This window comes from Pseudochaenichthys georgianus, chromosome 10 (genome assembly GCF_902827115.2).
Source record: "Pseudochaenichthys georgianus chromosome 10, fPseGeo1.2, whole genome shotgun sequence".
Lineage (NCBI taxonomy): Eukaryota > Metazoa > Chordata > Actinopteri > Perciformes > Channichthyidae > Pseudochaenichthys > Pseudochaenichthys georgianus.
Genome location: NC_047512.1, coordinates 33,246,477 through 33,316,883, shown reverse-complemented (window position 1 = coordinate 33,316,883; position 70,407 = coordinate 33,246,477). Strand labels below are relative to the sequence as shown.

Genomic DNA, 70,407 nt, shown 5'->3' with positions numbered 1-70,407 from the left:
AATTATATGTTGTGGATAATAAGAAGTTTTAATAATTAAAACATTATATTTATCTATTTTTGCATAAACATTTTGTAATCACTAAAGCCTGCTGTGTTACCTTTTGTGTATTCAATGTGTCGTATGAATAACGTTTGATTAATTGGTTGATTATGGAGTGTGGCGTCCCCTGCTGATTCAGCATTGTACTAACTTGTTGATTATTTAAATCAATTTTTCAGTTTCTCACTTTGTATTATTAGCCTGACGAATCATTTATCACTGACTGCATTTATTTCAATGAGCACTATTGTATGATTTAAAGTTATTCATGTTATTATTTTATTATTGTTTTTGGGTGACTGCTGTCATAGTTAAACTACAATCCTACAAGTTACATTGTTATGACTTTTATTTATTTCTTCAACTGATAATTGGGTATTTTCTACTGTAAATTAAACCTCATTGAACTAAAGAAATACTGTCAGAGGTTCTGCTGTAATTCCTCTAGAATTGTTTTTCTCAGAGATAGAACCATTCTCAAGTATCTATCTGTTCTGCTTTGAAGTATATATATTGTGGTATACTAAGTGTACAAACAAACAAACACAACTGTCACAGACTGTATCAGCAACACTTGGCCAATAATAGGTTCTAGGTCAGGCTGTAGTTATAATAAATCTTACCTCAATTATTCCACTTGGACCCTATTAAGTAAAACCGACCAACATTAGCTCGCTGGCTAACAACCAACTCTTTCAAGCCACAGGCTAAAGGTAAATTATAAATACACAGTAGACCTTTATAATGCGTTCTAAAATACATTTAGGTTTTCAAAAAGGGGAATTTGATGTAACTGATGTTTATATTGTACAATGTTTGAGTATAACCAAACATATAGCAACTACATCAACAATTATACACAGGTACAAATCGATTGTTTGTACCAGGCTGTGTTCTTATAGTGATTTCTTTTTGGCCTTGTAAATTTAAAGCGCCTGCCAGGTGATCCTAAAAACAATGCAAACCCCACGCCAATCTCCTTAACCCTCCTATTGCCTTCGTTTCCCCCTCCTTACTTTGGGGTTCACGGTCAAATTGGACCGGTCCTGTTTTAACCGCTTTTACATTAACACAAATACCATGAATTATCACCAAATTTCATTTAACACCCTTACAAACTGTAAATATTGTATCAGACTACTGGTATACATGAAAAACTGCAGTAAATATACAAAGAATAGACACTGAACATGTATTGCGTGTGCCAGGTGTGATGGGCACATAAGAGCGGGAAATGTGTCAAATTGTTCTCTGTGTGTGTGTGTGTGTGTGTGTGTGTGTGTGTGTGTGTGTGTGTGTGTGTGTGTGTGTGTGTGTGTGTGTGTGTGTGTGTGTGTGTGTGTGTGTGTGTGTGTGTGTGCGTGTGTGTGTGTGTGTGTGTGATTCACATGGGGGCATGGGCACATAAGGGGGGGGGAACACATTTAATGTGTGTGTGTGTGTGGTGTGGTGTGGTGTGGTGTGGTGTGGTGTGGTGTGGTGTGGTGTGGGTGTGTGTGTGTGTGTGTGTGTGTGTGTGTGTGTGTGTGTGTGTGTGTGTGTGTGTGTGTGTGTGTGTGTGTGTGTGTGTGTGTGTGTGTGTGTGTGTGTGTGTGTGTGTGTGTGTGTGTGTGTGTGTGTTTTATCTGATCCGGATGGTTACTAATTCCTTTTCTTTATGGCGGGACCGGGAACACCATGGGTGTTATAAAGTTGACTAAATCATCCAAAATTCAATGAAAGTGGTGATCAGCAATTTCACATGTTCAAAGGTCTACTGTGAAGGATATCATAAAGCCTTAATGTAATCGAATGTAAAACAAAAAAGTTATGATTGATGAAAGTAGTAAATCGGTCAACAGGAGCGTTAAAAGGGCATGAGGTTCCAGGGCTGTGTGCACAACACAAAGAAATAGGAACAAAAATGGGAAAGTTAAATCAAGAACACCCAACTAAAGTCTGAACAGGTTGGACCACCCAATTGTAAACATAAAGAAATAAAAGCCATTTTAAGTAGCTTCAGTAGTGGATATAAAAGAAACAAAAAAAGGATGCATGGGACGCTATAACTCATTGAGTGAGACACCTGATGAATTAAGAATATAAGTGGTATGATTTCTAAAATGGAATGGTTTACAATCAACAACATTTATTATTTATTTTCAACAAGACACTTCGCTTTAAGAAGAAGTGAGAATGCAGAGAATTATTATGCTCACCACGTTTCTTTTGTCGGTTTTAAGGGGGCCTTATTATAAACATTTTCAGGTTCATATTTTTATTCTGTTCATCTACTGCTACATGTTTACATGTACATTCATGTTCAATACTTTTCCCATACTGCCTGTGCTGCAGCATCTCTTTTGAGGGTGAAAAGAAGCAGGCTCTGTTGTGATTGGTCAACCGCTTAGAGCTGCACCGCCCCTTAGCCTATCACGTACAATGTGTTGGAGCGTTAGCCAATAAAAGCACGAGTGTCTATATAACACACTACAGGTAACAGTAAACAACCAAAAAAAGGATAAAATAATTTAAATTTAAATAGTAAATAATGAAGGCCCATTGGTAAGTATAGTATTAATAATCTGGGCACATATTTAAAATGAAAACAGGTTTCTTTGTGGTGAATGTAAAACTGCCTGTACTATCAGGGAGAAATCATTAGTTTCAGTACCTCAAAGCGCTGACAGCTACCGTCTGATAGCTTCATCTGCATCAGAACAGATGGCTGCAGGGCTCGGGCTAAAGAGCTGGGGAGATACAGAAACACACTCAGTTACAATAAAAACAACAAAAACATTCTGGTTGTATGTTGAAAATCTGCTACTTAGTAATTATTTATCTATTATCTAATATATCATTCCAATAACTTGTATATAGACTCGTATTGCACTATTCCACTTTTTTTTCTCACTTTTTTAAAACTATTTTTCTTTTTGTATTACTTTTTATAATATACTTTAATATTGCTTTAATATTGTCTGCTTATCTGTATCATTGTGTTGCATTGTTGGAGAAGCCTGTGACCTAAGATTTTCAAAGACATAATTACTCTGTAGCTATGTTAGTTTGACAATAAAGAACCTAGAACCTTGAAAAGCAAAAACATGTCTTGCCCCTCTGTATTCGATACATTACCTTGTAGAAATGGTAACATCTACTCTCCATTTAAAGTCTTTCATTGTGGGGAGGTGCGGATCATTCTGAGAGGTTGCTGCATCGAGAGCTGCACGTCTGCAAACATAAAGCAATGTACATGATGCTATAATAATGTAACCATGAATGGCATTCATAGCCAACCTCAATACTGATCAAAACAAGTTTAAGTTAGACTTTGAAAAAGGCATGCTTTCTTCACTATGGCCCAACTCCAGACCCACCCATCCACACTCACTCCTTGACAGAGTGAACTCTGACTGTTGTCTCACTCTCAGCTGAATGAGGCTTCTTCATTAAGGTGGAGAATGAAAATAAAGCGGCAATTTTTGGACAAACTCCCATGTTTCTGGCAGGACCGGGGGAACTGTCGTAATTCTTCTCTTGGACGAAAAATAACAAATAATAAAACCGCAAAAATATATTCTCTTGGTTTTTTAAAATGCCATTTTTCTGTTGCACTTTATGTTAATGCTTTTAATGTTTTTATTTGCACATTTTGCAGTAAAGCACTTTGAATTGCCTTGTGTTGTAATGGGCTATACAAAAAAATAAATATAAATAAATATATATGTTAGACAATGTACCTTTGAAGTTCTTAACATCTGAATGAAAATATGAAAAGGTCCATCTAATTTTGGGCCGTTTACTAATAAATGTTTGCACCGACATTCTACACAGCATGTTCAAGTGATGGATAGAAACAGCAATGCACCTGGTTAGGTAGGGCAGCTGGTTAAGTCAATAATAATTAATAATTCCTTACATTTATTATAGCGCTTTTCCAGATGCTCAAAGCGCTTCACAAATACACATTACACATATCATACATGCAATGGTCATGTACTCAAGTAAGTCAAGTCCAGCACACTTCCTGTTGGAGGCTTTAATAACTTCCACTCTCCACTAGTGTTTAGGAACAACACCAAATGTGTTGGAAGAACCTCACAAACATGCAAAAAGGGTGGAATTCAGTAACGGGGAGGATGTAGGGGTTGGTTGGAATTGGGCCTGAGTTTAGACTGTTTCTATGCCTTTATGAGACCACAAGGTTTACTTTACTAGGTCTAAAAGTTCTAAATGTAGAGAATTTAAATCCAACATACCTGCTTCCAAAGACCACACTGGAGAAATCTGTGATAAAGTCTTCAGGTATCCTAGGTAACAAAACATAATCATTTATCATCTCAGGTTGACAGTGTGTTGTGTATAAGCCAGCAGAGGTAATGCATGAAAACATAGAAGATGTGTTAAAATGATGACGAGCCTTGCCTCAGTTCTCTAAGATCTTCTTTGAAGGCCTAAACAGGGACACAAATCAAGTGTTAAGTATTTTCAATATTCAATTATTAAGATCTTACAATGTGTAAGAAGATGCTTTTGAAGTGGCGGGAACAAGGAAGTGTGTCCTTAGATAACCACAAGAGGTGGAATTCAGCACTAGTACATTTTTAGTATTAAAAATATATATTTTTGTACTGTGGCCTGTTAAAATGTCTTCTGTCAGAACAATTTAGGATGTCCATAATCTCTGAAAGTCAATGTATGCAAATGAGAGGAAAAAGGTAGGCTACTATCAATTATTATAATGAGAAACTGACTTGAAATGTTGAATTGGATCTCAAAGTAAAGTCTTAGTATCCCAAAATAAGGAAATACTATTGAATACAAATGACATAGTTTCTCATAAAAGGATACAAAATATTTATTTAAATAACATTTCTCGTTATAATGATTTTTTCTTCATCTCATCACGAGATAATTATGTTTTTAATTTTTTTTGCTGTAACATGTCAAAATGTGTACTGTGGGAAAGACCCATCTCTAAAGTGCACACAGACTGAGACACTGTCAGCATGTTCATAATGTAATTTCCAGTGTTTTACAGCAGCTCACCTCCTGCTTTAGCGACGATGTGGGGATGCGGATGGCCTCAGACAGCACTCTGTACATCCCAGCCACAATGTAACTGAGCCTCTCCTGGGGGATGACGCTGCTCTCTGCTATCGACTTCATCACCTCTCTGTTGTCCTTCCCCTCCAGGGCGCTGACCACAGCTGGACAGAAAAGAGTTCACAGGCATACTTACCTCTGCTATGGATTAACTTCATTTGTAGGCCTACTTGTTCAGAGATATTGGGCACTGTCACGGGTCCCCTGCAGATACCATTCTTTGGGCTGTTTTCATGAACTAAAGGCATATTTGAACACTTTTTAAATGTTCCATAAAATACACCTAGATATTTGTCTTATCGCCAAGCTTGGGCGACAGATATTTATATTTGTTGTGCAAGTTTAAAAAAATAATATTGACACAATTTATCATCTTTTGTATTTGTGAAATATTCCACATATTTTGGACAGATCTTGATTCTGTCTGTATTATTAGGTTCATGTTAGAACTTTTCATGATTTTTTGGGGATTAATAGGCTTTTAGAAATGTGTGGAAAAAAAATCCGGGACACTGACTGATTATGATTATATAACATAACTTTTACTTTTTCGTTTAACGTTATAATGTATGCCCTTCATGGTGATGGTATTAGGTATATTTGTTCTGGTTGTGTTCCTATGGTTTATTTCTTTTTGTAAATGATCCTTTTCTCAAAAAAGCAGTTTTTGCTCTACCTATTTATTAAAATCTCACAGTAAAAGTTGTTGGAACTCCGATATCATTACTCAATGAACACCTTATCAACGTTTTAAAACGTCCCCATTGTTAGTGGCTTTTACAATGCATTAAAAAAAAACATATTATACAGACGGCTGACTAGGTCTGTAATGAGTCATAAACTATAGACATTAAAAACAACATTATCTTGCAAACAGCTATTTTACCTTTTAGTATTTTTCTGAACAACTCTTGGTCCACATCCTTCAGGTTTTTCGACATTGACTCGATTTCTGCGGGTATCCTGCCCCCCAAAAAGCTGGAGTCCTTTGTGTGGCTTAAAGACATGACTACCATGCAATCATATGTTGTATTTTGCGATAACAAATAGCAAAATTGTGAAATTTTAAGCACAGAATGCTCTTTTTTATGCTAGTTTTCTGTTTGTGTGACCACTTCCGCCTCACGTCACATGACAACAGTGTTGGCTCGCGGGAGTCTCGCGGTGACAGCTTAGCTCATCGCTGGAAAAGAAAGGATTTGCAAATGGAGGTGGCAGAAATGATCATTATTTGAACGACAAGAGGTTAGTGTTTTAATGTTTATAGCTTCTTTATAATAACTTTACCAGGTTTATGAGACCTTAAGGTGTGTTATTAATGACAATTATTATTTAAAGCTCGTTTTGTGCCTAGGTAAACGCTACCTGCACATTTGAAGGATTAGCAACTAGCTAATGACGTTAGCTAGTGTTGTTTTCCAAACACGGAATGTGCGTCTTGGTGAAAAATAATAGTACCGTATATGGTAATGTTTGAGTTATTAAAGCTAATGTAGCTTCCTTCTTTAATGGTGTATTCTCATTTTGTCTTGGTGTGCTTTGCGTGACTATCAAGCATCTTATTGTGTTGTTACGAAAAACAACAATTATGGGAGTTAGAGGCTTAACGTGGATGACATCTAGTATCAAAGATGAACATGAGAAGTGTCTTTAACATGCTTAAAAGCTCATTATTAGTACTTGTAATAATGCTAGCTTTGGCCACTAACGTCACTTATGTTACCAACAAAAGACCCAAATGTAAAGGAGCTCGTATTCCTGAGGTTTTGCTTTCTTGAGTGACTTTGTGCCACATTTTTGTAGCTTCACTACATTTATTAACAACAATGATTTACACACATGGAACATTTTTACAAGCAACAATGTTGAAGTCCATCAGATCAAGTTAAAACTGAACTAAATACCTTAAATATCATATTTGGTTTTGTTCATTGTGTCTGTATATCAAGGTGCTTTACCACTAGAAAAGATCAGCAACTTTGTAAGAGTTGTCTATTGGATATTCACTTCCACCCCACACAACAGAATGTTTAATATAATTTAAAATACATTAATTTGCACATTAGGACACATATTATACAATTACAATTGCACACACTTTCATTTAACTTGATAAATAGTAAGTAAGAGTAAAACTCTACTTGAATACACCATATTGTGGTTCAGCTGTTACTACCCTTTTAGAAAGCTTTTGGAGAGTGTGTCTGTCAGATGTGTCTATATCATTTGGTGTTAATAATTGAGACTGTAGCTCTATTGATAATATGCACCCTATTATGTTTTGTTTGTCTTATCTTTGCCTCTGTTTTTGTAGGTCCATCTGGCGATGTCTGAGTCTCTGTATGAGAAGTTTTTGGCACCAGAGGAGCCTTTCCCACTCCTCTCTCAAAGAGCCAACCTCAGTGATGTGGGAACTCTGGACGTCAGTGACTTTGGCTGTCAACTCTCATCTTGTCACAGAACAGACCCTCTGCACCGCTTCAAAAGCAACAGGCAAGTAGACCAGTGGTGTGTGCTTGTGTTCACGTGTGTGTCATCAGTTTGTGAGGTCAACTAACTTTCAGGATGTTTTTTCAAAAGATTTTATCAAGGAAAAATCCTAATTTTTGTTTTGGGAATTCATAAAAAAAATACCAACCTTAATGGTACAGTACTCAAAAGATGGACCCACCATAAACTGCTGCAACATGTGGCCTATGCAGCTATTGGTGGCATAATAAAAACAAAAAATATGATTTTGTCCATACACTTTGTTGCGATTTCGGCCATGGCTAATAAAAACATTGTTGGTATCTACAAGGAAATTAGCCCCGCCTCCTTGATGGGACGTCTAGTTTTACTGACAAGCGTTGTTACAAATGATGGCACGGTACACAATTAGCTTCATGTCCTGTGTGAACGCACCTTAACACTACCTGACCTTTTTTTACCTTGTTTTAAAGGAAGGAGGTTCTATACACTCATTGATAAGCTAAAGTCCATTCTGTTGGCTTTAATAAGGACAATAATGAAGTTCTCCAGACAAAAATGTAAAAAAGTCATATCAAATTCACATAAAATGTATAGTTTATTCAGTATTATTCGCATTTCTTAGGTGGCAAGTCTCAGAAAAAAGGTTAATGGTGAAAAAGGTGCCACTGGAAAATAGCTGTGAACAGTATACTCTGTGACTCCTGCATCCATGTTTTTGTTGACATTTTAAAATAATTGACATAGCTGAAATGTACTTCCTTATCTTGCCTGCACCCTCCCCCAGTCTTGAAAAACCTTCAGATCAATTTCCATGACTTACTCCTAGAAAGTGCTCTGACGTGCTGTCATTGTTGTCCGCAGGTGGAACCTCACTTCCTGTGGGACGAGCGTGGCCAGCTCAGAGTGCAGCGAGGAGCTCTTCTCCTCCGTGTCTGTGGGGGATCAGGACGACTGCTACTCCCTGCTGGACGACCAGGAACTGACGTCTCTGGACCTGTTTCCAGAGGGCAGTGTCTGCAGCGATGTCTCCTCCTCCATCAGCACATATTGGGACTGGTCCGACAGCAGCGAGTTTGAGTGGCAGGTCGGTGGCATTATCTAACTCGGATGGCATTTCTTTTTTTTGCACTCAGCCCGTGTAGCTTTTGCAGTGAACACGCACATTGACGTAATTGGTATGTTAGCTTTGGCAAATTGATAAAAGAGAAAAAAATAGATGCTATTAAACCAGGAGACAAATATTATCCCAAAAGAAAGTTACTTAAAGGGGCCCTATAATGTTCTTTTGGGTTTCTTTTTCCTGTAGAATGTTATATAGGTTTTGGTCTGCAAAGACTAAAATCACAAAGTTTCTCCAAAGGGAGGTAACACTTGCGCTTGTATTGGCTAAACATCCAACATGATAGGTTAAGGTGCGGACTTCGAACTCCCAACCTTCCGAATGCTGGACGACCACACTTCCTCACAGCCACAATCGTCCAAAAAATGAAGTGATTAGCGCGATGTTGTCCATTCCTTATTTTTTTTGTTGCATTCCCCACAGCTGCCAGGAAGTGACATCGCCAGTGGCAGCGACGTCCTCTCTGACATCATCCCCAGTGTTCCCAGTTCACCATGTCTGTTCTCCAAGAGGAAGCCTAAGCCCCACCCCCACCGCAACCTGGACGAGTTACCATGGAGCGCCATGACCAACAATGAACAAGTAAACACACCTCTCTGTATCATAGTGCTTCTCAGTCATTAAGGAGATAATTTAACTGACCAGCTTTCTGACCCAGCTACCAGTATGTTTTAAATATTTCTGCTGGTGAATTGTTTCACGTGAATGTCCGGTAACAATTAGATTATGGCATGGCTTGCATCTCAATACAAAAAGGTTTATAGCATAATGAATTTATGAGAAGCTACACTATCGTAATCATTGTTGCGATGGAGAGTTCTCTTCTCAGCCTTATTACCCATAGCAGGGGATGAAGAGGAGTAAGTAAATAAAGAGGCCGGCGCTCCAGGGTCTGGTTCTGCTGTGCGTTTTCGTGATGTAACGGTAAAAAATTGCAGAATTCCTCCACGGGATACCATTGTCCATCACTCAACCCGCGAAATACACACTCAGTCAGTACATAGCTAGACTCGCGGATTCGCGGGCCAGGAATTTGCGTGTGTGTGTGTGTGTGTGTTTCGCGGGTTGCTGTTTTGTGCGTGTGTGTTTATGTTGAGAAGGAGGTTTAATAACTGTGTGCTACACAAAACGTGCAGTCAGTTTCATTTTCATTGCCGTTCGTAGTAGAGTTGGCAGGGTATTTTTATTTTAACTCTCGTCCCAAACTTTTTTTTTTTTCCTCCCCGACCCTATTTTTTTCGACGACGGGACGCCCTTAAGCTCGAGCCCTGCACATAACACCCACGCATGCTGCTGCTGTTTTTGGAACTTTCTTTTAGCTACTATAGTAATTTCCAGAATTACCTCAAATTGAAATCCCTTCATGTACTTGAGTTGGTAACTATATGTGCTTTTCTCCCCACATCCTGTGGTATGTCTGAATTCCCAACTCCCTTTGTTTGTACTGTATTATTTACTCATTATCAGAAATGTAAAGCTCTAGCCATTTCCAATGCAGTGATTGTTTGCAGTAGTTAGAAACACCCCACTACGTTCAGTGAAACACTTTAAATCAACCTTTAAGTCCTCAGTGTGGGCGGAGATACCTGGAATGGAAAGCATGAAAACTTCATGTGTGTGTTTCCACTTCCAGGTGGAGTATATCGAGTACCTGAGTCGGAAGGTGAGCACAGAGATGGGCCTGAGGGAGCAGCTGGACATCATCAAGATCATCGACCCCTGCGCTCAGATCTCCCCCACCGACAGCGAGTTCATCATCGAGCTCAACTGCCTCACCGACGAGAAGCTCAAGCAGGTGGGCAGCAGCTGTGAAAACACCGCCAGTCCATTACATTTTAGTTCTGCAGGATGTGAGAAGTAAATAATTGGTACCTGTGTGATGCCTTCAGGTGCGTAACTACATCCGAGAGCACAGCCCGAGGCAGCGGGCCAGCAGGGAGGGCTGGAAGAGGAGCAGCCACAGCAGCGCCAGCACCGGGGGGGTCAGCGCCGCCAGCAGCAGCAACGGCAGCATGGTCAGCTCCACCAGCTCCTCCACCGGCTCCACCGCCTCCAACTCTGTGGCAGGTGAGACGCTGCCTTGAAATGGTGGAACGATGGGGCTCAGATATAAGGTGGTGCAAGGAGATGTATTTTTGTTTACTGTCCTAGAAGTTAGCATCGCAGGGGCTCCTTGGAGCAGAAAGCCAATGGGATTTATCTCTTGGATTTTGGAATATTGCAGAAAATATTATCAGTGGCAAACATTTGTTTATGATACGTCAACGTTTTGTTCAGCAGGATAATCTCCACCTATTAACTTTTTTATTAGCCAGAAGTCAATTCTAACTTTTGGCTTTAAAGGAACTAAAGCACTGTCACATGACTTCACGTCACCGTTGATAAGCTAAAGGCGGCTAATGTTTGCCGTGATGATGTTTAGTAGAGTCATTTCCACACTTGTTAGCAACCGCTGTTCTTATGACTTATGCTTCAGACTTTCACCAGTGGCACATTTACAGATATATTTTATGTCACAGCAAAAGTGCTAACATGCTAAAAACTACTTTTTGGCTATAAAGGAAATACAGAACGGTCACATGACTACACGTCACCATCGCTAAGCTAAAGGCGGCTATAATTGACGTGATGACATTAAGTCACGGTAGCAAGTGTTTAGACACCTAGGACATTCACCAGCAGGGTAAAAATGTGAACATTTCGTAAGCTTGTGTTAAACACCGACCTTATTTCAAGCATCTAACCAAAAATTATTTCAGAAAAAACATTGACTTAGAGATAACAGAGAAGAAGTGTTAACATGAAGTGTTAAAATGTTCGTTTTCAGAATCATTCCTGCACAACTCATTAAGATAAAGATCACCTTTATTAATCCAGAGTGTAAATTCACTTTCACTCTGGTGTTATTAACAACAGTGACCGGTCCACACTCCGTATCTTTGGTCCCATCTGGACTTGTACCGGCGACAAAGTCCTTAAAGACTGAGCTATTGCCGCCGCCAATAGGATTAAACAATGACAGAGAGACCATTTTGTTGGTGAAATAATAAGCAATCACAACATTAAGTCAGATGTTCAGCTCGGTTTTGTTTCTCTTGAGTCTTCCTGGTTGTAATACATGTTGTGTTGCAGGTGGTCCAGCATCAGCCTGCAGTGGCAGCAGTGTTGCTAACATTAGCAGAGCTCACAGCGATGGCAACCTTTCCAGTGCTGCAGAACGTATACGAGACTCTAAAGTAAGAATGTGTGTGTGTGTGGGTGAAAGTGTAGAAAAACCTGTTTTTGACAAATACTATTCCTTCTGGATCACCGTGGTGACACATTACACATCTTTGATCAGTTGTGGAATGTTCCTGTAGGGCCAGCCTTGTGTAGCTCACACTGAATGGCAGGAAATCCCGCCGTCTCCTCTGTCTTCAAAGCATTTGAAAGAGACACAGTGTAGAGAATGGCTGATTACAGGTTAATTTAAAATACATGGATCCATGTAGCGGGATTTCATCAGGGATCCAGCTTCATTGATCCATCGCAAAACAGAGAAAACAGAAGGTATCTCTCCCTGTTACATTTGTTTTGAAATGAATCTGTAATCAGGTTTTTGTCCCTCAAAAAAATTATTTTCTATGCCATTAGTCACACAGTTTAAAGTGAAATCCTTTATTTCTTTAGTTCAGAAACCAGAGTTACATTCACTTTTTTGAGGTGCATCCAAAATATTTAATATATCCATTTATTGAGTTTATTTTACTTAAAAAGCACTGTCCAAGAAAACAAGTAATGTGTGGAGTTTGTTGAATAAAATCCTGGAAATAATAAAGGTTTTTTTGTTTTGTTTATTAGATTTAATAATAGACCAATCAAGACAATAATCAACAGATTAATATATGAATACAAAAATCCGTTAGCTGCAGGGAAGCCTCGATTCCACCGGGTCCGTCTGCGTCGCGTAACGGCTGCGCCGCGGTTTTGGTCCGGCCTCCTCCGGCGTCATACCCTACCAGGCGCGTTTCAGAAGCATTTCAGAAGCGGAGCGTCTTGCCTACCGGCTCGCAGTTTTTGTTGATTTGGGCATATTTCCTGGACAGGCTGCTTTGTACAGACAAAGTTAATAATAATTCTAATATTCCAGTTATAAACTACATGAATCAAAGATGTGTTGCTGTATTTTAGTGGTAAAAAAATGAATTTATCATCATAATTATTCTATATATAATTTACACAGTGGCTGTAAACAGGAGGAGAACGCTGGCATTTCTACTTTTACTTGAAAGACTACGGAGGGATAGGGTCTGCAAATTAGTTTATTTGGGGGATGGGCCGGATGCTCTGACCGGTCCACTTCCTGCCCGCCGCCTCTGCAACGCCTCGCGTCGAAAAATAGACTTCAATCCTATTTCGAGCGGAGCCCAGCGGAGCCCAGCGGAGCCCAGCGGAGCCCAGCGGAGCCCAGCGGAGCCCAGCGGAGCCCAGCGGCGCGTCTGGTGGAATTGCACCCATTGACTAGAGTGGCCGCGATCCTTGCGGACGTCGTAACGCGGCCGTAACGCGGCCGTAACGCGGCCGTAACACAGCGCAGATGGACCCGGTGGAATCTAGGGGTTAGGGTTACATTTCCCTCAAAGTCTTTATCCTCATCTTTTCCCTTCTTAAACGTCTCTCTCCTGCCCTGCCATCTCTTCAGAAACGCTCCAAGCAGCGCAAGCTCCAGCAGAAGGCTCTGAGGAAGCGGCAGCTGAAGGAGCAGCGCCAGGCCCGCAAGGAGCACCTGAGCGGACTGTTCCTGAACGAGGAGGTGCTGGCGCTGCGGGTGACGGAGGAGGACGACCGCGGGGACGACCTGGACATACTGATGTGACACCAGTGAACCAATCAGTGCTCCCTCTACGCCTGCTGCCTCAGCTCCACCCAGCCACAGATCACCGCATGCATCCGCTTTCAGTAGGCTTAAATTATGCAGAGTAATGTAATGAGCAGTAATAGTAGCCTAGCTTGATTCCGCTAGTGCTAAAGCTGATAGCCGCTACAGCAATAATGCTAAAGTACTGCTAATGCTTCGATTAGGCAATTATGACATTAGGCTTTGATGACATTCAGTTTGACTCCACACTTGGTTTGGATTGCTTATAGATGCTGCATCAGGGTATACGCACTGCTCCTAATACAGCTACCCCCCACAGAATGGCAGATCACAGAAGAGAAGAGTTTGGCTACATTGTGCATTATGCTGCTACAGAAAAAACATAACATAACATAACTATGTGCAAGGTGGCAGTATTTGAGCTAATCTGGAAAAAATACGTCCATACTCAACAGTTATCAGCACTGGTAGAGTTTGGTTGATTTCCAATTAACAAGCTTAAACTGGTTTGATTTGATGTAAACTGCCTAAACCGGATTGAGCATTTAGGCACATCACAGCACTAATGCTAGCGTCTCTATATCTAGATTGGTTGCGATATCTTGTATTCTCGTATAAAAACAGACGGGGTAACAACGTGTAGACACTGAAAGAAAAGTCATGTGCGGCTGCTTCGTCAACTGTGACCACTAGTGGTCAAATCTGGTATAGCCGTCATATCCGAATATTAGCTAAATGTCAAACTGGTTTGAAAATATTGACATCTGTCCAACCCTAACCAACCTCTGTTGATGTGCAGATCAGGGTTTGAACTGCTGAAGGTAATGTTACAGCATGTTTAAGAACCCAAGGGCTTCCGTCAAAGTATCGTGAGTGCGAAGTGTCCGTACCGTCAATATGAAAACAAAATCTTGAGATTTAAACATTGCATTGGTGAGCATTTTTAAGCAGTCTAAATGACAATTCATTTTCATGGGTGAATCTTCTGTCTGTCTTTCTACCTGCTGGGTTTCTACTCTGAAGGCTTAGAGGGAGTACTGAATCTGCATGTCTAACACCGTCACCCACACCCAGCCCCCCCGTGGTCCAACAACTAACCAACCTGCTTCATTACGTGCATACGAACCTGTTTAAAAAAATAGCTTAAGTGTTGTAAATAAATGATAAATAACAGCATATTTACCTACTGCTTGTTTGCAGGTTTTTTCTTGGTGATGAATGTTTTATTTCTAGTTTTATTTGCCCTTCTATGTGTGTATTTACAGTATAGTATGACACGGTATAAATTAGTTTCCTACCTTAAATGCTACACTGGTTCTTTATGTTTTTGAGTCTTATTTTGAAGCATTTATCCGTTTTGTCAGTTGAGTTTGGTCATTGTCTCAGACATCTCCGTTTCTCTGCCAGCACTCCTACTGTATTTCACCTGAGACCGACCTTGATAGTTCTAGATTTGCTATTATTTACTTATCATTTGACCACCACGATAACTTTGAAGCGTTTGAGGATTGAGGTGAAGTCTTACGAGAAGTTTTTACAGATCTTGTCTGCCCATGTACTGAATGGCTGGTTTGGTTTCGGCGCTGACCTTGAGCTGGTTTCTTGAGCATGTGCATCTAACGTTGAGCCATTTACTTTCAATACTGAGACTCTACAAGAAAAGCACCAACACCTCAGATTTCTGTGGAGCTACCCTGCAGTTTCCATATTTGCTAGGAGTAGCAACCAGAGATTGTTTCTTTTGTGTGTTGATTGTTTCCCCCCCTTTGTTTACACTCTCCCGCAGTAATTGGCCTAAAAGCCTTCCGTTATTTCTTATACTTTACGAGTATTGAGCTATGGCTCTCGTCTCTGTCTCATGTATAAAGTTATTATTACAGCAATTATGTTAAATGCCGCTTTATGTATTCTGTAGGTATGAATTAGCAAAACTCTATTTTGAAAAATAAGATAATTTTGAAAAAAATGTAAAATAAGCCCGTGTGATGCAACAAAGTTATTTGTGTATATAGGGTGCCATGTCATTGCTGATACTGAATGACATTGGACTGATTAAATAATTATTACAAAAACAGGTTTTGTGCAAAGGAAACTTTTTGTTTTTCCTCAGTGTCTTTGTTATTATTTGACATGTTCAGATATGAACCATCAGCTGCAATTAGACTTTTTTTCATGTATTGATTGACTGTAAACTTGACAAATAAACTTACACTGTTGCATCCTACTGTTCTCGTCAGTGATTGCATTTTATTAGTTGGCTATTATTTTAAGTATGGAAGTGTTATTTTATTACATTTACAATAAATCTGAAATATATATATATTCTTCATTTGTATTGATTTATTGATTAGGAAGTTGTTTCTATTCACAGGTGGAGTTGATTTACAATAGTTTAATGTTAAATCATTCTCCACCTGTCTTTTTGGCTTGGATGAGAGCAGGTTGTGCTGACTCATCTATTCAAACTATTTGTAATAATCTTGGCAAATTATTTTTAATGGACATTATGACCGTGGAGATTTAAAGCTCACCTATTATGCTATCTTTGAACAATATATTGTAGGGGCATATCTGTACACAACAAGTGTTTAGCTCAAAATACCAAACAGATCACCCATTGTAGCATGCCTCATACCCCTCTATTTCAGCCCTGTTACTAAAGTGCTGATTCTGGGTCAGTAGCTTCAAATGTAACCCGAGCTGCTGCTGGCCACGCCCCTTTCCGCATGCAAGCAGTGTGCTCTGTGAAGAGAAGGTTGAACTCCGCAGATTCTCAGCCAAATGCTACCGTGATTAAACGCCATATTATGTTCCAAACCACATCAAGGATTATTTCTGAAACAGTATGGAGATCAAATGCTTTTTCTCTGTCTTGCGGGTTTACCACAAGGTGAGTTACTTTTTTTATACGGCTTTTTTTACACATACTTTCTCCAGTAGCCTACAGCATTAGCTCTGAGTGTTACCGATGCTTGCTAATGTAAACACAGACCGTAGGCCTATTACTTCCAAAACACGTCACGCATTGTTTCTGATACTGCTGATAGTGCTGGCCCTTGGGCGTAAAGCCAGCCCACATTTTCAATATTGCCAGCAAATCTGGATCAGCTCCGTTGTACCCCCGTTTTTAGATATGTGGGTAAGGAAGAAAAGAGAGAGGGTTGTATTTTCTGACACTTTTTCTTACATCAAAAAGTGCATTTTACATAATAGGTGACCTTTACATTTTCCGGATTTCTGCAGATTATTGCGGGTCTGGTAAATTGCTGCTAATGAGAACTGATAAAAGTGTATATGGCTTTGTTCCTCTTAATATCTCCCAAATCAATAATATTTGCTGAATATAAGTTAACTTTTAAGGGTTTTGAACATCAATTTTAAATGAGTGGACTCAACAAGACTCTACTACTATCACTAGCTATTAAGAACATAATGCTGAACCTTGCTGAAATGCTTTGAGTTATGTTTGTTACACCTTTCTGCTGAACCTAAAGTAAAAGTGATTAAAACGTTACAACGGTCCACTGCGGACAAAGAAGCAGAGAAGTCCAATTGTAAATGGCTTCTTTTAAAAGACACTGTAGGCATTCTTAATTTCTCCTATATTCTTAATAAAAATAATGAATCTTATTGAAGCAAATCTTATTTGCATAACATTTTGCATTTTTATAAAGTTAAGTACATCAAGATTAGTTGACATAAGGCTGACACATAGTGGCAGAAATACACTTTTATATAACTTGTATATCTTTGTCTTTTTACACCCGGAGTAAACCCTGACGTCGGTACACGAAGCGGACAGGAGGATCCCTTTGAACGTCGAAAAAGGGAATTCACTTCACCTTTCCCTCGCTGAGGAATTTGGAGATCTTGTGGTCATCCTGCCTGTTGTCGTGTTGACGTCTTCCAGACGACCCCTGGTCTTTCACAGATATCAGGATTCAAGAACCTTCGTCATCCATTTTCATATTCGTCTGAGTCTTCCTCGTTGGGGATGCTTCCCGAGTCTTCATTGTTGGTGACTGCAGTGTGGTCTTCTCTCCTGAAGCCAGTTGGGAACTCAATACCATGAAGAGGCTCCGCGGCACCAATATCTGGGCTGTCTGACTCATCAGCGGAGGAGTCTATTGGCTCAAACTCGACGCTGATAGTCTCAGATGGATTTGGTCCGGGACAGCCTGTGTCATTACTGGAGCTCTCAGTGCTGGAGACTGCATCCCCTGAGTCAATGGACTCCTTGTCAGCTTCAGCTTCACTGTGAGGACGTTCTCTCACTTGACTTGGTTCAGCTGCTGACATGTTGTTGCAGTTGTTGCAGTTGTTGCATGTTGTGTTCAGTGTGGTGCTGCTGAGGGGTGGAGTCATAACTGGACCTCTCAGTATTTACATCTTCAGCACCTGAATTCTTGGATGGCTCTCTTGGTAAACCAATCTTGCGAGGTGGTGGTGGAAGGCCAAATATTGGTACTGTAAGTTGTCCATCATAAACGAAACAACTCAGGGTGAAATCAAAAGCACTTAAAGCCCTGCTTGTCCTGCAAGCTGTGTCTGGAGTTTCAGGGTCCCTAAGAGGATTATCACCTGTATCAGCCAGGGTGCAGACAGCCATCAACTCAAAGGCATTCACTGCGTAAGAGTTTAAGTCTATTTCCTCCTCGAGGTTTACCATAGTGATGAAAGGGTGCCTAAGTGTTTGCTTAGGGGTGAATCTTGACCCAGCATCTGGATTGAGCAGCAAATGTATAATGTCTGAAAATGCCATCCTCTCGTGATACGCAACAACGTCTTCGTCATATGAGAAAACCTCTACTGCTCTCTTCAGGTTTTTATAAGGTTAAAAAAACTGAAGGGTCAGGTATTTCCCCGGTTGCGTCGCTGTACTCTTCTGGCGTTTTCAGCCTCAATGTCGGACCATTTTTGCCCTGTACCCTGTTAAAATACTTTCTGGTGTACATTGCATTATTAACCCTAACCCAGGGAAGAGCCAGTTTTGAAAATACATTTCCCCTAGAACGCATCCCAGTCCCCACATGTCAACGGCTGCAGAAATGGGGAGGCCCAAGTTCACCTCTGGAGCTCTGAAAGGCACAGGCTGCATCAACATTCCTGATGTTATCTCTGAGGCTGGCATGGCCAAACCGAAATCTATTAATTGAACCTTGAAGGGCTGATTCTGATGATCGACAAGCATGATGTTGTCTGATTTCAGGTCAGTGTGAATTATACCAATTCCCCTCAGGGCCTCAAAAGCTACAAGTAGCTGCTGAGCGACAGGGCGGATTTCGTTCAGGGAAAATGGCTTTCCTTTTCTCTCCTTTATTAGATCCCAAAGGCTCCTATCCTATCTAGCATTTCAAAGGCAAGGAAGGAGTGTTCTTCAAACATGAATGTCTCTATGAACCTAACTAGATTCCTCTTTTCTGAGTCAAGTTTCTTGATGGCTGTAAGCATGGTCAATTCTCTACTTAGATCTTCGTTGTCGTTTAGGACCTTGATGGCCGTTGTCTCAGATGTGTTTAGATTTACACATTTGGCCACTGTCCCAAAACAGCCTTCTCCAATAGATGCAATCACCATGTAGCGTTCAGACAGGCTGGAGACTATTTGGAAGTCTTGTTCCTGAAATGTTGCAGGCACCAGGTCATCATCTGATATTATTTCATGATCTAGTTAGGTGCTTTTTAAGTCCTGTGGGGGGTCACAAATTGGATGATATATTGATTTCAAACCATGTCAGTGGGCTGCATATGGAGCTATTTCAGGATCATAAGTTTGATCATTCAAAAAAATATAATTTATTTGATAGTTCAAGTTTTTATCCTAAACTTTGAGAAATACAATTATGTATTCAAACCAAAATAAGTATTTGAAATCATTTTTAAGGTTGAATATTATTTTGATTCAGTTCAGCAATTTTTTTGAAATAAAATGTCACATTCTAGCAGTTTAATGCTCTTATATCTTGATTGTTGCCAACTACGATGCTCAACAGCTCGCTTAACGGAACTTTGACGCTGGTATCAGTTTTGTTTACCACCAATCACAGGAGTATTGTGTATAGAAAGTATTGAGTTATATTTCTCACGCTACCTAACACCCATGAAGGCAACATGACAGAGGGAGGCCTAACTACTCTTTGGTAAGCCCCGCCCCCCAAGGAACATCAGGGCCAAAAGTTTGAAAGCGAAAAAAAAAAGATCTGAAAGCGGAAAAAAAAGATCTGAAAATGAAAAACGATCTGAAGGTGAAAAGCAATGTGAAACCTGAAAAACAAGATTTGAAACTGAAAAAATAATTGTTATGAATCTGAAATCGAAAAATCTGCAACTGAAAAAAATAAGGATTCAAATATCAAAATATGTATAAAAGTGAAATCTGAAAATAAATATTTTATTCAAAAAAATGTAAGCTAAATGTGTTTTATACAATTGTATGTTATTATGACATCATAACTGCAATAGATGTATGTTGTTTTCAAAGTATGCCTATTTTCTATATTGTAAATGAAGCCTATTTTTATAGATAGATAGATAGGTGGATAGATAGATGGATAGATAGATGGGGTTATTAATAATAATGCATTTTATTTATATAGCGCTTTTCACAACTCAAAGACGCTTTACAGTATGAGGGAGGGTAGACAAACAAGGACAGGCAAACAAGTAAGTAAAAAATAAAAAGGCAGTCAAGAGGAAGTTGATTGAGAGGGGGGGGGCTTATGGGTAGACAGAGTTGAAAAGATGTGTTTTGAGGCGGGACTGGAAGACTGTGAGGGACTCAGAGTCACGGAGATCTTGGGGGAGGGAATTCCAGAGCCTAGGAGCTGCTACTGAGAAGGCTCTGTCCCCAAAGCTGCAGAGTGTGGATGTGGGAATGGATAGGAGTCCGGCTGCGGTGGATCTGAGGGACCGTGGGGGTTGATAAGGAGTGAGAAGGTTTGTGAGATAAGGGGGGGTCAGATGATGGAGTGCTTTGTAGGTGAGGACCAGAATTTTGTAGTTGATGCGATGGGAGACAGGAAGCCAGTGGAGGTATTTGAGGACTGGGGTGATGTGATGCCATGATTTGGTATGCGTGAGGAGACGTGCAGCTGCATTTTGAACCCGTTGGAGTCTGTTGAGGGATGTAGTGCTGATGCCGTAAAGAAGTGAGTTGCAGTAGTCAAGGCGGGAGGAAATGAAGGCATGGATTAGTCGTTCGGCTGCGGGGCGGGTGAGAGAGGGTAGGATTTTTGCAATATTGCGGAGGTGGAAAAATGATGTTTTGACTGTATGGCGGATGTGAGGTTCGAGAGAGAGGGTGGGGTCAAAGATTACGCCAAGGTTGCGTGCCTGATTGGAGGGGGAAACAATGGTGCCATCGATGGTGAGAGTTATGTTAGTGACCTTGCTGAGGGTGGATTTGGAGCCGATTAGGAGGAGTTCTGTTTTGTTGCTGTTCAGTTTGAGGAGGTTATGTTGCATCCAAGTTTTAATAGCTGTCAGACAGGAATCTATGTGGGTAAGGGGTGGGTTATGGAGGGATTTGGTGCTGAGGTAGATCTGAGTGTCATCAGCATAGCAGTGGAAGTCGAGGTTGAATTGGCTGAGTATCTGACCGAGGGGGAGGATGTAAATGATGATGAAGAGGAGGGAGCCAAGTACTGATCCTTGAGGAACGCCTTGGGTGACTGAAGCTGTGGCAGAGGAGTGGTTTGGGAGGGAGATGAAGTCGGATCGTTCAGTGAGGTAGGACTGGAGCCATCTGAGTGCAATACCTTCAATACCAATGTCCCTGAGTCGGGTGAGCAGGATGTTGTGGCTCACGGTATCGAAGGCTGCACTCAGGTCGAGGAGGATGAGAATATTGAGGGAACCAGTGTCAGCAGAGGTGAGGAGGTCATTGAGGACTTTGACGAGTGCAGTATCTGTACTGTGGTGAGGACGAAATCCAGACTGAAGGGGTTCATAAAGCTGGTTGGTTTGGAGATGGCAGTGAATTTGTTTGGCTACAATAATTTCAAGAGTTTTTGAGAGGAATGGTAGGTTGGAGATGGGGCGGTAATTAGTGAGGGAGGAGGGATCAAGACCAGGTTTTTTGATGATTGGAGTAACGGCAGCAGTTTTGAAAGCAGAGGGGACAGTTCCATGGGACAGCGAGGAGTTGAAAAGGTTAGCAAGATAGGGGCAGAGGACAGGGAGGCAGGACTTCAGGAGAGGAGTGGGTAGAGGGTCAAGGGAGCAGGTTGTGGGATTTGATATTAAGCCTACATTCTTTTGTGTGACTGTACCTGCAGTTCCTCCCTGACTTCCATCACTTTCTCTTTCTCTCTGCCTGTCCTGTCTCTTCCTTACCAAAGCTGAGCCTCGACTGACAGGGCTGCAGTCGAATAGTCCATTTAGCTTAGGAACCTTCCTAACCGAGTGAAATGACCCGGAAGTCCCTCAGTGGCAGCCATGATAAGTGCGGTTCGAATTCTCTAGAATGATAGGAAAGGAGGTTTCAAACTTCCTTTATAACCTCCTTTAGCTTAGGAACCACTGGACCTCCCTAACCGAAAGGAGAGGAGAAAATGCTGCCCCACAATGCCTCGCAGCCGCAGCATTTGACGTCACACAACAGTCGGCCGTTCACGGACACAAACGATTATGACGGAGAAATTATATCATGAAAGTTACGGTGCTTATTAAGCTTTTTAAAACGTATGTGGTAAGTTGCCAAAGTGCTTTGTTTTGAACGTTCATCAGTATTATAATCAAAAAGAGAAATATGAACGTTAGTTTTTACTGAAATGATCAAATAAAGTCAACATTTCACTGAGCTGTGTGGGGTTTGTTCAACTTTTAAAATATGTTTGAATGGTGATATACACAGTGATAGGTGTTAAAGACTAACGTTTATAATAAATACATTTGTATTGATTTTAAGATATTTTCATAGTTCATGCAATCATACGTATTGGGATCATTTGTATTAATGTGGACCGGAGGGAGAGGGTGACGAGCATAAGTTTCACTTTCATTTTTTATTTCAATTCCAACTTTGGTCATGAAGAAAATGTTTCTCTGTTGTCCACGTTCATAAAGCATAACACAACCGCATCAGAGCACGGTGCAGAGTCTCTAGATGAGTTTACAGTAGTCCCTCCTTCTTATTATACATCCATGTTGTAGTCCGCTGTATAGAAAACTGTAGTTTCCCCACAGCAGCAGACACACAAAATGGCGTCCGCTGGCGCATCATAAACACGTTGGATAGTGAAAGTGCATTCGGACACTCTAAAGTACCACAGTCTCTTCTCCTAAATCCTTTTGAATTCTCCTATCCACTATCCCTTAACCCCGTGACGTTTCACTCAGAGGTCAAGGAATAGGAGATAGGGTTAGAACTTAGGAGCTGATTTTTAAACTATCCGAACGCAACCTTAGTCTTTTCATTCATCCGGTCAGGGCCGGCCCTGACCAATTTGCTGCCCTAGGCAAGATTTTAGCTGGTGCCCCCCCCCCCCCCCCCAAATACAGACACTCACTATGACTCATGCATGGTTGTGGCATGACCACCAAAACAGAAAGATATGGACAACCTATAATTGCACACTAAAACCATTATTTAAAAAAAATAGAACTATTTCACATAAACCTCTGGTTTTTACTGGGGCTGGGGCAGTTCAACTTGATTTGGTGGGGGGGTGCCATAGTTTATGGACGCTGTACGCAATATAGGCGTAGTTCTGTTAGTATAAGATAAGATGTAAAATCGGGAAATTGTGTTCTTATGACATTTTAAAAAATATATAAAAAAATATAATAAATCTTCCACCTCATTAACACGCTGGCTCAGGTAATCAGAAGCGAACTTGATAGATGCTAGACGCTAACCGTGATCATCAACTGTGAACGGGACTTGGTCAAATTAAGTTTTGAGTAGGCTAAAATAAGTTTTGAAATCTGCTGCTAATGCCTCCTGATGCTCGTCCAGTATCAAAGGGATGGCCTCAACAGTTAAGCTAGCTGCCGCTGCAGTCATACTTTTGTCCCGGTACGTCCACACAGCAGCTTCAGAAGAAACTTCCACCGCTTCTCTGCCCATTGACTTTGAATGGGGATGACGTCACTTTGCCTCGCTTTTCGCCGAACTGCATTGTGGGGGAGCGAAGCGAAGATTTCCAGGATCTCCAGGATTCAAAAGTTGAGCAATGTTCAACTTTTGAAGCTGAGCTGGAAGCGCCAGCCAATCAAACACGTTTATGAAAATCTGACAGTAGAAGCGCTAGCCAATCAAACCGCGTGTAAGCAGGGAGAACCAGACCGCAGTTAATTTCCTCATATTCCAAACGACAAATTACGGGAGCAAATCACCCGGTTCTTTACGACCATAACTATTAACGGGATACAAACCGGAGGAACCAGGCATGGAGGGAGGTGGCAGAGACAGTGGGTGAAACTGGTAGAGATGGGCGAGTCATGATTCATCCGGATCATTAACCCGGATCCTAGTAATGAGCCGGTCGTGACGAGTCTCCCTCTCGATTAACCCGAGTCCTTTGAGTCCTACACCTGATGTGACGTAACAATTAAAACTATAAATTGCGTCACTCTTTACTCTCTTTATAACGTGTACAATCACATTACAACGTTGTTGTATCCAGAGATCCAGCAGACTCGTCGCCATGCACGAATCAACAGCAAATTCAGCCCCTCCTCCGGCTCCCGCGAGAGTCCCGTGAGCCGTGAGTGAGCCGTGAGTCGTTGGACTCGCGGGAGCCGTGAGTGAGCCGTGAGCCGTGAGTGAGCCGTGAGTGAGCCGTGAGTCCGCAAATCTCTGAGTCTGCTGCGACTCGTCGAGGGAGCCGTGGGACTCGCGGGAGCCGTGGGACTCGCGGGAGCCGTGCGAGCCGGAGGAGGGGCTGAGTCTGCTGTAGATTCGTGCATGGGGACGAGTCTGCTGGATCTCTGGATCTGCTGCCTGCTATATGTTACGGCTCTGAGTCCTCGTAGGCTACTGGTCTCTCTCGATCATTGACCTGGATTCACGGATCCCGCGATTTTTCCGGCTCTAAATTAAGTTTCAGTGTAGACTTCTAACAAAATGGTCATGTTGTGCAACAGTCTCCTGTAATAATATCTGCATTTCCAATAAGGATCTTACTTGGAAACTCGTTTATTTTGAACATGGCACACAAAAAGAAACAAATGATAGAAAATTGCAAAACAGTTAGAATATATAAAATGTAATTATAGAATTATTATTATTATTATTATTATTATTAAATGAAAACACAATTGTGCAAAATTAGCTTAAGTACAGGAACATATTAAAATAACTATATACATATAATGCAAAACACTTAAATGCACACACACACACACATGTTTTATTAAAGCAAAAGACACTGTGTAGCGGAGGTTAATGTAACGTTAGTTTAATATGCTGGTTAAATGCAACAACTTTTCGGTTTCACCGCCACCGGTAGGATTTCTACGGTCTTGGTCATGCTGACTCATATGACTCAAATGACTCAAATGACTCGTATGATCCGGATCTCTTCAATGATTGACTCAGAAGACTCCGAGTCCATAAAATGATCCGGATTTGCCATCTCTAGAAACTGGTAGGTTTTCGCCTGTTTGGGGAGTTTATATATATTGCTCGCATAAAATCCCCGGGGTTTTTTGCTTTGTGTGTCGGGGGCGGGAGATTCATGTGATTGGTTGTTGGTCGCATTGCTCGCAAAAAATCCCCAAGCTGTCAGACACGCCCAGCTCCAAGATTTTCAAGATTTTTGAAAAGCTGCTGTGTGGACGTACCGTCCCTCCTGTGTACTGCTCTTTGAAGCCAAATCATTTATGAAGTGAAGCAATTTAGTTGTACAATTGAGGGGTTATGGGTGAATATATGAAAAGTAAGCAGGAACGCCAGCACGTTACTTCTACTCCATGCCGTCCCAAACCGGAAGTATCAAAGAAATACGTTTTAAAATAATAATTGTTGTGTTCATGCTGCAGTTCACACTTTGGACAGCGGAGGGAAACAACGTGCCTTGCAGCGTGCGAGCTACCCGGAAACAGAAAAAGACGAAGAAGACGGATGTGGCGTAGTTGTCAGCGCTGGTAGTTGTGTTTACGCCGTTAACACTCAGAGCATCCTTGGTTGAGTGATAGAGATAATAAAGTGGCATTAGAAGTATTTCTGTTTCACATTTACTGCAGAACTTGGGAGTAGCTGCTGTATTTCCATGGGGAGTCACGGGGGTGTGGGGAACGAGCCCGAGACCATTGACTACTCTGTGCACGAAGCCTGGAATGAGGCCACCAATGTTTACCTGCTGGTGATCCTGGTCAGCTTCGGCCTGCTCATGTACGCCAGAAAGTAAGACTGTCTGCACCTGCTTTCAACTATTCTCTGTGTCGCTGGGTTTATAATATGTAGACGAACACTTAATTTGTATAGTTCAGTCAGACAGTAGTCCCTTCGGTTCTTATCTAAAATATTACATTTCAGGCCAGACTCGATTGAACATGTTTGTATTTTGATGTTTCCTTGTTTGCATGAAAAGATAAATGGAATTTACTGGCATTGATTTAACAGTATACGACGTATATATTGGTGTAATTTGGTTAATTGGGCATGCATAAAACCCTCCAAACTTGATGCATTATAATTATAATTGATTATAAGTCGATTTGTATCAGTGATTAGTTTATCATTAGATTAGTACTGTCCAGTGGCGGTGTTACCGAATAAGATGTGGGCCGAACAACTGGTGATATTCTATAACGGAATATAGGGAGATGTATCAGGGGCGTGGGCGTGACTGACAGCCCACTACACCACAGATCATACAGTGCAACTCATGCAGCAAACTCCGGAGTCCACTCGGCCACGTTAGTGTCGGTGTCTCCTGAGGAGTTTTCATGAACATATCGGACTTATTTTATGGATTGCTGTGCATTATACTTGTGTTGTGTAGTTTATACTTTAATCCAACTTTAAATATTTTAATACCTGAACACACTGCTGCTGTTAAATAATTTCCCAATTTGGGATTGATAAAGTGTCTGTCTATACATTTTATAGATTAAAAAAACACATCTATGTATTGCTAAAGGTGATACACAATATAAACTGTATACTGTTATTTTTCAAAGACATGTTACATTTCAAAAGCATATATTGCTATGTTTAGGACAAACAATTAAAGACTGCTTTAATTGAACAAATTCTACAATATAAAAGTGGCAGATTTGCTTTATGAAACCGACCAGACCTAGGCTGCATACCAACACAATTAGGAACATGCTCACATCTTACTATGTTGAGCTGAAGCATTCATACACAATGGATAAAACCGGTGTTGTCTCATTCTACATCCTGTGAGAAAATGATATACATTTAGCATTAAAAACTCAACATACTATTCCGAGCCTGAGGAAGATATGAATAATCAACAGATTTGAATGGAATCTCTAACATTTTCATGTAGAATAAAGACAAAAGGGTGATTATACAAATTACATTTATTGAAATTTTAACCAGAAGAAGAAGTCTCAAAGAATGTTTTAAATAAAAGGACATAAAACAAAAAGGTGGATAATAATACAATCTATTAAATGTATATGTAAAGACATTTGGTCAAATGAAATGACACTGAGCCAGTGATAACAGCAACGCCCAGCGTGGATGAAGCTGGTGCAGGTCTTTCTTCATGCCCCCCCTCCGTGCTGTCCCCTCAGAGGAAATGGGAACACGGGATAAGACCTATGGATGCCACGCTGTCTTAATGATCCACACATATGAGAGGAAAATAAATGTTTTAGGAAATGAAAAATATGAATTTAACAAATAAAACACAGCTCAGGGGCATCATGGACGGTACGTTTTCCTACAAAGTTAAGTCAGCCTCCATTGATTTTCATATCAAATTAGCGTGTTAATAAAATAAGCTATCATGGCTTATACTTGATTATCTAAACAGAATCATGAAAGCCTGTTGGTAGAGTCAGGCACACCAGTCCGTTTGAGTGTGTGCGCCGGTGTCTGAACGCTCACTCATATGGGGGTTATTCCCTATCTTTATTCAAGAGCGTGGTATTTAAATCTGAGAGCATACTTTATGTATTTATTTCCCTCAAACCCTGTCCTCGCACTCAAATAGTGCCTGCTTGCACTTAGATGTGCTCTGCTTCTGCTCAAACTGTACGCGGGTTTTTCAGCAACGCTTTCACCTGTGGGGAAATTGCAGGATTGGCTCCAGGTCGCCCTTTTTATTTACTACAAGACAAATGTGCCTTTTTATTTCATACAGTTCAATTTGGATTGAGACAGGGGAATAATCACGCGTTTCACTGTCAAGGGGGGCGATATAGCGTGTATGTAATTACATTGCAAATACTGACTTGAGCCCCACCACTGTATGGGTTAGCCCCTTACCCAACAAAAATACTCTGGCGCCGCCACTGGTACTGTCAGAAATAAATGGTGATATTATGTTTAAGTCAGAGCAGTCTCCCTTCACGTCTTAAAGGTCCCATGTCATGGCCATTTCTACTGATCATAATTCCATTGTTGAGGTATACTAAAATAGATTTATACTGTGCAATTTTCCAAACTCACATTGGTTTCTCATACAGCATCTCTGTATAGCATGTGTATTCACTCTCTGTCCTAAATGGCGAAGCCCAGCCCAAAACACACACACACACCTGCAGCCTGCCTGGGAGTTTGTGTGTGTGTGCTCAGGCTGAGTTCTGCGGTGTCTCGCTGTCTCGCCGACAGGTCTTTTCTGAGTTTTACTCGCTACAGGGTGCACTTTGAGGGTTTTTGACTCTACAGACCGTTTACATGCATACAAACCTACATAACACACAAGGGGACGGGTAATAACCAGAAAAGCATGACATGGGACCTTTACATTTAAATGTTAAAATGTACACCAGACAGAGTGCTCCGTTTGCATCTTATATCTCAAAATATTCAAATGTACACCGTTGACCGTTTTGGTAATTGAATGTAATTCCTTGGTAACATTTAAATAAACTTGCATTATGTGACATAGTTTAGTAGCCTACTGCAAATATGTACTGCTGTCTTCTGGTGAATTCGGCTTTCATATAATCCTCCAAACATAATGTTTTTTTAATTCAATTTCAACTTCTGTCAGAAAAGAAATAATGTTAATCTGGATACGCATTATGCATTCTCATGCTTTCTCACTGACACTCAGAAACAAGAGGAAGATCATGCGTATCTTCGCCCTGCCTCCCACCGTTGGCAGCAGCCCGGAGCCAAACTTCTACGACAGCCTGCAGAAGGTCCGCCTGCGGCAGCAACTGGAGATGTACTCTCTGGGTAAGCATCAGGGTAGATCTGCCGGACGAAATCCATAACAGATAAGGATTTCAACCCAATTGTTATCCGTTCATGTGTCAATGCGGTCCTGTTAACACCCTATTACTGACTTATCTGAGGTTTAATTGGATCATGTTGACATTTTGGGTTATCTGGAGGTTCATTTAAATGTTTTCTGTCTTGTCTTTTAGCCAGAAAATTTGATCAGCAGCAAGGCCAGACGGACAGTGTGCAGCTCTCCATGGAATGATATCAGGAAGAGACTCATCGCTTTCTGTCAGAGTAAACACTCCTGCGTCTGCGAGCCCTCGGGGACGTTAATAGGAAAGGATTGACATGATCAGAGATGGCTGAAAAGCGGCTGCTACTGCCATTCTGATGGCTTCTGGTTTGCTCCTTGTCCTCAAGTGTCTTCATTCCCCTTCTATTGTCTCCTTTTCGGGTGTTAGGCATTGAGAAGGCACATCTGGGTTTATGAAGAAGCAGCAGAGACTTTAACCTTGATTGACGAATGATGAACCTGTAACTGAAGCAGATTTAATAAAGATACTTTCTGTATTAAGATTAAGATGGACTTTTATTAATCCCTGGTGGGGAAATTGTTTCTCTGCATTTGACCCATCCTAGTGTTAGGAGCAGTGTGCTGCCATTTTGAACGGCGCCCGGGGAGCAGTGTATCGCATGAGATTTATAAAAAAAAAAAAGTTTCTTTTGCACATTAGAGATTATTTTTAAACTAACATAGGTTGTAGTTGGTTTCCATTGTTTTTTGTTTCTTCTATTAAATGTTTTGTACCAACTGAATAGTAAAGTAAACATTTTGAAATGTGAAAATAAAATGGCACACAAACTAACTGCAGCTGAGTCAGCAAATGCTTTGATTAACACAATCTTCCGGGGGGGCATACCCCGGACCCCCCTTGAGCAGTGGTTCCCAACCTGGGGGGGCGCGCCAAAGATCGCAGGGGGTGCGCCAGGCCTCAGATGATTTGAGGCCAAATATTATATATTAATATATATAATATTTAGACTTCCAACAGGAGTCATGGGAACCCCTGCTCAAGGAGACACACATGTGGAACCAGGGTGGGTGAGACAAGCAATGCAGTTATATAAGGTAAAACGGGGGAAAGTTACATATACAGCAGAATTGTGTCCTATTTACACAAAATCAGAATCAATATAAACAAAACCAAAAAAAGATGTATTGCAGTTGGGGAATATCCTCCATATGTGAAACCCATTTAGGCCAGTATTGGTCAAATGTTCCACGACAAAGTCTTAAGGAGAAGGTCATTTTCTCCATATCGAATATGGCCCTTACAATCACTATCCATTGTCCTTTAGTTGGGGGCTCATTGACAAGCCATTTTTTTGTTATTTCTTTTTTGCAGGCAACAATTAATATTTTATGGAGGTACTTGTCGTTAAAATCAGGTGGTATATTACCTAAATATATTGTGCCAAAGCTATTATCCATCTCAAAGCCCAATATTGAGTTTCTGATTTCCAGCCAGAAGAGTTGGATCTTTGGACAACTCCAAAATATGTGGAAGTGATCACCCATTATAATAATAATAATAACTTTATTTGTATAGCACCTTTCATACAGGGGATTGCAGTTCAAAAAATAAGACATAAAATCAGTGTAAAACAAGCAGCAAGAGCAAAGCATAAAATGGGATAAAATAATTAAAAATAAAAACATGGGGAATAAAACATAGAGAAATAGTGCAATGTCAATCACAGAGAATAGTGCAGTATAATAGTGTAAAATCAGTAAAATGCTTTGGTAAAGAGATAGTTTTTAAGCTGCCTTTTAAAAATGCCTAACGTATTGGCTTTCCTAATATTGTTGGGTAACGTGTTCCACAGTTTTGGGGCGTAGTTTACAAAGGCTGCATCACCGATCTTCTTATGACTCTTTCTGGTGACCTCTAATAGACCTGCATCTGATGATCGCAGTGTTCTGGCGGGTGTTTATTAGAGAATCAGCAATGTAGCTGGGTCCTTGTCCATTTAGAGCTTTGTATATGAGGAGAAGCACCTTAAAATCAATTCTAAAAGTTACGGGAAGCCAGTGTAGAGTAACTAAGACAGGACTAATGTGTTCCCTCCTTTTGGTATTCGTCAGTAGTCTAGCTGCAGAGTTTTGAATGAGCTGGAGTCTTCCAATAGCTTTCTTGGGGAGACCAGTGAATAGTGCATTGCAGTGTCTAGTCGGCTAGATATAAAAGCATGAATTATCTTCTCTGCATCATTGTGATTTGAATGGTCTTACCTTCGCTATGTTTCTGAGATGAAAGAAAGCTATTTTGGTCACTTTGTTTAAATGGGCGTTGAAGTTCAAATCTGAGTCCAGGATGACACCGAGACTTGTCACTTCCAGTTTAATCCAAGTGGTTAAACTTCCTAGATTATTTGTTAGCATCTCTCTTTTTGATTTGGGGCCAACAAGTAGGACTTCAGTTTGGTCCTCATTCAATTTAAGAAAATTATCGTTCATCCATTTGTTTATTGCTGTCAGGCAGTTGGTAATGGAGTTTATGGCTGTCACATCATTTGGTTCAGCCGATATGTACAATTGTGTATCATCCGCATAGCTGTGGAAATCTATACCATACTCTCTGATGATGTGGCCGAGCGGTAACACATAGAGAGAAAAGAGTAATGGGCCTAAACAGCTCCCTTGTGCAACCCCGTAGCGGCTTTCATGTTTCTCTGATGTATGGCCTCCTAGATTAATATAGAACATCCTTCCTCTGATATATGTTTTGATCCAGTTCAGCACGCAACCAGAGAAAGCACGCTACCAGAGAAACCAATAAGCTTCTCAAGTCGATTTATTAGGATGTTGTGATCAATAGTATCAAAAGCTGCACTGAGATCTAATAGGATAAGGATGGAGATTTTATTTGCATCAGAGTTGAGTCTGATGTCACTAATTACCTTTGTGAGTGCAGTTTCTGTGGTATCTTCTGAAACCTGACTGAAATACTTCTAAGATGTTGTTTTCTTTAAGATAGGAATTTGGACTGAGACAATTCTTTCCAATATTTTACTGATAAATGGTAGATTTGATATTGGTCTGGGGTTTGCTACTGTATTGTTATCCAATTTAGGTTTCTTTAATAGAGGCTTTACAACAGCTGTTTTACACAGTTCGCTTAGTGTGATGCATGTGAAGTTACTCATGGTTACATTACATACTCTACTGAGATCGGTTTCATCTCCACCTCCACTAGTATTGATACTAGCTCTGATTGAAGTTATTTCGTTCTCAAAAAACAGAGCAAATTCCTCACAATTAGCTGTTGAGGAGGGTGGGGGGGCAGAGACAGGGTTGAGCAGCTGATCGATAGTGGAGAAAAGGACTCTGGAATTTCCGGCATTTTCTGTGATAATATTGGAAAAATAATCTTTCCTTGCTCGTCGGATGGTTCTGTTATATGCAGTTAAAGCATATTTGTAGATATCACAGCAGATAGTGGTTTCTGTTTTCCATTTTCTCTGCTGCACGACATTTCCTTTTTTCTTCCTTGACAACATCAACATTCAACCAGGGGGAGGCTTTGCTTGTCGATTTCTTTTTAGTTTTTAGTGGGGCAACATAATTTAATACAGATGATAGTGCATCATTGAGATGTTCTACCATTTCCTTTAGAGAGTTGTCATGACTGTGTGGTTCATATAGTCTGATAAGATCGGTGAACTTTGATTCAGCCATGTCGTTAAGGAGCCTTTTTTGAACTATGACTTCTTTTTTTGTTTTAGTAAGGGTTATTTCAGCATCAAAGAATACACAGTGATGGTCAGAGAGAGGTAGCTCAGTTATTGAGATAGTATTGATATTTAGTCCAGTTGTTATCACTAAGTCTAATGTATTACCATGTCGGTGAGTATTATTAGTATTATATGCTGTGTTAGATCAAAGCTATCTAGTAGATTTGCAAGCTCTATAGCTTTGGAGTCCGCTTTTTTATTTATATGAATATTCAGGTCTCCGTTTAGGATCACCTTATCGTAACTGGTAACACATAGTGAGATCAATTCAGAGAACTCTTGTATAAATAATGGTGAGTGTCAAGATCAGGGGTCTTCAACTAAAATTCAACGAGGTCCAGTTAGAGAAAATGTCCCCATGCAAAGGTCCGGAACATCAAAATGTCTAACTTGCTTCATGAATTAGTGTGATATATATATTGAAGTAGCCTGTAGCTTTATCAACGTCTGCATGTAATCAACAACTGACTGCCAATCAAATAAAGAAAGTACAATTCAAAAACAACAACATTTATTGTCAATTAACATTGAACTATACAGATATACAGTAAATACTGTGGATATGTGTAATGTTCCTCTCGGGCTGCATTCTAAAATAAAATAGAGAAAATAAATAAAATAGCTTTTAAAAATATGTGCATCTTAAAAGTGCTTAATTTTAGATAAATACAATAAAGTGTAGCAGCAGCTTGAGTTTCCCTTTTTCTTTGTTAACCGTTTCACATCATGACTTAACAGTTTCAGACGTTTATAGAACAATATCAGTCTTTACACATCATAACAATTGAACAGTTTCAAAGTTTCTCTTTCTGTCCCTCTTATATTGCAGTCCCTGACTCACTTTGTTTAAATTCAGTGCGAGAATTGAGCTGGAGCTTGTCCTGCCAGGAGTTTGTAAATCTGGGCCGACATGGAGTCAGGGCCTTTCTCTCACACACGCAGGTGCTCATTGGTTACAGAGATGCAAACACAGGTATGGTGAAGAAAGAGAGAACTATTCGAAGCAGAAAAAAACAGCGTAATAAACCATCTGACAAAGGCCTGTGCTATAATGCTTCAATTCACTGCTATTCTTTATAATATACTCAGATCAATAGGAGACAGAGATGTTAAGATGTTTTTATTATTATTTACAGCAGGGGTGGGGAACCTTTTTCCTTTCAATTTTTACAACATCCTCCGAGGGCCGTACAAATGATTGAACTCAACCTCTGCTTAAAAAAAACTAAAATCACAGCCCATTCATTTGGCCTTTCTTTCATTCTGTGCAAAGAAAAAGCAACCTCTTAATCCAGATATCTCACCATGACTCACGCATGCATGCATGTGCACGTGCACGGTGTGGCATGACCACCAACACAGAAAGATATGGACACAACCTCTAGGAGGTTAGCATCAATCTGGTGCACTTTGAGAGCAACATGAAGAGATCTATGGACAGTGATGTACCTGAACGCGTTCAATGAACGATCGTTCATGAACGCGTTCATATTTTGGGCGAACGTGAACTGAACGTACTGTATTTCCGCTCGTTGAACGTAATTGAGAACGCGTTCATTCTCAGCGCTGTATAACGGCGTTCAAAAGTGCGTTCATTCTCAGCACTGTATTATAACGGCGTTCAAAAGTGTGCCAGATTTCATATGCCTTTCAGCCGAAAACCCAGTTAAAACACACCGTAAACAGGCTTCAAAATAATGCGGAAAACCACCCAATCTGGCAACAGCAAGCTGCCTGTGACGCGTACGCGCCTGTCACCCCTGGCTGTCGCACTAAAATATAAATATACTAAATATATCAGACTCCTCACAACAAACAATGTGGAACCGCGGAACCGGCGAGCATTGAATGAATGAATGAATTAGTATGGACGAAGCCGAGAGCAGCTGCAGCAGCACTCGCTCAGAGTGAGACTCTACGGCAGGGGTGGGGAACCTCCGAGTCCGGCCTCCGGCCGTATACGGCCCGCGAGACAATTTGGTACGGCCCTCGAGGTAATTTATAAACACACGCAAAAAATAAAAAAATGAAAGAAATCTAGACCGCAAAAAAATTAAACAAGCGAGTACCTGTTTTTCCTGGCCAAGGTCAGGGTCCTTGAACACAACACGAGCCTAACGTGTCATCACGTGGTATATGTCTCGACTGACAGGGGTGCAGTTCTGACGGAGAGCACCAGAACGCCACTCCAGCAGTTCAGAAATTGCAGTACCGATAAGTCCATACACATGCCGCAGTTTCTGCGTGTCTGTGTCTTTAGTTGAAAGCCCAGTGGCGATCTGTTCATCTGTCATACTGATCAGACAGTCAATAACTGTGTTGTTATCATTAGCATCTGGTTAGCTAGCTATGCTAACGAATATAAGAAGCTTTGTCTACAACCAGTGAGGTAAAGGCACATCTTTATATGATCATTATAGTTATAAAAAAATAAGAGAATAAAGTAAACAGGTATAAAATACTATATGACAGTTATTAATAAAGAAGAATACAGTTTCAAAGGGGAGTGATTTGTCAAATATCCATACATTAAAAGAAAATCTGCTTACAGTTGTGTTTGGGTGTTGAGAGATGTGTCCATAGATCTCCTAATGTTGCTCTCAAAGTGCAACAAGTCTTCCCAGGGGAGCATGCCCCCCGGACCCCCCTATAGGAGGTTAGGTCCCCCCCACTTAAATCATGTTCACATCACATGGATAGGAAACTAAATACATGTCCACACATCTTGTGTCCATAAATTATCTTTCTGTTTAGGTGGTCACGCCACACCCTGCACGTGCATGCATACGCGAGTCATGGTGAGATATCTGGATTAAGAGGTTGCTTTTTCTTTGCACAGAATGAAATGAATGGGCTGTGATTTTAGTTTTTTTAAGCAGAGGTCAATAACTTGTACGTCCCTCTGAGGATATTGTAAAAATTGAAATGGCCCATTAACATCCAGGAGACAAATAATAGCTCGCAGCAACGTATTGAAAAAATAACTATGAACTATAAATTAGTTCATTTTTGAAACCATGAACTTTAGTTCAACATTTTGAATTATGAACTATGAACTGAACTAGTTCATTTTAAAATGTGTGAACTGTGAACTGAACTAGTTCATGTAGAAAGTGAACTTTCCCAACACTGTCTATGGATACATCTTTCAACACCCATATGAAACAGAACTGTGAGCATATTTTTCTTTTTGGATATTTTACAAATCACTCCCCTTTAAAACTCTATTCTTGTTATTTTTAACAACGTTACCGTCATATAGTATTTTATACCTGTTTTTCATTTAGTCTCATTAATAACTATAATGATCATATCAAGGTGTGCCTTAACCTCACTGAGCTGAGGTTATGTGAGCCTCTCAGGAGAGAGCTCTCTTTCACCTGGTTGTAGAAAAGCTCTTTAGATTCGTTAGCATTCCATGCAGCTGGAGGTAGAGGATTGTATTCTGCAAATGTTTGACCAGTCTTCCCCTGTTGAAGTTATATCTGCCTCAACCTCCCATTTGGCTTTAACATATAAAGTAGAGTGATTGTAGACAGGAGACACCAGTTCCTTCTGAGTGCTACCTTTGTATGCACCGATAAAAAGGTCAATCAAGTTCGGACCGTTGCTTTCAGTAATCTTAATATTGTTATTAAATTGATGCCTAAGCTGTAAGTATCTGTAGAAATCCTGTTTATCTAAGTTGTGGGTTACAGTCAGACGTTGGAAGCTTTCCAAGCCGGAATGAGTAGCAATTAGGGAATACGTTGTAATGCCTCTGGATCCATTATTTAAATCTCCAATCCAACTGAGCTGGCTTAAAATCATTGTCAAATGATACCCATTTTAATAGCCTTGCGCTTTTTACAGTTTTAGGTTTTTGCATTCTTTAAACCATATATTTAGAGGTACCAGTGTCCAACAACTTAGTTTCTCCAAGTGTGTGCTCATGGAGGTTTTACCACCCAATATGGACTGAAGGGGTATATTCAATACCGTGTCCTCTTTAAGTACAGTGTCTCATGGCTGCTAGCATGGCTCTACACTCAGTTAATTCATCACAAGCATATCTGTGGACAATCTTGAATGACCAGATAATTATTTCTGGCATTTTTCAAACAAAATGTGTGCACTTTTGGCACCACAAGCAGATTTCCATCTAGTTCCATTATATTCGAGAAAGCATATTGAAGCTCTCCAATTCCAACCAAGGTTTTATTTAGACTGAAACATCCGGTAAGATTTGAAGCGTAATACAATGACCCTGGTGATGAAGTAAACAGGCATTTTCAACAGACCAGAAAAAGCGTCAAAAGAACTAAGAATGCTCTCTTATTTAAGTAAACTATTTTCTGTTTGGTTCTACATATTCAAACTAAACTGAAAAAGACAGTATTTACAAGAATTGACTAATTAAGGCTTACACACAATCATTAACAGCTCATAGCTCAACTAGCGTTAACATGGCCGCTTGTATGCATCTCTATATATCCCGCACAGGATTACTAAAGCTTGGCACCCGCATTTTAAGAAGGAAAATATACAGAATGCTCCAGGCATGAAATAAAGTGTACAAAGCGAAAACCATCAGAGCAATATACAACATAACACGTCTTCAAATATAAAAAAATGCAACTATATACAAAAATTAGGCAGCAAGTTGCAAAATAAAATAAGAGTTCATTCCCGCGGTACAGCAAGAGGATTCTTCATAAAGTTCACGCAGCAGGAGCAGGCGAGATGCGATGTGCTTTATTAGAGGACACAGCGTCAGTGCCGGCAGACGTCCAGGTCGTCCACATAGAGAGGGCGGGCGTAGTCTGACAGCCAGTCTCTGAGGAACAGCTCCTCCGCCTGCGCCTGCAGCGTCTCCTGCCCCTCCTTCACCTCGGAGCCCGTCTGGTTCACCACCAGGCCGACCCCCGCCGTCTGCGTGAAGTAGTCCTCCGACCAGTTAGAGGTGCCTGGGGACACAAACAGACACGTCAGTAAGCATGGCGGTCACAGGAACTACTAACACTCATTTGTTGGGTTCTGTAAAATAAATAAAATTATATTTAAAAGTATATTTTTTTGGGAGAGAAGCATTGAAAACAGGTTAAAATAAACCTACAACACTGGAAATACTTCAAAAATAAAAGTTAAATGACTTGGCATGAGTTAGGGTTTTTCTTTCTGAACCAAGGTTATAATAGTTTTTCATTTTAAATGACAGTTTTATACTTTTATTTTTGACTTAAATGTAAATTCTGTTTGTTTTAGTTTAGTGAAAATGTTCTAAGAAGGATTTCATTTGTATTCAATTAGTGTATGTTGTTTACCGTCTGTATCTGCACTCATTTATATATTTCTAACTTTTAAGTTGAGTTTAGGAAAAAAAATGTCACTGCTTGATTCCGTTTGCACCAATAACCCTGCTCTGATCCAAGCTTCATGTTTTAGAAGCAAATTATATATTTATTTGAATGAAATATTGTCTGTGAAATAAATAGTTTGTATTTTCATACAATTAATTTGATATTTGATAAACTTTATTAATCCTCGTGGGGAAATTGTTTCTCTGCATTTGACCCATCCTGTGTTAGGAGCAGTGGGCTGCCATTTTGAACGGCGCCCGGGGAGCAGTGTAGGGAACGGTGCCTTGCTCAGGGACACCTCGGTAGCACTTGGTCTTTCGGGGACTTGACCTGGTGACCTTCCAGTTGCCAAGCCAAGTCCCTATGGACTTCGCCACCACCGCCCCAATGGTGGAGTAGAAGTATAAAGTAACGTTAAGTGAAACCACCGTAAACATCTAAAAACTACAGAAACAAAAGGAATTCACAGCGTCTCCGATACACTAGGCCATATTTAACAAGTGTTAACATCGTACCTATATACACCACTCTGTCAGTGACCATGAACTTGGCGTGATTGACTCGTGCGAAGGGGATCTTCATCTGCTTCGCTGTAGAAGGCACTGTGAAGATTTTCTGCTCGGAAACCAAACAGCAGAAGTTTAACATACATCACGTTCTGTTAAGGGCTGCGTCTTTATGTCGGACAACTCAACTCACCACGTCAACGTTGCATTTGACTGGGGGCCTGTTGAGCAGCAGCAGGGACTGCAGGAAGGGGAACATGGCGGAGGGGGAGTGCTTCCAGCAGCTGACCAGCAGGTGGACCTGCACGCCTCTGGTGCACGCCGCCGAGCGCAGCGCCGAGTCGATGGCCGGCCAGAACCTGAGAGAGGGAGGACAACACACACTTTGATCAACACTGTCGATATCAAACCGTCTGTGGTGCTAGTGGGCTACACCCAAGGAGAGCAAAGGATCTCATTGTACCTGTGTAATGACAATAAAGGATTCTATTCTATTCTATAATGCCTTTGAACGAGAAAGCTTTAAAGAAAAGTATTTATTTAACCAGATAAAAAGCATTGAGAACAAATCTCATTTACAATGCTGACCTGGCCAAGAAGGCAGCACCGTTACACCTTTGTACACATAACAGACATATAACATACAGAGAACACAACTAAGTAAACAAAACGAAAAGCAGTCACTACTACTAAATCAGTAGCTGCTCCGTCAGCCAATCAGGGTCCAGTGTTGATTCATTAAATACTCTTAACTAATCTATTTACGAAGTTTCATGGATTGCATTCTTTGTTACTGTCATACCTGAATCTTTAATTAAGTAACTCAACATATAGAGTGGTGCAGTGATGTCTTTTTTTTTTTAAAAGGACGAACAGGAAGTTAGCATCGCAGGGCTTCTTCGGCAAGAAGTCAATGGGAATTTTCCATTGGATTTGAGCTCAGAGCGAAAAGAAATACTGTAATCTGTGGCTAACACCACTTTTATAGAAGTTGAAGCCTAAATGCTAATGCTAGAAGTCAAAAGCTAACGTTAGGCTAAAAACAAACTACACAACAACACTAAGCTAAAGGCGGATAATGATTGGCCTGATGACGTTTAGTTGTCTCATTTAGCCACTTATTAGCAACCGTTTTATGACACACAAAGACTTTGGACATTGACAGTGGAGTATTTACTAACTTATTTTATGTTATAGAACAAAACGTGAAACTTGATTAAACTTGTGTTAACCAAAGAGCTTATTTTTAGGACTCATTCCTGCACCAATTATTCAGATGGAGATTTACTAGATCTAGGAATCTGTTGGTGTCCTGTCTGGGATGGCTGAGTTGAGGGTAACGTCACCTGAGTGGCTCTGAGAACTGGGACAGAGGAAGGTAGTCCATGACGGAGATGTGAATGAATGTGTGGGCGTCGTCGATGACGGACAGGATGGTGGAGAGATCGTCTGAGCGGCCGCGCGCTGAGATCTGCGGGGGGGCGCTCTGCAGGAAACAGAGCAGGTGAGAATCATTGGAGCAACCAGCGAGAGGACGTCACTACTGGGGAAACAAAGACCCTCAAGTTTCACTGAGTAGGAACACGGAATAAAGTCTGTGGATAACTGACTGCTGCTTATTTTGCTCCGGATTGACAATATTTTTTGTTTCAATGTTATTATATAGTTCAAAATGATTCAAAAACAGAAACAAATTCGATGTATTTCCCATTCTGACAAATGAATGCTTAAAAAGGGGACACCACGTCACACAGGTAAACAAAAAAAACGCACCTTAATTTTGATTAAAATTACAGATTTGATTGGGTTTGAAAATTGTCATCAACACGTTAGAATAAAACTCATCAAAAATGAAATGGGACATTCATTTGGGTATACAGTATTTTGTTTTGTATACCCAGCGCTATAAAAAACATATGAATCCTTGTAAATTAAACTAAAACCCAAAAGTATGATTTCAGTTGTTTCCCTCTCTTCAGGAGGCCTCTGAACTTACAGACAGGTAGACCTGAGCCGGCATGCCATTGAACATGAGGTGCAGGGGGTTCTGGGAGCTGGACAGGGCGGAGAAGCGAGCGGGCCAGTAGGGCGGCAGGGAGCCGTTGTTCAACCCTCCAATGCTCCGGTACACCCCGAAGATCCTGAAGGCGTCCTGAGCCAGGCAGCTGCAGTCCTCCACCCACAGTCCCACCTCCTTCACCTGCCCAACAGGAAACAGTCATCTGTCACTCACATACTACTGCTGTGGATGAACCTCAAACCAACTCTAACATGTAGAACGAACAATAGCGTTGATAATCCAGATTATTTCAGCGACTACACGTCTACTGGGATTTACCTGACTCAGAGAGCGCCAGTCCATGTTGGCGCTGCCCAGGTAGAAATGCTTCTGATCCACCACCAGCAGCTTGGTGTGGACGATGCCTCCGGTCACAGCCTTCAGGTCCACCTCTCTCACCTCTGCACCTGGACACAAAACAAACCATACACATGATCACTAACCATTCCTTTTAATTATTATTTTTTTAACAATATGTTTGATGAGTTTTAAAACAAGAAATCCAGTATAATATTTATTTATTAATGTTTTAATTTAATTGTATATTTTATTCGATCTTAATTAATATCTTATTTTAATATAAATGCATTTATTTGTATATCTTTTCATTGCCCCTTCTTACTCTCACTTCTTATGTTTAATTTAATCTTCTATTTGACATTTTACTTTGATGTTTATACTAAAAAATATTTACTTATTTTAACTCTAAAAAGGAGCAACAATCCCATTTCACCCCAGGATAAATAAAGTATTCTGATTCTGAATTAGATAAAGAAATATTGTACATGTATACATTTTACAAACAAAATGAAAGTGATTTTAAATAAATAGAATGATCCCCATTACACAAATGGTGAAATCATTATATTAAAGTTAAGACAAAGAACTGATGCGCCCCTTCCAGCTGTGGTTCATGGTGCAACACAATGATGTACCTGTAGCAGCTAACTCTGCCGTATCCTCAGTGGAGGTCTGTGGGGCGTTGACGGCCACCTGAAGCTTCACACCTTTGGATTCAAGTCGTTTCAGTTTCTCAAACACCATTCTCCCCTGCACAATATGTGGAAATGATGTTACACACATTAGAGGGTGAAATAAATACAGCAACATTCATTAGGGGCGTGGCGCTGAACCCACCTGAGAGTCAGTGGCGTCTGGGACCTCGCTGCCTCGCAGGCTGAAGTAGAACGCAGCGATATCGACAGAGCTGTTAGCTTTGTCCAGCAGGTGCAGCCAGCTGTCTGCGATGCTCCGCCTGGACGGGGGGGAGTACGGGTAGAGACCCTCAGGGATGCTCTCAACCAGCCGCACCCTGAACGCGGGGGAAAGAAACTGTCTTAAACTAGTAGAGATGCTAAACTTTAAAGTTTGACAGGTTTATAATGATTTAGCTAAGGCCCAAAGGTCAGCTTCCAAACAGCAACATGGACAGTCATTGTGTACGGAAGCCCCGAGAGGCCAGTAGGAAAAAAGTTATTATTTGGGATCTAAATTGATTCCTCTGCTGTGTTTATGTCTGAATAACAGATCGATAAGAAACATGTTTGACAATAAAAACAAGTAGCATAAAAGAAATTCGACTACACCGAAATAATCTACAACTATTTTGACTATTGATTCATTTCCAAAGTAATGTTTTTGTGCAAAATTGACACAAAAGGCTTTCGTAAAAATATGTAAACGTTTATATATATATATATATATATATATATATGTCATTAGCTGCAGCCCTACTTTGAAACAAGTATGTGAACAATTATTTTTTTTTTTGTTTAAAAAGGCGATTTTTTTTTTTTAGCGTCCTTAATATTTTGCTGCCGTTATACTCTTTCAACTGTTCCTAAGTACTAAAGAATTTAGATCATATTTGAAAAATAAAATGGGTCTCCAAAATCTTTTCTCTCTCCCTTGCCTCTCAAGGCTTCCGTAGAGCGGCGCATACATACGCAGATATCTTGGTAAAAAGAAGGGGAACAATCACAAAGATTTCTCTTTTGGGAAAAGTGTGTCTTCAGGTTTCAAAAGGATACATTTCACAAATTCAATACTACTTTTGTCAAAGAGGGTGGCTCGTTTTCGGTGATAGGCGAACAATTAGCCTGATTGTGTCTTACCGACAGTCAGCGCTGCAGGGCTCTGGAACCAGCAAGCCCTCCATCCAGTGTAGCTCCACCTGAGCCGTGAGCTGGGCCACGGACAAGGGGAGCCCGTAGTGCCACACATGCTGACCCAGCCCCCCGACAAGCAGCAAGAGGGTGGGCAGGAAGCAGAAGAGGGCAAAACTGCAGCCTCCTGAGCTCTACAAAACAAGACGGGCAACATTGTGAAAGTTACGTGCAAAGTTATGATCGCAGCTTTTGTCACGAGACTGGAAAACAGCTGAGGGCTGCGTTGCATACCACAGCTGTTACTGCAGGGTGTGGTGGAATTCCTTTTTGTGTGACTAAGACCACCGAGACAACAGTGTGACTGATCTGTTCTACCCACCTTAGTCGACTTGGTAGATTCCGCAGGTTTCTCTGGTGCTGCAGGAGAGGTCGCTTCATCAACGTTGAAGCTTTTCTCAGACTTGGCTATAAGAGGTTCATAATGCTCCTTCATCTCCTCTTCATCATCCTCTGACTTTTCCTCTGCGACATCATCCTCACATTCAGCTTCTGATGAACATTTACTGTCCTTGAATTCCAGCGGGTTCTTCAGTTGTATTTCCCACGGCGGTTGTTCGTCCATGATCGCCGCCACATCGCTGACCTTGGTGGTGTGAAGTTCGTCTTCAGACTGCTTGGTGTCTCCATAGGCATTGAGAGTGATCCAGCTGTCAACCGCTACGTCACACTTTTCTTCAGTGTGTTCCAAAGGCTTTTGTCCAACGGGGCCCGGGTCTGGCAGCTGAGAATCGGGGGCATCCAGTACGTCATCGGCTCCCTTTTCAAGCGTTTGGCTCTGGTCCTCCTCTGGTAGATGTTGCCCCGAGCCTTGCTGCGGTCTGAGGGCAGGCCTGGGGCTCACGATCATGGAAGAGTATTGCCCAGACTCATAGAGACTCTTGGGAGTGGTAGTAACGGGACTATGGGCAAATGTGGTGGAAGGTTCCGCTTCAAAGCCGATCTTGGGGGTCTGCACTGACGGTAAAGGGAGCGCTTTTTCTCTGATTTCGGTTAGCTTGGACTTCAAGGCCTCTGCGCCCCCGCTCCCAGATCTCTCCAGAGGCTGAGCTACGTGGACAGGGAGATCTCTTTTGGGAACATGCAGCTCCGGGGTTGGGAGTGCGCCGCTGGGTCGTTTTTGGAAAGTGGGGATCCGGGAGGCGAGTTTCCCACCTTTTCGGTTCATGTCTTCTCTCTCTTCAAGCTCTCTACTTGCCTTGTCCTCAGCCCCAATACGATCTAGCACGACGCTACAATACTTAAATTCCTGTGGAAGACATTACTAAATTAGAAAAAACATCATGTGTGCAGCTAGTTTTAAAAACTAACATCTACAGCACCTCTTACACACAAGTGAAATGACTTTAAACCCATGTTGACAGCCTCAGTAGCACTAAACACTCGAAACGGCTTTCTAAAAGCTAGCAGTTAAACAGTCCTTTGTTCAACAACAATACCATAACGCTGTGTTACCTGCAGAGGCTCCGAAGCACTGTGGTCGCCACTCCTATTCAAATGAGCCCTCCTGTCTGATGCACCACAGACTGTTTATCATTTCTACATATTTGTTTATGAATGACACATGGGTATCACCATGGCTACAACATATTTGAACTTTACATTCTGATGCACATTCAATTGGCTTTGAGTTTAATTCAATCATTTGTATACACTAATATCCAATGGCAACGTCCTTCCAAAGTAGATTCCAAAGTGTTTGAAATTAGTTTTCTTTTTGTAAAAACGTTTACTGTTTTTTTTTTTTTTAATTGATTTTGTCTTTAGGGAATTAGGAAAATGTACATATGTGTAGAAAAAACAAGAAAATACAGGTTATTTAGTTCCTAAGAGGAAAATAAGAAGCATTTTAAAAATAACATATTAACTAGGGTTGGGCTAGCAATAAAAAAGAATTAAAAAAAAAAGAATCATACCTTTACAGGACACATTTCTGTAGCTGCTGCATTCATTTTACAACTTTTGTACATTAAATAATAATACTAATGCCTTTTAATTATATATTTTTGATTTCAGTCCCTTCCTCTCCAATGTTTGTATGTTGTACTTGTTATTTTCTGGAATGCCACAGAAGACATTTGTACATGTCACGTCGTTAAACCCCAGGTGTAAATGATTAATGGTGGATTCCATTGAGTTCACGCTGGCTCGGTGTCACACGGTCACGACACTTCAATAGAGTCGAGCCATTGTTAGTGTTATCAGTAACACCTGTGCTTTCCTACGATGGCAACACGTCTGCAGATAGAGCACAACTCTTCTAGCCCAACGACGTATACAGGGTTTGAGGCAAATATCAAAACATGCCAATAGTCATTCTTTATTTATTTTTTAAACTATCCTTCAGATTAGATTTTGATACGATCACCAAATGGGAAAACATTTTCAACTACTGAAGGGGAATCAATGCAATTTAAACATTGGTTTTAGGTTACCTCAAACACCTTTTTGCTTTTATAAGTGTACTGAATAATCTGCCTGCCTGTTCACTGATACAGATATATCTGTAGTGCGTTAATATTGGTTAATATTATATATGTAATTTTAGCTCTTTATGACAACTACTCCTGAAAGTGTCTTTATAAAAATATACACTTAAAGCCTGACTGTTTTAATGACAAGCCGTGATTGTAAGAAACGGCATATTTGTTGGCATACAAGCAAAAATCTGGGTTTCTACACATTTTGGCAAATGGACATACATTAACATTCTATGACTTTCTCATTACTTTAGGTACATTTTTTTTATGATAAATCAATCTGTGAAGTTATGATAAATATAGTGGTAGGTATAAATAAGTGTTTTATGTAACCAATTTATACTTAAAGGAAAATATCGTGACGTACATATACTGTATTGTATTCCTGTTCAAATGTAAATAATAAAATGGCTGCAAAAGTGTAATTGTTTTTAGGTGTCACTGGAAATAACTCATTTCAAACTGAAATAAATTCAAATTTCAGGGATTATGTAAATGTAAATGTATACAAACATTAAGACAATAAACCCCAAAATAATTAACTGTACAAAATCATCTAGTCCATGTTTATCCATTGAGTATTTATTTCTGTATTGTTTTGAAGGCTGACTTTGTATGTAGACGTTTTATCTACAGTTTATTGGTGCTTGATATATATTTACCTTTTTGTTCACATATTAGTCATGTCTATATGGGTTCCCCTGTTAATATGCAAATAGCAAGCACGCAGGCTAAATATATAAATGCGCTTTGCTGCTGTACTGACGGCTAAATGAGATTAGGACACTTCCCCACTAGCCTGCCAATATATCCTGTTGAAGATTACATGCAGCTGCGCACACTAGCTTTTCCGGCCTTTAGAAAACATCTAACAGCGAGAGGTGCGTTTGTTTGGGGGGTTTTGTGAGGTGAATTATAGACTACCGTTAGATGGGCTTCCTCAGCAGTTTCCTCCTCCAGCTCTGCAGGGGGACTTTGAAGTGTCTCCTCCATCCTTATGATCTGGACAGACTCAGAGTCTGACTCAGAGCCTGACTCCTGATGGGACAAGAAGACACATTATATTCACAGTAAACAAAGAGGAAGCAATGTTATAAAGCATATACACAATGGACAGAGGTGGAAGACGTTTTCATATCTTGTACTTTAGTAAAAGTAGAAGTACCAGAGTGTAGGAATACTCTGTTAAATGTAAAAGACCTGCATTCAAAATGTTACTCAAGTAAAAGTTCAAAAGTATCAGCATCAAAATATACTTAAAGTACCAAAAGTAAAAGTACTCATTAAGCAGATTGGCCCATTTTCTCATAATATTATTTATATGTTTTGATTATAATGATTGATCATGAAAGTGTTCTCAAAGCTGGTAAAGGTGCAGCTAGTTTGAATGACTTTGTATACTGCAGGGTAGCTTGTGAATTTACTCCAGGTGGAACCAATTATATGTAATGCCTGATTTAAGTGTTGGTTATATATTTCACATCATTAACCCAAATCTGAAAAGTAACTTAAGTAAATGATTAACCTTAGAATTGTAGTGGGATAGAAGTACAAAGTATTATAATAATTATATTACTAGTATCTTCATGTAGGCTACTTAAGTAGTGTACTTGAAAAGTAAAGTTACTTTACAGCACAGACAATTGAAAATGTAAAGAAATATTAAGCTGTTGTTTATCAATATTCAAGAGTAAGAAAGTAATATAAATTAAGGACCAACATTTTGTCATTTTCTTTAAATAAAACCACCGTCATCAGCACAGAGGAAACAACTTACCATGATGCAGTGATTTAAAGCAGGGCGCAGTGGTTCACACTCACGGTGCAGTTATTAGCTCCCTACACTACAGTTTTGCTAACCGGCTAAGCAAACATTACATACGTCAAAGTGTTAGAAGCAGTAAATGTACGTCACTTTAAGGTAGTCTTCTGTCTATATTCTCCTTGCTGTACTGTTTCTCTCGGGTTAGCTAACGCTGCCGTTGACGTTATCGAGGAGCTACGTGGCTGAAGTGTTCAGCAGTAGCAGCAGCGGAGGAAGAAGAGGAGGAAGAGGAGGCGGAAAAGCTGAGTAATACAAAATACCCACCTCGTACGTAGTGCTCCCGTGCGGGCGGGCCGACCTTCTCGGAGTTACCGGGTCTGTGTCCTGGAACTCTGTGTCCTGGGGCTCTTCTTCATTCTCCTCTCCCTCATTCTCCTCTCCTTCACTCTCCTTTCCCTCACCCACCTCTTCCTCACTCACTTTAGTGGGGGCGAGGGATTTCCGTGTCCGCAGCACCATTGGCATCTTTGTTGACACGGGATTAACGGTAATGCGTCTGTTGAGAGCCCACTTTAGTAAATATAGAGGTATTGTAAATACAAGTTGCATGGGACACCTTATAGTGCTAAATAAACATATGTATCGGACACTTATCATCACTCTTACCGTTTAATTAGATATGAATGCCCCGTGCTTCTTCAGATCAGTAAACAAACGACTTAAAGAAACCGCGATTTCCTGTGACTGCTGATTGGCGGTTGGGGGTTGTATTCAAAATACTGGCTCCACCCATCTGACGTCACGCAGAGCACACAACACGGAAGCGAAGGATTACCGTCGTCCGCTACTGATCCTGCTCCCGTCAAAAAGGTCTGTTGTTTTTGTTAAATGAGTACTGACAGCCTATACATATGGTGTGTTTGTTTGGGATAAAGCAAAGAATAGTTTAGCGACGCTATGAAATAGTTGACATTCATTCTGACGTTAGTTAAGTTAGTTTCAGTTAGTTTAGCCGCTGTTGTCTAGCAGCCCAGCAGCAGGAGCGGTTATTTATTTTATTAAGAGATTGTTTCTCTGGGTAACTGAGTCTCAAAGGTCACTGAAAACTACACAGGGGACATGACAATCTGTACATTATCAGGACATCCAATAGTGCCACAAATATGACATAACTAGAGTTTGAAATGTTGATAAATATGTCGAACATTAGAGAGAATCTGTGGGCTTTCTGTATCTGACATGTTAAATGAATGTTGATATAAAAGTGTATATATTCCTGTCCTGTAAGAGGTGGGATCAACAGCCACCATAATGTGACTGTTGTATTGTTATTTAAAAGGATCACTGTTTAAATCAATGTACTGTAAAGGCTGACACGGCTGGAACAAATATGTATCATGGGATTGTTGTTACAAGTGTTGTGAACACTTCTAGTGTACTAAATAAGTATGATATTGAAAGTTACCCATACTACGATTTATATCAATATTGAAAATCAATCAACAGAGCACTGCTTTCTTTTCATAATGTGCTACACCCCTGCCCAATCCATGCATCAAATAAGACTGTAATAAGGTTAACTTCACCTTAATTAAATGGCAATGTTGAAATAAATCACAATATTAGATATACATAATTGTATGACTATAGCACATTTTTGGAAATTCAAAGTAGTAACAGTTAACACACATTAAAAGACCAAATAGCAAGGGAAAACAATGGTCTTGTTTATGTTTGTATATCAAATTAGTTATGAATCGGTTATTTTTCGTGAGAATCATAAAGAAATACAGTGTAAAGGAAAAACAATAATCACAATAATGTGAAATTATTCTCAAAAACTAAAACATTGCCCTCAAAATAATATGGCCTCGTGTTGTATATCGTCCAATCATAGTGTTATCAAGTTCTCGTTGTCCCTCCGTCTGTCGCTCAGTGTTCTGCTCTTGCTGACCTCTGGGGATCTTCTTCCAGGTCTCCCATGTGCACCGATGTGTCTGACAGGGGAAGGTTTGCCACTTGTTCTGTGACGATGATGAACACTTAGTTAGTCCTATCAGTACTCCAATGGAAGCTCCAGTCACAGCTCCGCCCCCCCCTAACTCCTCCACCCAGCCCGCGCCCATCCCCCTGCGCCCGGCCGTGGCCCCGTCGGTGCAGCTGGGCTTCACCATCCTCTACACCTCTCTGTACGCCGGACTCTTCCTGGTGGTGTACGCCCAGCTGTGGCGCCTCTACCTGTACAGACACAAGAGATGGAGCTACCAGAGCGTCTTCCTGTTCCTCTGCCTGCTGTGGGCGGCCCTCCGCACCACCCTCTTCTCCTTCTACTTCTGTAACGCTCTGGAGGCCAACCACCTGCCTGCGGCCGCGTACTGGCTGCTCTACTGCTCCCCCGTCTGCCTGCAGTTCTTCACCCTCAGCCTCATCAACCTGTACTTCACTCAGGTAAGAAAAGCTACGATGCACCAGGGAAACACTGATGGACTGGAATCTATAGAAAATAGTTGTAAAGCATTTTTAAAAGTACTGCTTTTGTCCAAGCAGCAATCGAGAAAATTAAAGGTATTCACTTTATTGTGAAAGAAATATATATGTTTTTTTAAACTAGAATTGTTGTGATTAATAGATCCCAAAACATTTGTTCAAACACCAAATATGTCCCGATTCTGTTTTGTAATTGTGTTAGCACTTATTTAACGTCATTGTGAATGCATTTTTCCTGAGGACTAATAGTTAGACCAAACATGACCAAACTCTCTTAGCTCACAGAAATGTATAATACAATTGTAAAAATCATGGTCTGACACAACCATTACATTTTAAGTTACATTTTTTAAAAATGTTTATGATGAGTAAATAGGTGAAAGCAAAAGAGTTTCAAGGTCTAACATACTAACATCATTCATTTCTCTTACAGTATTGTGTGGGCCTTTTTCGGGGCGGGGTCAACATTATTTAAGTGGTGACACGTGTAGATTTTCAAAATCACGGATGTTGACTCACGTTCTTTGGGGCTATACATTTGTTTTTATTCCTGAGTGTGAAGGATTCGACTATCAGTATTTTGCTGACGGCGCCACTTCCTGTTTTTATAAGAGTTTTTTACGTGTCCTAATCTCTCAAAGCGGAGAGAAAACTGTACATAAACGATGTATGGCAGGTGGCAATTTGTAACAAATAGTTAACGTCGATTTTTTTTGTTTACTTATTGTTGCTTTTTTCTCTCTTGTACCACAGGTGTTACTCAAAGTGAGAGAGACGTACAGCTCAGACGTGGACAGAGGAATGTAAGTTTCGCCCTGCATTAGAAAGTCAAAAGCCCTTTTCCTTTGGAATACTAAATAAGTACTAATCTGTTCCCTGTCTTCCTCAGATGGCTGGCGCGCGGCATGTACGGTGCAATGAGCGCTCTCTTCTTCTGCGTGAACGTGGTCTGTGCGGCTCTCAGGGACGGGGGGGATGGAGGGTCTGGGGAGCGGACCTGGAATCTGGTCCTGGTTCGAGTCCTGGTCAACGACTCGCTCTTCATCCTGGACGCGGTGCTGCTGGCCGCTCTGCTGATGCTGCTGGCCCGCCACTCACACTCCACCAACCCCTACCTGATCAGCAAGGTGTGCGAACGGCATGCTTTGGAGAAGATACCGGATCCAAAAATGATTTCTGTTTTTAGAAAATGCTAGAATACATTTAAGTTAAAGGGGCACTCCACTTGTTTTAATTGGTACAGGCAAATACACTATTGTGCACAATATTGGAGAACTGATAACAACAAAATAGGTTCTCAAAATAAAATTAAAGGATGACAAAAACAATGCAATGAGAGGTAAATGAAATATATAAATTAGTTCATAATTCAATAAATAATATACAAAAATTATTTAACAAATCTTAAAGAAAAATAAATCAGTAGGATGCTGCTTTTAAACACATTTGTACCAGTATAAATACATTTATGAATTGTATATTAAAACAATAATAAAAAAAAAAAATCATTTTTATTAATTAAAAAAATGTATAACACAGTACAATTGTAATCACTGGATGCCGCGTTTAAACATAATTATACTCTTTATGTTATCAAAATTCCACATTAAGTACCAGAAATAGGGTCCGACCTGGTGTGTTTCTCCCCCCCAGGGCACCACGGTGTGTCGCACAGCTGCACTGGGAGCAGCGGTGATCTTATTGTTCTCCAGTCGAGCCTGCTACAACCTGACGGTGCTCATCCTGTCTCAGAGCCAGCGGGTGGAGTCCTTCAACTTCGACTGGTACAACGTCTCCGACCAGGTGAGCGTCTAAACATTAGAGGCAGAGCCAGTACACAGTAATGTGTGTCAATGCTTTAAGAATGGCCTGCAAACACTGCTCGATAACCGTGTGTGTGTGTGTGTGTGTAGGCTGACCTGCGCAGTGAGCTGGGCGACGCAGGCTACCTGGCCTTCGGTGCCATCCTCTTCATCTGGGAGCTGCTCCCCACCGGCCTCCTCATCCTCATCCTCAGAGTGCGCCGGCCCGCTCAAGAGGTAGAGCACCTCGGACAGAAACTGAACTTTATGTCAACGAAGTAAAGACATTTCCGTGCTGAAGCGTTGTAAATGATCTCAATATGTGGTGTTTTTCTGTTTTCACAGAGCAGCAGCATGGTCGTCAACAACAGGGTCTTACCTCGACCGTATTTCTTTGACAACCCTCAAGGTAGCGATGAGGATGCTCCGATCCCGTGGGCACGCGCCTCCCACCCACACGCAAGGTACTGTCAACACACAGGTAGAGGTCGATATACAGAGAGTTATACCTACCTATATATCTACTTTTGATATGTACGTTATGAATTAAATGTATGCCTACCATTCAGAATTTAAATCCTTTAGAGTTTGAGTTATCTTTTCCTATCTAAATGCTATGTTGATTTTATTTTTTCCAGTCATGTGTATGTCAGTGATAAGTATTAACATGTTTTGATGCTGCTGCTTTTATTCTTCTGTGCGGCAAACCAGGAAAAGACCATGCGTCGTAGGGCAAACATGAGAAAATAGTACATTTCTGAATCCAGGGCTAACTAAGACACCAGAGACCACTTTGGATATTGTTACTGCGCAAAGGAAAAGTACTTGAAGTGGTTGCCTGTTATAACTACCTTGGTATTTGGCTTGATGATTGCCTCTCTTTTATACTTCAGGTCAATAATCTGCTTAGAAAGCTAAGGGTATGTGTATGTGTATATGTGGGTATACATATGCGAGTATATGGATACAAGTATTACTGTTACTATTCTTTATTCCCTTATCTATACATTTTCTTTTAATATTATCTTCTACATTACTTTTACCTATACATGTATCTATTTTATTTAGTTAGTTATTTAATTTACTAGCTAGGACCGGGAAAGGGGAAAAATAAATAAAAATATTGACTGTATAAATGTAAAGTCATTGTGCCTGACTCAATAAAACAAATATTTAAAAAAAGAAAGCTAAGGGTGAAGCTAAGTTTCTTTTTCAGAAACAAGTCCTGTTTCTCGCTTGAGGCCAGGAAAAGGCTCTGTGACCGTTTACCTGTGCTGGACTATGGTGATCTGATCCATATGAATGCACCTGCCAATTGCCTGCACACGTTAGATGCTGCCTATCACAGCGCACTGATATTTGTTACTAACTGTAAAGCACTTACTCATCACTGTACCCTGTATGCCAAGGCCGGTTGGCCTTCACGTACTGTACGGAGGCTCAGTCACTGGTACATGGTCATATATAAAGCCATGTTGGGTAAACTCCCATCTTACATCTGCTCTCTGATCTCACAGAGAGTTGCAAGCAGCTATTGTCTGAGATCACATGATGTAAAAAAGCTTTTATGTGCGCAGCTCCTCTTGCTTGGAACAGACTTCAAAAAGATTTGAAACTGAGCAAATTGTTCCACTGCCTGTTTTTAAAGCTTGGATAGGTGCAATGATACTTGATACTGTTGGTACTTGTCAATGTCTCTAGGTATGTAAATGCAACCCTGTAAATACGATGTCCTTTATTGTTTTCTGTTCGTGTTGTAACCTACTTGCTGCCATGTTGGGCAGGTTTCCCTTGAAAAAGAGATCGATGATCTCAATGGGACCACCTGGTTAAATACAGGTTTGAAGGAAAAAGGGCTATAGATGGAAAGCCTGACAGAATGCAATGCAGGAATGTGTGCTGTGATGGACATGGGATAGCAAATGGTGGTTTCAGTGAGTTTCAATCATGGTTGTATAAAGAGAACTGGATACAGCGTTGGGGGGGGGCACCGTTCACTCGCAGGAAAAATGCTCAGAGGCTCATGAAGGCAAAAACGGAGCGACTGTAGATAAAGAAAGTACACGGATTGGCAGACACTTGGGCCAATAGAGTATGCACAATGGAGTTTTCCTTTAAGCCCCGCCTCCTATCTCCCTCTCTCGGCTCAGTCAGATGAATGGAGAGAGGATTTACAGAGATTTAACTCTGGATTTACAGAGATCTCCTTCCCAATGTAAGTCAATGGGGAAACGTGTTGTGATGGATTGACACAGAAGTTGTTGTACCATCAGTTGGCCGCTACGAAAATTAGCTTCAACGGCCCGCACACTTCCTGGGAGCTTGGTTTCAACGAGGACATTTCTGTCGTTGAGAATCCCTACTTCTATCTCACACTTGTAAAACAAAAGTTGTATTATACGAGCTCAGGTTGAGTTTCCAAAATATGAGAAGGACCCCTCAAATCATGCCCGAGCTAATAGATGTGTAATCAGTTTGTGCGTTTATGTGACTTGTGTTTCTTCTGACTGTTCCAGCTGGTACGGATCAGAGAGCGCTCCTCTCCTGTTCGCCAGCAAACCTCCAGACCAGAGCCACCAGCACCATTCCTTCTACTCCACCCCCCAGAACTGACCCCCTCCTCCAGAATCTACCCAGACTCCTCTCCACCATTCGGGTCAGCGTGTCCTCCAGCACAGGCCACACACAGCCAGCAGCCAGCAGCCCCACCCCCTCCCCCCCCCCCCCCCCCCTGTGAACTGTGAACTCCTCTTGCACTGAGATCCTCAGGAACTCATCCGACAAACAGAGAAAAAGCACCTTGTAGATTTTGAACAGAGAATATATTGACATTCTTTCTCGGCTCAAAGGGAACAAACTGGGTGGGAGACACCATGACAGATATTGTGCTCAGTGATCTCCTTTTTAAAGGGTAACGTGTGGTTTACAATGTGTTCGCTTATATATGATATGTTCTTGTTCGATTGTTTTTGTAACTAGCTCTTACAATCCCGAAAAATTGCACATTTAGCTTCTATAGCATTCCTTAAAATGAATGCACATAAAGTAGTTTATAAGCTTGGTGACAACCACTGGAAATAATTATAAATGTCTTTTGACAATGTTTCATTATGATTCCACATCAGCAGGTTGACTTTTTATGTACATTTAGCAATTATTTTTAAGTTAATTCAAACTTAATATCCTTCCCTGTATGATTGTATATTAGTTTGAAAGTTTAAGTTATTTTATATCTGCACTTCAATCAAATGTTATTTTACTTCATGTTTACTGGAACGAGGCTTCCTCATAGCGAGTCACTGACATGTGATTACCGCATGATTGATATTTGACAAACAACAGACGAATAAAGAAACTTTAAAGAGTTTGTTCAGCCTTTTGTTAAGCACAAAACATACATGGAGAAAAGTACTGGTTACATTTTTTACCTTATTTAATACATTAAAAAATGTGTCGTGCAATTTGTTTTTGAAGTTGTATCCATTGCCGAACTTTAAAATAAAGTGTCTACAGTGTAAAGACAAAAATAAAAAGAAGTTAGGCAGTGGATAAAATTGTAAATTACAAAAACAATCAGGCATGTCTTGACAAACTATATTTTGAAATAAATAACTCTTTATGTACAGTTCTATAATTTTCCCCAAAAGAAGGATTTCATTTGGTAATAAATAAACAGGGAAATAATTAGCTTGTTACACAAAAGCCAGCTGAAAATAAAACATTTAACTATTTATTCTTCAATGACTAATGAATACTGAATCAAATGTAGTTTGGTTTTCAGAGAGCTTTTCTTCTCAGGACATTTTTATCTCCCCTTCTTGGGACTTCCTGGGAAAGGACTCTTGACAGATTTGTAAGCATGGAAGCCGTACTTTAAGGGATAGTTCAGATGTTCTGAGGCGGGCGGTGTTGTATTAGGTACTTCATATTCATGTATATCCTACAGCAGATGATGGTCGGCTCGGCATGCCCCAAGTTTGGAGAAACAGAACTAACGGCAGGAAGCTGAGCAAAGTACTGCTCTGGATGGTGGCAGCAAAAAACACATTTTAACCACCTAAATAGAGGACCACCTAAAAAATCCATTAAAGGTGGGGTAGGTAATTTTGGAGAAACCAGCTCGAGTGCGCTAGAATTTGAAAATACACAGCCGGAAAAAATCTGCCACTAGGCTTGTTTGAGACAAGCAAGACCTGCGCAGACCTGCGCAGTTGCGATCAACGTCTTGCTAGTGCGTTGCATGATGGTTAGTCATTTTGTCCGACTTGCTCTGGAGGCTCGCCCACATGAGACTTTGAAATCTCGCGGGACAAAGACGGCCGCAGCCTTGAGAGCGAGGCGAGGCGAGTTGGCGCAGTTGCTCTCCACGAGCTGCGGAAGCGAAATGCTTGATGGGAAACGGCTCGCTGGTATCGAGCTGAGCGCTCATTTGTGGTTTTTACCACGTGCTGCTGATGAAGCTCTCCCATTGGCTGGCAAAAGTTTGTTGTTGTTTTGTGTCAGTTTTACGTCGCCACATCCATTCCCATTTTTCATCATTGTTCCACAATGTTTATCATCATGAAATTAATATCTATATATTTTATACTATACTGCTTACCGTTTTCATACTTTATATATCTTAGCATATTCATACACACTGTTCATACTGCTCACAGGCTGATATCTAGTGTATTCATACCCCACTGTTTATTCATCATTCAATTCATTCTATATGTTATTCTGTAGATTGTGTATATTACTTTCCACTTCACTGCTTGTTGCACCTGGTTATAAGCTAAACTGCATTTCGTTGTCTCAGTACCTGTAATATGTGCAATAACAATAAAGTTGAATCTAATCTTGAGCAGGAACAAATGTATTTACTTAGTACATATCTGACATTAACGATTAAACACATGTGTGCATTCTTTATAAATGCAAACCGAGTCAAGCCGACTCCGGAGGTGGCGGTATGCACCTTCAAGCTGTTTGCAATCCGCCAAAAAACAGAGAGAAGAAGAAAAAGATGAAGAAGCCGACTCCGAGCTGTCCGACTTCAGGCGAGCTTTTTGAGACCTCCCCCGGCTGCGATCGGCTACTCTCGTCTACTTTCGAGGCGAGCCGCAACGCGTCTCAAACAAGCCTGGGCTGAAGTCGAATAGTCCATTTAGCTTAGGAACCTTCCTAAAGGAGTGAAATGACCCGGAAGTCCCTCAGTGGCAGCCATGATAAGTGCCGTTCGAATTCTCTAGAATGATGAGAATGATAGGAAAGGAGGTTTCAAACTTCCTTTATAACCTCCTTTAGCTTAGGAACCACTGGACCTCCCTAACCGACAGGAGAAGCGAAAATGCTGCCCCACAATGCCTTGCAGCCGCAGCATTTGCCGTCACTCAACAGTCGGCCGTTCACGGAAACAACCGATTATGACCGAGAAATGATATCATGAAAGTTACGGTGCTTATTAAGCATTTTAAAACATAGGTGGTAAGTTGCCAAAGTGCTTTGTTTTGAACGTTCATCAGTATTATAATCAAAAAGAGAAATATGAACGTTAGTTTTCACTGAAATTATCAAATAAAGTCAACATGTCAGTCTTTACTGAGCTGTGTGGGGTTTGTTCAACTTTTAAAAGATGTTTGAATACACAGTGATAGATGTTAAGGACTAACGTTTATAATAAATACATCTGTATTGATTTTAAGATCTTTAGTTCATACAATCAAACGTATTGGGATCATTGGTATTAATGTGGACCGGAGGGAGAGGGTGACGAGCATAAGTTTAACTTTCCTTTTTTATTTCAATTCCAACTTTGGTCATGAAGAATATGTTTCTCTGTTGTCCACGTTCATAAAGCAAAGCAGCAGCATCAGAGCACGGTGCAGAGTCTCTAGATGAGTTTACAGTAGTCCCTCGTTCTTATTGAACATCCATGTTGTAGTCCGCTGTATAGAAAACTGTGGTTTCCATAGTTTCCCCACAGCAGCAGACGCACACAATGACGTCCGCTGGCGCATCATAAACACGTCGGATAGTGAAAGTGCATTCGGATTCTCTAAAGTACCGCAGTCTCTTCTCCTAAGTCCTTTTGAATTCTCCTGTCCACTATCCCTTAACCCCGTGACGTTTCACTCAGAGGTCAAGGAATAGACGATAGGGTTAGAACTTAGGAGCTGATTTTTAAACTATCCGACTGCAGCCCTGGATACAGCGTGGGAGGCGGGGCCTCATTCATTCCTATGAGAGTTGCTCATTAGCGCATGATGATAAAATGTGAAACGTCACAGATTACCCGGCATGCCTGAGAAGTACCCGGATATGCGCTCATAGCGCATGCGCAACTTTAACCAACATGCTCGTTCACATCAATCACGTTAATTTGCGTACACGTAACAGCACCGTGCGCTCATGACAGCATGGTAATGGATTGTTATTATGCAGTTAGCAGCTAGCGGCTAGCTAGTAATTATGCTAATGTACATATAAATATATATATATAAATATAAGAAGCTACAGGAACGTTAATCTACGTCGGTAATATTAACTTTATTTAATACAACATTTACGGTACAAGATTTACATCATACAGCCCATGTAGTATAATATTTTACAAATGATGAATTACAGCAAACATGTGCAATATATCCATTATTACAGCTCCGTGGGTCTGTTGTTATTGTGCATCCATGGGTAAAGAGAAACTCATGTAGTGCTGAACACGTAACATGAACGTGCCGGGCAGCGCGGTCCCGTGGGTTAGATGCGCGTTCATAATGCCGAGGGAAATAACTCTCAGAATAACGTTATTAGCACATAAGGGGGGGGGGGTTTCTGCAAACGTCATATATGTAGGCATGATACCGGACACATGATTCGGCGTATTTTAATATTCATAGTAGGCTTAACAGCAATAGAATATTCTGGTATTTGATAGCCTATGTTATGTATGATAGGTATTTTGCAAAAGACACACGATATATAATATATACACACACACACATAAAAAAACACTAATGGTCTATATATGATAGAGAAGCATATTGTGTAGGCCTATACTCAGCTATTTTAATAAGTTGAAAAATGAAGAAACAATAATACATTATACATAGACAGAAGTTATATATCAGTAAAAATGAATATCTATGTCATAAAAAATGAAAATGTACTTCTACATCTATATAAAAAATGTAAATGTTCAAGTTAAACACAAGAACATGACACCACCCCGCCCAAACCATATTTACCCAAAGTTGCTCATGACACCCGAATGCCCCGTGCATGCGGCTCCTCCAAAGCATGACTGAGAACCTCTTTCTCATATCTTTGGGAAACCATCAAAATAAAAACGGGAGATTTGAGAGTCAACACAAAAACATTTTAAGAAGGAGGTCAAGCTTATTTTCTTCCTTCTTCTTCCTAGATAGATTAGATTAGATTTTAGATTTAGATTAGGACCCTTTGTGTTTCAGGTGACAAAGACTTCGTCAGGTAATATGCAATGGGAGCCTTCCAATGTCCGTGTAGGCCAACCACCATGAACACAAGAGCCTCAGTAGCAGCATCGGTCTCATTGTTTCCATCACCCATGTCGACAAAAGCAGACATTGACTGGTTATGTGGATTATATTGCACATGTTTTCTGATGGCCATGTCATCCAACATGAGTGAAACACATCCATATTTAGCCTGGTCGTCCTGGCATCTTCTCTCCAGCATATCCAGCATCATCTTGTTCAGGCCAGGCTTGCCATCCACCGAACACAGCCACCTGTAAAAAAATTGAGAAGTAGCTATTTAACGTACTTGCAACCGTCATTTCCAAAAATGAAATTGAACAACATTAAGACTACCTTTTTGTTGTAGTCTCTCTGAGGTATTTGTATGCCTTTGGACCATGTAGATGGAGTGTGAGGGCACATTCTCTGTGGTCCTTGGAGTACTCATGGCCCTGCTTTGCCTTCAAGTCTATTTGAAGATCTGAAATTGTATGAGAAAAAATTAATAAGTCCCCTTCATATAATAACAAAGGAGTTTAATAAAGAGTGTAAGAGTAAGATGTACATGAATTTCAAAGTGCTAATTTCATCTTACCTGAGTAGAAATCAAGCCTCTTTGAGTTCTTCATTAATGAGGTTCTTTTCCCTCAAATCCCCCAAAAGAGTCCTCACTGTGGTCTCTGCCCTCTTTTCTCTAGCCATGGCATTCTTCCTCTCTCGCTCGAGACTCTCCACTCTTGCTAAAGCTTCATTGAGTCTGGCCTTAAGAGCAGTAGGAGAAGCAGGCGAGACATAGCTATGATCCTAGAAAGAGGGATGAACATGGTTTGAGTGATGTTTCACTTCACACACATCACTTTGACACAACTAGAGTATGGCCCACATTATTTCTTTTAGTCATCACCTGTCAAAGCCACTGCCAGCATCATGCGTGTGTGTGTGTGTGTGTGCGTGTGTGAGTGTGCCAGGAATGCATGTTCAACATGTCTTCAATTGTGTGTGTATGTGTTTATTTGTGAGTGTGTTTAATATGAGTGGCAGCAAACAAGAGAGATTTTACTTTGTCTAGGACCATTATGAATGATGTTGAAAATAGAAATACTCACATCATTAGGCTGAGGTTGTGAGTGTGAGGTTGAAGCTTCTGGGTCGTCCTGAGGGGCCACAGACAGGCTCTCTTCAGCTTTTTTGGAAGGAGACGTAGTCCTGCCCTTTTCTGGCTAAAATGAGAAAGCAGAATACCACACACACACACACACACACACACACACACACACACACACACACACACACACACACACACACACACACACACACACACACACACACACACACACACACACACACACACACACACACACACACACACACACACACACAGGGCTGGCCCTGACCTAGGCAAGATTTTAGCTGGCGCCCCCCCCCCCCCCCAAAATGCAGACACTCACACTCATGTGTGCAACTGTATTTAGTTTCCTATCCATTTGAACATGATTTAAGTGGGGGGGGGGGGGGGGGGGCTCCTCTAGGGGGGTCCGGGGGCATGTACCCCCGGGAAGTCTTTTTTTTTTATATTGAAGTTAAAAGCATCAATCTGGTGCACTTTGAGAGCAACATTAGGAGATCTATGGATACATCTCTCAACACCCATATGAAACAGAACTGTAAGCAGATTTTCTTTTTCTTTATGGATATTTTACAAATCACTCCCCTTTCAAACTGTATTCTTGTTTATTAATAACAACGTTTTTGTACTGTCAGTATTTTATACCTGTTTTTCACCTGGTCTCTTATTTTTTTTATAACTATAATGATCATATAAAGGTGTGCCTTTACCTCACTGAGCTGAGGTTATCAGAGCCTCTCAGTCTTTCAGGAGAGAGCTCTCTAAAGCTCTCCCCCCGCGGCCGCTTACACAGTAAATTCCAATGTTAATAAAAGCACACAGAAGCTGTGTACATTTGTTGGGAGTTTGATTTATTTTTAAATGAATACAAATACAAAATTAAAACCTATAATTGCACACTAAAACCATTATTTCAAAAAAAGAACAATTTCACATAAACCTTTGGTTTTTACTGGGACTGGGGCAGTTCAACTTGATTTGGGGGGGGGGGGGTGTGCCATAGTTTATGGGTGCTGTACGCAATATAGGCGTAGTTCTGTTAGTATAAGATAATAAGATGTACTTTGTTGATCCAAAATCGGGAAATTGTGTTGTTATGAAATTAAAAAAAAATTTTTTTTTTAATTTCTAACTTTTATTTATTTATTTTTTTCGGCGCCCCCTATGGGTTGATGCGCCCTTAGCATTCGCCTATACTGCCTATGCCGAGGGCCGGCCCTGCACACACACACACACACACACACACACACACACACACACACACACACACACACACACACACACACACACACACACACACACACACACACACACACACACACACACACACACACACACACACACACACACACACACGTCACCCTGCCCTGTTATTGATAATAGAATATTTACATTTATGAATGCTAATAACCTTATGATGATACACCTACTACCTACTAATTGTAAATAATTAGAAACATTATTTATGTGCACAAGTACACACACATAACAAGCTGTACCGAGTTCCTCCGGCTGCAGTTCCGCAGACGGCCGGTGTGTGGCAGCAGAGCGCTGGGAGCAGAGGGAGGTGAGTCGACGAATATGACGGATTACGGATGCGACGGAAATACACCCGAACATATCTGGTACCCCGAACATATCTGGTACCTACACCGGCGCACTTCCTGGGGGCTTGGTCTCTACCATTATACATCCATGTGCCCTTTCTCATTTCTCGAACTCCCCTCCTCGACTCCCCTCCTCGACTCCTATCCTCGATACTTAGTCCCGCCCACAGGAGATGCGAGCGGAGGAGCCGAGGAGGGGAACCGAGGAGAGAGGAGGGAAAGCAGCAGGCGGTTAGGGAAATGAGAACTCCTCTCGTCTGAGCGGTCATTTTAAAGAGACGTCCATTAATGATGACAGGGGCACAGCAGCCCTCTGTCTGATGGACAGATGTATTGTGTTCATGATGACTTCTATATTTACTTTGATTCATTCACAGTGCGGTATAATGACACAATAACAGGCTACAGATTCGGACACACACACACACACACACACACACACACACACACACACACACACACACACACACACACACACACACACACACACACACACACACACACACACACACACACACACACACACACACACACACACATATATATACAATTTCAAACAGAGCACTCTCATAATAACGTATAACTTAGGATCATACCTGTGTTTAGTCTAGAAAAAGGTAAATGTGTGCATTGTATTATAAAGTTGTGTATATTTACAGACCGTTGCAAAAACTAAGAAGCTTATAAACATCAGGTTTAAAACTAAAAGAGCTTTGAAACACAATGAAAGATGTTTGGAGTTTTATTTGAGTTATTCATTTAAACTTGTTGTCTAAGAGATGCTGATTTGAAACCGTTGTTACATACAGTTACAGCTTTTCCTGTTTCTGCCGGAGAGAGGGGAGGCCGTCCCAAAGCTTGCTGCTGTGTTTACTCCCTCCATCTGACAGGAGGGAGCCTCGTTGAGCTGCGGGTGTGGCTACAGACGGAGTTCACTCCGTCACGGAGGGGTAGGGTCGAGGGAGTGGTTTGGGATTGGGCCTTTGTTATGGATTTTTTGTCAAAGCATTTAATGTATTCATTGCTATCGGGATGTTAAGAGCATTCCATGGAATATAACAAGTGTTTCTGAAGTGAATTACCTACCCCACCTTTAAGTGTTTGCTTTATTTAGATTATCGCTTTACTTTGTTGTTAGACAACCCTTTCAGATGCAAAGCTAAAGTCGTTATCTGTGCTCTCTTCAAACCCACCAGACTCCATTAACAGACATTTTCCTGGTATCATGTGACCTCGTAAAACACAGGAGTTGCTTATCTACCTCTTGTTTGCACATGTGAGACTTTGGTATTTAACAGGGTTAGTTCATATTTACCAAAATCATACACTAGCGGGAACTAACTCAATCGAGGCGACAGTAGACCAGCAACTCCAGTGTCATGTGAGATAAAATGATTGTTTATGTCAATAGAGTCTCTCGGGTTTGAAGAGAGCATAGATAACGGCTTACGTCTGTCTGAAAGCAAGATAGCGCCATAAAGAAATTGTAGATAAACCCTTCACTTTAAAATAGGCGCTATGATGTTTATTATCAGGTTCATAATTGTATTCTGTGTCTCTACTGGGACATGTCCATGCTTTAAAGGGGACCTCTCATGCAAAATGCACTTTTGTACGTCTTTTATACATGAATATGTGTCCCCGGTGTTCCAGGGAACTCACCAAGTGTCAGAAAACACAACCCTCTCTATTTTCCTCCATATCCAAATCTAAAAAAAAAAGGGGCTGCAACGGATCTGATAAAAACTGATCCAGATTTGAACACTGTCCCGACGTCAGGACGGTGGCGCTACGGCTATTGGGCAAACTCTCCACCTATCAGGGGAATGAGAGGTTGGGCCACGGCCGGCGCGCTGTAGTACATATGCCAGGCCTGTAAGTGGAGCTGTAGTCTGTCACAAAAGCAGCGAAGAAGACTTCCCGCGCATGGTTGCCCTTCTGTTTATTCTCCGCTGTGGCTCTTTTTCTCCCTCCCCGAGGCAAGCGTTTGCTCCCGCTGCTGTAATTCAATGCAATCCCTCCCCGTCGAGGCAAGCACTGTAATTCTCTTCGGTTAGTCCAACAGCAGATGACAAACATCCACCTCTCCGAGGCAACCGTGCGGCAGAGTTTCAGTTAGACCGTTAAAATTTAAATCTTCCGGACAAAATTTGAAAAGTGTCGGTCAAAGGTATTCTTTGTTATTTATTGAGCTTTAAAACAAATGAATAACGATTCAATATAATATAATAAAACACGGAGGACGGAGATCTATTTTTCTCCCCCTCTTCTGACTTGATCAGAGCACGCTCCCCTCTCCTGCAAGGGGGCGTGGTCAGCTGCAGCTCACAGAAGCAAAAACAGGGCTGGAGAACAGCAAATGGAGCGAAATGAGGCATGGCTAAAATGCATGATCCGTTTGGTATTTTGAAAACAGAAACGTATAAATATACCTTATATAGGTATGGCCCTACAATATATCATTTAAATATAGCATGATAGGTGTCCTTTAAATGTGGGGTAGGTAAGTTTGAGAAACCGGCTCGAGATACACTTTGTTATATTCCATGGAATGCTCTTAACATCCCGATAGCAATGAATATCTTAAGTGCTTTGACAAAAAATCCATTAAAAAAAAATGTCATCTGTGGAAGCCGTGGCGCTGTAAAGAGCACGACCAATCATTTTAGCCGGCCCGGCACGGCTAAAGTAACTGGATGGCCTACCTTGCCTGTCAGCCTTCCATCTGTGCACATTACAAACTTATCTCGTGCCCTCATTGGTCATGTGCGCGTTCATGTGTGTTGGAGGAGGGGCTCTGTAAGGAACTGGCAGTGTATTTTCAAATTCTAGCGCACTCGAGCTGGTTTCTCTAATGTTCAAAAAGCTCCTTATTTTCCTCATACTGCAGCACCTCAAGTCTTATTTGGCTTTTCTGAAAGGAAAACTTAAAAGAAGCTTTGTACATACGAATGATAAGATTACATTTTACAGCCCAATCTTTAATTCAAAGGCAACATTTAAGCTCTGACACACAAAGTGCTTACAGTCTACGAGCTTCACTTCAACACATTCCACCTCTGCAGCATCCCTCTGTGAACACACTGCCACATACGTGCCGCGCCTCTTCAGTCAAACAGTTTATTCTGCATTATGTACAGATCATCCTATTAAAACTCTTTATACAGTATGTACACATTCAAATAAATCAGTATGTTACAGCGACCGCAGCGGCAACAGAAGAGGGATGATGATGTTAAAATGAAAAAAATGAAAAGTGAAGCCAAAGCAGTTTGAACTACTTCCCCTTTGATTTGAATTCACTGGATCTGGATCCAGGTGTAACATGTCGATGAATGGGAATTAAGAAAAAGAAAAATCAAAGTGCAGGCGAGGACCTCACCGACAGTTAAACTACCAAACACAAATCCGAACACCGTGTCTCTCACATTGACCAAATAAAGGTTTGAAATTCCTCTCCCGCCTGATTAAACTCTCAAACACCTGCAGTGTTATTGCAGTGGTCATTCTAGGTTTCCTTAAAAAGGTGGTGCTATTGCTTTTCCGACGCAGAAACACTCCAGAAAGGCGGCACCGATCATCGCGTCCTGAGTCCGGGTCGACACAGTTCCAAAACCTGAGCCTGTGGGAGGTCGCGAGGAAGAAAGGACCGCGGCGGCAGCGATGGATCAGAGTTCCTGTCGGTCCACGGCGAAATGTCCGAGTCAGAGCGCGGGGATCAGTTGTCCGGAGGCGGAGAGGAGGACGGCGACGACGTCTCCAGCTTACGGAGGCGGCGGCGCCTCAGCTCTGAGGTGTTGGGCTCTGCGTCCTCCTCTCCATCCCCCCCCGCCACTCCATCCTCCGTCTCCTCTTTTGTGTCCATGTCCGAGGCGATGGATGTAGAGTCGGCCGCCTGCGAAGAAGCTGCTTCCGCCTGCTCAGCTACAAAAAAAGAGGGGAAAAAAGATACCTATTATGCAAAACCCACTTTCTCATGTCTTCTCTACATCAGCACGTGTCCCCTCTGTGTAAAGATTGGCCCACTTTTTGTCGTGATCTATTAAATAAAAACCTGTCTGAAAATCAGCTGATCAGATTTTTACCAACTTTATGATGTCATAATGTTTTTTTGGCTTGTGTAACCATTAACCATTAGCCAATAACCAACCAAGGTAACCCCCCCCCCTTACCACCTGAATCTCCTCCTGGACCACCTTTGTGTTCTTTTTAACCATATCTCTCAGAGGGGAGATATTTGGTGGTCGTTCTGTTTGGTGGGAAAGGTCAGTGTACTTACAGCTGCTGGAGTCCTTCTCCTGGCTGTCTGTGCTGGTGCTGGCTGCGGGGGGTTCAGCGGAAGCAGAGGGGGGGGTGGTGTTTGTCCCGCTGGCTTCTGCAGTGCTGGCCTCAGCCCGGGGAGGACTGCGAGGAACAGAGACAGAAATATGCTGAGTCGTTCAACTGAAAACTGCAAATTTAAATCCCACATGAAGGCGGGGGGGGGTTACCTGAGTGTGGCCACGGTGCTGAGGTAGTGGTGGATGTTGAGCATGGCGGCGTCCAGCAGCGTGTGGATGTTCTGCAGACACTGCAGCCGAGCCTCCAGACCCTGACGACCGTCTGCCTCCAGCTGCCTCAGCTCATCCTCTGACAGCTGGGACAGGGAGGGGGGAGGGGGGGGCATCGAAGACACTGCAGGTGGGGGAGAGGAGGGGGAGGGGAGAGAGGAGGAGGAGAGGAGAATGTATGTTTTTGAGTAAAAAAAGTCATTGTAGGACGTGTGCTTTAAGCAACACTCATGAGCATGTGTCACCATTATGTGACATGGATTAATAATCAAGACAATGATCCTTACAAGCAGCACGAGCACAATGCTTTCACCGTTTCTTGTATTTATTTCACTTTAAAACTACATTTGCAATAAAACTCCCTTCAGTGAGAGGCCTCCACTCTTGATCACTTTGAAAAGACTTTTGAAGGTTAAAAAAAAAAATGTAGTAAATGTAGCTGGAAATGACTTTCACACAGTGTGACGGGATAGTACGTTGCTATGGTAACGCTCAGCACTTCCTTAAACAAAGGCTTTACAAAGAAGTAAGACAAAAATATCATCCGCATGACTAATTTGCATTCTTATAACACGACACAGAGTGTATTTATTTCGGTCAAACAGTGCAGAGTGTGTGTTCTTACCGAAGGGGGGAGGTGGAGGCATGGGCATCCACGGTGCAGAGGGGAAGGGGGGCGGGGGGTAGGAGAAGGGGAAGCCTGGGATGGCTGATCCTGGAGCAGCTGCACCTGCTGCGGCGTCTGCAGTCGACGAACCGGCCGCGCTCCCTGAAGACACAAACACAACATTTTGATTTAGATGACAAACCATAAAAAACATTATTATGTTTACCTTGTTTTTTATTACTGCACATATTTTATTCAATTCTATTTTTAGGAATACAACCATATTCAATGTAAATACTGCTATTTTTTACTATATGTTTGTGAGAGTTGCTTACCGGCTGCCTGTGTGGCCTCTGTGCTGCTCTGAGGAGCGTTGGTGTTCCCGGGGGCTGCGGCGGCTGCAGCAGGGGGATGCACCGCAGGGAAGGGACCCCAGAAGGGGAAGACGCCGGGGGGGAAGCCAGGTAACATGCCTGGGGCCACTGGAGACGAAACGGGGACAAAAGAGATCCTTACCAACCCTGGAGAAGGCTTCGAAAATGTTTTTGTTTGTTTTAATTATTAACTTTGCAAAGTCCGGGAACCGCGACATGTTAATTAAGCAAGAACAGCTCACATCATGTGGACTGGTTTCCAACTTAAGCCACTATGTGTGAATACAAATGCAGGATAGTCAACATTTTTTACAAACATTTACTGCCTATTCTTAGCCCGGGGTATCCCTTAGCTTGACGCTAATTCCATTTCTTCTTTAGGCCGTTTAGCTTTTAGGCCGAAGTCGGGTAAGCCCACTTGGAATGTGTGTAGTGGGAAAGCCCTTAGTGACTCGTATCAATGGAAAAGGTTTTTAGAATGTGTTGGAGGGAAGAGGGACTCTTAGGTATTGGAATGTGCAGAATAGAGTGGTGCAGTGATGAGGTATTTCTGTAGGCCGACCTGGACGTTAGCTTTAAGGGCTCCCTGGACAAAAAGCCAAGGAGATTTTATATTGGATTTTGGAATATTGCTAAAAAGCTCTGTGGCAAACACACGTTTGTATTACTCACACGTTTTGTTAAGCAGGATAATCTCCACATATTACAACCCTTTTTATAATAGTCAAAGCGTAAATGCAACCGCCAGAAGTAAAAAGCTAACGTTACGCTAACAGCAAACTACACGAGGGTTGAATGGTGTCACCACAACTAAACTAAGACACGTTTTTAATACAGATAGAAGCTACAGGCGTTCACAAGCGGGCTGTTTACTGGCTTTCTTAACAAAACGTGTAATTCTCGTAAAAAGGCATCGAACCAAAAAGTTAAAAAAAGGTTGATTTCAGACGGGAGAGTGTTAAAATGCTAACTTATCTCCAGGTTTAGGACTCATCCCGGCACCACTGTATTGCAGAAGTTGTTTTTAAAGACGGCTTTAGTCTTAAGCAGCCACATGACGTGCGTGCCACTGCCAATTATTTGGGCGTAGCTAGGCGTCATGTGTTCATGATGTGACTCTTACCATTGGGGGGCGGGGCTGCGGGGGCGTTGGCGGGGGCTGCAGGAGCAGGGGGCGGAGCCTGGGCGGGGGCTGGAGTCTGATTGTTAGTGGTCGCACGCAGGACGTCCATACGACAGGTCGGGCAGGTCTGCTGTCTCTGGAACCAGGAGCGGAGGCAGCTGTGGGGGGGGGGGGGAACAAACAAACATTTAAACACAATGTGAAACCAGAGCTTCTTGTTTTAGGTAATGTTTATCAGTTAGCCGACTACAGTTTACAGGAACTGTGAGTGTCAACAGTAACTGTAGATGCTGACTGTCTCACATCTGCGTTTACGGCCTAAGATGTTCCCCCCCGAGTCAGATGGTCGACCACGGGACTCACCTGGAGTGGAAAATGTGATTACAAGGCAGTTTCTTGGCTCCAGTGACCATTTCCTCCCGGCAGATGATGCAGACGTTGTCAGAGGCCAGCAGGTCTTCAGGAGTAGCATCAGGGTATCTGAACAGGAAACAGTGAGAAGGGAAATTAACAGCAGAGAAAGAATATTATAGAAAAACATTTAAAAAGATATGTTTTGTTGTTGTTGCAACTCTCCAAAGGCTGTGTCAACAAAGAAATGAAGCTTTGTATTCTCTGAAACCATAAAAAGGACATTTACATTATTGTGTCAATGTACATGCGCCTCTGTGGGAAGAATAAAGGTATTCCGATTATTTGTATTGCTTTTATTCTTATTTACCTATAGTTCATTTTGTCTGGTTATTGTTTGCCTCCTGTTATCTTCTTCTGAGTATCCTGCTTTATCTTTGTAAAACAACTTTTAAAAAAGGAGCTTTCTATAAATAACGATTTGTATTACTCACAGAGTATTCATGTTGCGGATGGCTCTCCGAGACATTATGGCGTCTGTCACAGCCTTCTTGAACTGCCTGAGAGAAGAGAGAAAACAAAACATGACTTACACATGCATTCTAAATATATAAAGTGACTACAAATCATAATGTAACAATATATGAAATATCATCATGGAGATTTGGATATGGCCAAACTTCTATTCATTTGAAGAACATTTCAAGCTGTGAGAGAACTCAATGAGGCGTCTCTCTGCTCACCTCATAGCCAGATACATGGGCCGGATGGCAAACAGGGGGAAGGTGTGGACCTTGATCATGATGGTCATGAAGGCGATGTACAGCAGCACTTTGATGAAACCTGGAATACAAATCATCAACTATAATGTCAGTATGGCTGTCACCACCTTGGTCTTGATTCACACACACTGTGCTTAAAAGAACACTCCAAAGCTGCGCTGGCTGTGTACCTGTGAAGAGCTCGGTGTAGAGCATGTAGACGGCCTTGTTGTCCCAGGGGTTCTCACTCTGCAGGTCCACGGTGTGCAGGAGGTACTTAATGAAGGTGGTCAGCACCATGGTCATCAGGATGGCGTACTGAGGAGAGTTAGTGGGAGGGGTTATGTGTGTGGGGATGAAGAACTTAGTACGTAAAGGGTAAAAGTATGAGGTTGTGGTGAAGCATTGTGGGGTGTTATTATCATCATGTCTCAACGTGACATCTGCTTTTAAACTTTTTAATATTGTTGGGTATTTGTTGGATAAAAGTGGCAAAAGTGTTTTTTCTTAACTTATGATTGTGGAGTAATTGTTGATTAGTCAATGTAATGACTAGAAATATATATTTATCAGAACTCTTTTTAGTTTGGTTCCCATAAGACTTCATAATTCTGTCCGTCACCGGGTTGAATCTCCAGCAAAAAAATGAAGTCTCAATTAACGGGACAAAGTAATTACGGCGACCTTTGGTAAAACATGAAGAGGATAGCCCTTTTGTTTCCCCTGGTAGGTCAGAGGCTTTCAACATTTACCAAAGATTATTACTGTAAGTTATTTGCAGTTACTGTCTCCAGTAATGGATACGGCGGAGGGGGCATCAGCCGAGGAAACCATGAAAAGATGATGTGGTGTGTCCCATCCAGTGTTGGCAACTCTCTTCTAAAGAAAGTAACTAGCACTATCTCCAAAGACGGAAAGTCAGCAGGCGATAGCATATCTCATTAGCACCTTGCAAAATGAGTGGCAGTGATGTATTGCCTGTTTAAATGATCAAATAAGTCTCTAACAGCAAAAACACAAAACTCAGCTTCAAAGTATGACCAACCTCAAATCCAAAGACGAGCTGGACTGAGGCTCCTCTGGTGATGATGCTGTGGCAGGCGTGGTTAACAAACAGGAAGTCCAGGATAGCCA

At 41.3% G+C, this 70,407-nt stretch overlaps 6 protein-coding genes across 10 annotated transcripts in view; 3 read left to right on the top strand and 3 right to left on the bottom strand.

Moving 5' to 3' along the window:
• The window catches only part of commd5 (COMM domain containing 5), a 9,034-nt gene extending 2,787 nt beyond the window's left edge, over positions 1–6,247 (bottom strand). Inside the window, exons 1-6 of the mRNA XM_034092395.1 lie at positions 6,017–6,247; positions 5,074–5,234; positions 4,450–4,478; positions 4,284–4,334; positions 3,160–3,255; positions 2,696–2,771 (exon numbers count right to left, since the gene is read on the bottom strand). Coding sequence (XP_033948286.1) covers positions 2,696–2,771; positions 3,160–3,255; positions 4,284–4,334; positions 4,450–4,478; positions 5,074–5,234; positions 6,017–6,146 — 543 coding nt within the window. The 5' untranslated portion in view covers positions 6,147–6,247. The remainder of the gene's footprint in view (positions 1–2,695; positions 2,772–3,159; positions 3,256–4,283; positions 4,335–4,449; positions 4,479–5,073; positions 5,235–6,016) is intronic.
• Positions 6,248–6,271: 24 nt separating this feature from the next.
• fam199x (family with sequence similarity 199, X-linked) lies at positions 6,272–15,804 on the top strand. The gene is made up of 8 exons (XM_034092394.2): positions 6,272–6,375; positions 7,445–7,623; positions 8,464–8,686; positions 9,146–9,304; positions 10,356–10,517; positions 10,612–10,789; positions 11,855–11,958; positions 13,404–15,804. Exons 2-8 carry the CDS (start codon positions 7,457–7,459, stop codon positions 13,575–13,577), a joined length of 1,167 nt encoding a protein of 388 aa, XP_033948285.1. The 5' UTR covers positions 6,272–6,375; positions 7,445–7,456; the 3' UTR covers positions 13,578–15,804.
• Positions 15,805–25,608: 9,804 nt separating this feature from the next.
• smim19 (small integral membrane protein 19) lies at positions 25,609–29,475 on the top strand. Its single transcript, XM_034092866.2, has 3 exons — positions 25,609–25,928; positions 28,783–28,907; positions 29,099–29,475. Exons 1-3 carry the CDS (start codon positions 25,795–25,797, stop codon positions 29,155–29,157), a joined length of 318 nt encoding a protein of 105 aa, XP_033948757.1. The 5' UTR covers positions 25,609–25,794; the 3' UTR covers positions 29,158–29,475.
• Positions 29,476–36,873: 7,398 nt separating this feature from the next.
• Positions 36,874–47,758, bottom strand: pld7 (phospholipase D family, member 7). Of its 5 annotated transcripts, none has more exons than XM_034092693.2 (13): positions 47,671–47,758; positions 47,329–47,560; positions 46,164–46,277; positions 43,082–44,008; positions 42,709–42,893; positions 41,732–41,906; positions 41,530–41,644; positions 40,874–41,001; positions 40,532–40,735; positions 39,882–40,021; positions 38,729–38,894; positions 38,545–38,644; positions 36,874–37,636 (listed from the first exon to the last, which is right to left on the bottom strand). In XM_034092693.2, the coding sequence occupies exons 2-13, from the start codon at positions 47,527–47,529 to the stop codon at positions 37,443–37,445; spliced, it is 2,649 nt and encodes an 882-aa protein (XP_033948584.1). In that variant the 5' UTR covers positions 47,530–47,560; positions 47,671–47,758; the 3' UTR covers positions 36,874–37,442. The 5 variants fall into 5 exon arrangements, with proteins under 5 accessions (XP_033948584.1, XP_033948585.1, XP_033948583.1 ...); XM_034092694.2 differs by having other exon boundaries at positions 47,329–47,574; positions 47,671–47,744; XM_034092692.2 differs by lacking the exon at positions 47,671–47,758 and having other exon boundaries at positions 47,329–47,658.
• A 17-nt stretch (positions 47,759–47,775) lies between these two features.
• gpr137 (G protein-coupled receptor 137) lies at positions 47,776–54,658 on the top strand. The gene is made up of 8 exons (XM_034092697.2): positions 47,776–47,874; positions 48,979–49,452; positions 50,245–50,294; positions 50,381–50,618; positions 51,145–51,294; positions 51,405–51,530; positions 51,639–51,757; positions 53,810–54,658. The coding sequence occupies exons 2-8, from the start codon at positions 49,072–49,074 to the stop codon at positions 53,904–53,906; spliced, it is 1,161 nt and encodes a 386-aa protein (XP_033948588.1). The 5' UTR covers positions 47,776–47,874; positions 48,979–49,071; the 3' UTR covers positions 53,907–54,658.
• A 9,809-nt stretch (positions 54,659–64,467) lies between these two features.
• syvn1 (synovial apoptosis inhibitor 1, synoviolin) overlaps positions 64,468–70,407 on the bottom strand; it is a 9,309-nt gene continuing 3,369 nt past the window's right edge. The window contains exons 6-16 of the mRNA XM_034093302.2: positions 70,319–70,407; positions 69,465–69,591; positions 69,256–69,355; positions 69,007–69,072; positions 68,525–68,641; positions 68,162–68,319; positions 67,000–67,146; positions 66,683–66,826; positions 65,998–66,181; positions 65,787–65,911; positions 64,468–65,431 (exon numbers count right to left, since the gene is read on the bottom strand). The exon at positions 70,319–70,407 is cut by the window's right edge and continues 15 nt beyond it. Of these exons, the coding sequence (XP_033949193.1) occupies positions 65,226–65,431; positions 65,787–65,911; positions 65,998–66,181; positions 66,683–66,826; positions 67,000–67,146; positions 68,162–68,319; positions 68,525–68,641; positions 69,007–69,072; positions 69,256–69,355; positions 69,465–69,591; positions 70,319–70,407 (1,463 nt within the window). The 3' untranslated portion in view covers positions 64,468–65,225. The remainder of the gene's footprint in view (positions 65,432–65,786; positions 65,912–65,997; positions 66,182–66,682; positions 66,827–66,999; positions 67,147–68,161; positions 68,320–68,524; positions 68,642–69,006; positions 69,073–69,255; positions 69,356–69,464; positions 69,592–70,318) is intronic.

Bases quoted from the DNA above. Each gene is read 5' to 3' on its own strand.
- fam199x (XM_034092394.2), top strand. From the start codon at position 7,457: ATGTCTGAGTCTCTGTATGAGAAGTTTTTGGCACCAGAGGAGCCTTTC. The intron at 8,687-9,145 runs GTCGGTGGCATT...CATTCCCCACAG, and splicing joins GCAGCGAGTTTGAGTGGCAG to CTGCCAGGAAGTGACATCGC. The intron at 11,959-13,403 runs GTAAGAATGTGT...CCATCTCTTCAG, and splicing joins AACGTATACGAGACTCTAAA to AAACGCTCCAAGCAGCGCAA.
- smim19 (XM_034092866.2), top strand. From the start codon at position 25,795: ATGGGGAGTCACGGGGGTGTGGGGAACGAGCCCGAGACCATTGACTAC. The intron at 25,929-28,782 runs GTAAGACTGTCT...ACTGACACTCAG, and splicing joins CTGCTCATGTACGCCAGAAA to AAACAAGAGGAAGATCATGC. The intron at 28,908-29,098 runs GTAAGCATCAGG...CTTGTCTTTTAG, and splicing joins ACTGGAGATGTACTCTCTGG to CCAGAAAATTTGATCAGCAG.
- pld7 (XM_034092692.2), bottom strand. From the start codon at position 47,613: ATGCAACTTGTATTTACAATACCTCTATATTTACTAAAGTGGGCTCTC. The intron at 40,736-40,873 runs GTAAATCCCAGT...CCTGTTGGGCAG, and splicing joins ACTGGCGCTCTCTGAGTCAG to GTGAAGGAGGTGGGACTGTG. The intron at 37,637-38,544 runs GTACGATGTTAA...TTGTGTCCCCAG, and splicing joins TGACAGAGTGGTGTATATAG to GCACCTCTAACTGGTCGGAG.
- gpr137 (XM_034092697.2), top strand. From the start codon at position 49,072: ATGGAAGCTCCAGTCACAGCTCCGCCCCCCCCTAACTCCTCCACCCAG. The intron at 50,619-51,144 runs GTGTGCGAACGG...TCTCCCCCCCAG, and splicing joins ACCCCTACCTGATCAGCAAG to GGCACCACGGTGTGTCGCAC. The intron at 51,295-51,404 runs GTGAGCGTCTAA...GTGTGTGTGTAG, and splicing joins GGTACAACGTCTCCGACCAG to GCTGACCTGCGCAGTGAGCT.